Here is a 69,473-nt window from a genome sequence, read left to right on the forward strand (position 1 = left end):
GGTGTGTTCTGAGAGTCTTTCTAGTGAATTACAGAACGTGAGGCTGGTCTCAGGGACCGCAGACTTGTCACTGATGTCAGGAACAGTCTTGTGTGGATTCTCCCCCCCGCCTGTGCCGGGTAAACTCTGGACCCCACCTCCCAGAGCTGCTGCGGGGAGACTGGTCCTACTGTCCCGGGGGGCCCCCGACATGTGGCGGAGGTGCTGGAGGTCACCCACTTGCTCCTCTGAACACAAGTGGCTGTGCTGGCAGGGCGGTGAAGATGGAGAAGGGTCTGTAAACATCTAAACAAGCTCTGGCCACTAGCCCTCTGGGACTCAGGTTCCTTAGCTGGAGAACGGCACAGCGGGGTCCGCCTACTGAGGTCACCTTCCAGGGCCACACTGCAGCCACACGGGGGGCCGGGCCAAGGCTCCACCTCCGCCCAGCGGGCCATCTGCACAGACCTCAATTTCAAACAGAATCAAAGTCTTTTTAGAGTTTGGACAAAAATCTTGTGATTTTTCTTCTTTTCAAATAGTTTGGGCTTGGCAAGTCCCAAACTATACTTTGCCAAGCTCTCCTTCCTCCTGTAATTTAAAGAAGAAAAAAAAAACAAGACGCCAAACCACTGTGCATTTCAAGGGGAACTCGGTCTGTGTGCCACTTCTGCCGCGTCATCAAAATCACGGTTTGGAGAATCGACGTCGGGTCCAACAGCCTCGCAGAGCCTTTCCCCGAGTTTGGTCATTTTCTATTTTATCGTTTTATTTTTAATCCGTCCACAAGGTGCTGTCTCTGCAGGGATTTGGGAGCCGGCCAGGCCACAGGTGGCCAGGTGATCCCTGCCGAGAACCCCTCCCCAGGGCTGCCAGGCCTGAGGGCCGGTACCCGGGAGCCGGCGGGCCAGACCCCAGATGTGGGCGGAAGTGGGACAGCCGGTGAGGGGTCCTGGGCTGTGAGCTGCTGCCCTCCGCCCTGCCCGTCCACTTCAGAGGCTAGGGACCCAATACCGTCTCCCGACTCTGGGTGCCGGGACAGACAGACTTGCTGACACCACCCACAGGGCCCAGAGGGCCTCGGGGGCCTCTGCTCTGTGCTCCGGGGGCTAACAGGGAGGGGTTGCTCTACCACGGTGGGGTCTGGGGAAGGATGAGGGCCTCGGGATCAGGGCTGGTGCTTGCACTGCACCTTGCCCTCTGGGGGTCCCCTGGGAAAACAAAGGATAGAAGGGTGGCCTCCTGGGTGAGCAGACCCCAGGCAGGGGAGACGCCAGAGGGATAGGACCCCTGGCTGAGCTCTTGGGACAGGCAGGCGGGATCCGCTGTCTGGTCCATTTGACTTGGCTGCCAGGGCTCCCCCTGACCAAGCCCCGTATGTCCTCCATCCGTGGGTTTTCCGTGGCCCTCAGCGGAGGAGGGATCCTGCAGATGGGAGGAGGGCCTACACCATCTGCAGATGGGTGGGTGCCATGCCCCAGGGAGCCGCTGAGCCACACGCCTCTGTGTAATGACAAGGCACCAGCCCACTTACGGGGCCGGGAGCCAAGTATCCACAGCTTTGAGCAGTGGTTTCTGCTCGGATTAAGGGATGCGCACCTCCACTTCCACCATGTGACCCATTCCGCAGATCTGCCCGGGGACACCAGGCCCACAAAGTCAGGCGCAGGCCAGCGTCCAGACCTCATGAGGGGCGGCTTCCGCCCTCCAGCCCTGGCACGGCGCTCAGCCGTGCGCCCCCAAGCTCAAAATTCCAAAGGACCTACGGTACAAAGATGTGCGGGGAGAGGCTGCAGACCCCTGGGTCTCAGCTGCTGGGCCTGGGGGGTTCCGGGGTGGGTGACTCCACCCGTTTCCAGGCAGCCCCGGAAAGGCCACACCTGCCTCCCCAAGGCAGGACGGCGCCGCCGTGAGCACGGGCGATGATGACTGGGGACGCTAAGCACGGACAGCCCGGGGCAGGACAGGAGGGGGCCAGGGTTCTACAGGGAACTTTCCAGACTGTGGGACACACAGCACCAGAAGCTGCGTAAGGCAGGCCAGGCCCGGCAGGTGCTGTCCGTCACACCCTGGCTGAACAGCAGCCAGAGGTACCTGGGGGACAGAGCCACTGATGCCCCTCTGACCCCACAGTCACAGCGATGTGGCCACCTGCCCTGAGCCCGGCAGGGAGCCCCGGGGCAGGAGAAGTCACCCAGACCAACAGAACCGGAGGGCTTGGGGGCTGACCTCAGCAAATCACAGCCAGGATGGGGTTGAAAACACCTGCATCTCATGTAGGGTTTAATCCTGGGACAGAAGGATGGCTCGGCATCAGTAAATCTATAAATATAACCCACTATGTTAAGAAGTGAGGAGAAAAAAATATGATCATCTTAAAGGTGTTGAAAGCATTTCATATCCTTTCCTACTAAAAACTTTGAAATTTCTTAACAAGTAAAGAATGGAGCAAACCTCCCTAACGTGATAAAGATTTCTTCTAGAAACCTTCAGCCAAAGTCATGATTAACGGTAAAACTTTAAAAGCATCCCCCTTACAGTCAGGAGAACAGACAAGGGTCTCCATCGTTACCAATATACTTTTTTAATAAAGTTATTTATTTATTTTTATTTTTGGCTGCGTTGGGTCTTCGTTGCTGTGCACAGGCTTTCTCTAGTTGCGGCGAGCGGGGGCTACTCTTCGTCACGGTGCACGGACTTCTCCTTACGGTGGCTTCTCCTCTTGCAGAGCATGGGCTCTAGGCACACGGGCTTCAGCAGTTGTGGCTCGTGGGCTCTGGAGCGCAGGCTCAGTAGTTGTGGCACACGGGCTTCAGCAGTTGTGGCTCGTGGGCTCTGGAGCGCAGGCTCAGTAGTTGTGGCACACGTGCTTAGTTGTTCTGCGGCATGTGGGATCTTCCCGGCCCAGGGATCGAACTCGCGTCCCCTGCATTGGCAGGCAGATTCTTAACCACTGCACCACCAGGAAGTCCCACCAATATTTTTGCAACATTTCATCTTTTACCAGTATTACACTAGAGATCATAGGCAAGGCAGTAATATATATACTTTTAAAAAAGAACTGAAAGCCATAAATATTTGAAAATAAAAAAATCAAGCCATGATTAACTGTAGGTGCTACCGAGAAGTCAGAAGGGGGCCAACTGAAAAGCTGAATTCCCTGGAGGTCCAGTGGTTAAGACTTGGCACTTTCACTGCCGAGGGCCCAGGTTCGATCCCTGGTCAGGGAACTAAGATCCCACAAGCAGGGCAGTGCAGCCAAAAAAAAAAGAAAATAATAATAATAATAATAATAATAATATATGTATATAAATGTTAGAACTAGTTTTATAATTCAGGCAAGTTGTGAGGTCACAAAGCAACATTCAACAGTCACTAACTTTCCTGTACAAGTAATGACTGAGGAAAATACATTGCCAAAAATGTCACAAGAGCCAAAAAAAATCTAAAAATAAATCCAATAAAATGCAAAAGGCCTAGATCAGGGGTCCCCAACCCCCGGGCCATGGACCACTACCAGTCCATCGCCTGTTAGGAACCGGGCCGCACAGCAGGAGGTGAACAGGGGGCGGGCGAGCGAAGCTTCAAGCGCATTTACAGCCGCCCCTCATGGCTCGCATTACCGCCTGAGCTCCGCCTCCTGTCAGCATTATGGGCAGTTGCATAACTATTTCATTATGTATTACAATGTAATAATAACAGAGTACCCAACAAATGTAATGCATTTGAGTCATCCCGAAAGCATCCCGCCACCCCAGCCCGTGGAAAAATTGTTTTCCACATAACTGGTGCCAAAAAGGTTGAGGACCGCTGGCCTACATGATAAAAATTATAAAACTTCGTTGAAAAGAAATTTTTTTAAAAAACTGAATAAAGGGAGAAATTTGAAATACGTTAAGATTCTCAATTTTGAGAAAAAACATCAATTCTCCCAAAACTAGCCTACACATTCAGGGCAATTCATGAGACTTAAGGTCGAGCCCAAAGTTCTTACAGAGGAGAACATTTGAAAGAATAGCCAAGAAATTTTGAAAATTAAGAAATATGTGTCCTATTAAACTATGGTATTTGAAACAGTGAGGTTTTGGTCCAGACGGAAACCTGCACAGAGACGGGAGGATGGGAGTCCGGAGACACACCTGCGTGGGTTGGAATTCACGTGGACTGACTCACATGGTTGCGGGCGAGGTGGAATCTGCAACGGTGACTCCAGGTGAGAGACCTGCCTTTGATCCACAGAGAACTCCTCATATATCATTACAGAAGGACCAACAACAAAGGTGGAAGATGGCAAAGGGCTCGGATAGATGGGCCCCAGGAAACACGCAAGGTGCCACGAACTTATGAGAACATCTCAACCTCCCAGTCCTAGGGAAGCACAGATGGAAACACTCGTGAGATTCACCTGTCGTCCGGGTGGGCACATGACAAGGGGCTTCACCTGGCCCGGTGTGTCGGGAGGACAATTTGGCCATGTTTATTTAAAATATTGAAGTGCACACCCCATAACTCAGCAGACGTGTTTCTGATCATCTGTTCTATAGAAGAACTCATGTGTGCTCACGTAGACTCACTGGTGGGGTTTAATGTCGATTTGTCTGAAATAACAGGACTCTTGAGCAGAGGCGTGGTTAAATGGAGAATGCAGCCGCTTTTCAGAATAAAGAGGAAACAAACAGAAAGGACAGGGCGATCTGGACACACGAATGTGAAATGACCACCAGGACTTAGGGTTCAGTTAAAAATGCCTGATAGACCTGAACAATTAGGGTCTCTCGGATGCCCAGATGAGACCCAGAGAAAGTTCTAGAAGGGCATGCCTGCAGTGTTAACCTCCATATTCTGGATGGAGGGTGTGATCTGGGGTGTGAACAGGAACTTTATTTTTCGTCACACACTTCTGAATTTGGAGTTATAACCACCACGTATACATACGCTACAACCACGTATACATACGCTACAACCACGTATACATACGCTACAACCACGTATACATACGCTACTGGAGAATTTTTTTAAGTTTTTAGGGAGCTTTAAATTCTGGCTGTTGGTCGTACACACTGCATCTTGGCTGAGAGCAGCGGGCTTCGGCCTGCTCAGCCACCTCTCACCCCAGCACCTCTGCCCACTCCAGCAGGGGCTGCAGCAGACAGTCCCCCTACCCGAGGCCCTGCGGGAGACCCTCCTTGGTTCGGACAGGTGGACCCACCTGTCCAAACCAAGCGTGTCACCTGTAAGTCCCAAGATCCCGGGCCCTCCTTCTACCCCGTACATAACTGCACTCCTGGCGCCGGGGGCACCCAACCCAGCTCCTGCCTGGTGTCCCCGGGTGTTTCTGACCACTGCGGGGGGTGGGCGGGGGGCTGGCAAGGTCTCTGGTTTTGAAGTGCATTTTCCACAATTGTAGTTAAGTCAGAATACCCAATCTGGACAGCTTGAAGGCGCAGACGTAGAAATGGTCATTTGGTGAGACTAGCTCCTTCCAGAGAGTCTGCAGGGTGGAAGGAGCCTGAGGCTGGGGGTCTCTCTGAGGCAACGGGAGGGTCAGCAAGCAGGCTGGCTGGCGACCACCGCTCTGAGCCTCATTCTGAACGTGGTCCTGAGGGGCGTGTGCCATCCCCACAGGACAGGCCCCTGAGGACGGAGAAGCAGGACATCGGGGGTCTTCGTGGCCCGGACCAGGGCATGAGGGACACGTGCAGGGTGTGAACACTCAGGTGAGGGCCAGCCTGTGCTGGTCAGAGCAAAGGCGACTATCCACCCTGGGAGTCCCTGAGCCAGGGAGCCAGAGGTGGAGGGTCAGGGGAGGGGGGCGTCGGGGAGTAGCCTCACTCACCTGTGGATGAAGGATGGGTGCGCCAGTTCCCGTCGTGAGCTCCGTGGCCTGCTGTGGTTCATGACCTGGCGGTGACGAGCCGGTGGCACGCGGAGAAGCCTGTATGGGAACCTGACATTGCGACGACATTGCTCTTGTCTGCTATAAAAGGGTAGATCCGTCCCCAGTGGGTGGGAAACTAAAAACTCAGAGCTTGAGAAGCTCTGCTCTTGCCAGGCACTTCCCCTCGCCACCCCTTCCCTCCCTCCCAGGGGACCTGCCTTCGAGGTGACAAATGCAGGTCCCCACCAGGGCTGGAGTCAAAGGAGGACACGCTGCCAGCTTGCCTCCTCCCCTGGAACTCTGGTGTTCCTCGCTGTCCCCACTCTGGAAGGAACTGTCACAACAGCTTATCACAAGAACGTCCCAGGAGGATCGCTCACGCCAGGTGCGCTCCTAGGCTTCACTCAAATTAATCAGACTTACAAAGAATGACAGCCCTGGTTTGTTTTTGGTGGGGAGCGGGTTACGCAAAATTCACATAGCATACAATTAACCATTTTCTACGATTCGGTGGCATTTGGTACCTTCACTGTGTTGTACAACCACCACCTCTCTCTGGCTCTAAAACGTTCTCATCACCGCAAAAGGAAGCCTCACCTATCGGCAGTCACGCCTGCCCCAGCCCCTGGCTACTACCAACCTGTTTTCTGCCCCTATGGATTTCCCTCCTCCAGACATTTCGTATAAGAGGAATCAGACAATGCGTGGCTTTTGCGACTGGCTTCTTTCACTGAGCGTAATGATTTCCAGGTTCATCCAGGTTGTAGGCTGTGTCAGCACTTCATTCTTTTATGGGTGAAAACTACTCCATTGTGTGGACGGACCACACTTGCTTCATCCACTCATTAGTTGGTGGACATTGGGGTTGTTTCCACATTTTATCTGCCGTGAACAATGCTGCTATGAACATTCGTGTACAAGTTCTTGTTTGACTACCTGTTTTCAGTTCTTTGGGGTATATATACTTAGGAGTAAAATAGCTAGGTCAAATGGTAATTCTCTTTTTCTTTTTAAGGACCCACCAAACTGTTTTGCCCAGTGGCTGCACCATTTTACATTCCCATCAGCAAAGTACGGCAGCTCCAAATTCTCCACATCCTGGCCAACATTTGTTATTTTCCATCTCTTTTATTATATCCATCCTAGTGGGTATGAAATGGTACTTCCTTGTGGTTTTTTTTTCTTTTTGCGGTATGCGCGCCTCTCACTGTTGTGACCTAAGTCCAATGTATCCATTTTTTTCTTTTGTTGCCCATGCTTTTGGTGTCCTAGCTAAAAGCTCATCGCCAAATCCAAGGTCATGAAGATCGACCCCTGTTTTCTTCTAAGAGTTTTATAGTTTTAGCTCTTCCCATTAGGTCTTTGATCCATTTTGAGTTAATTTTTGTGTATGGTGTGAGCTAGGGGTCTGACTTCATTATCCCAGCACTATTTGTTGAAGGGACTATTCTCTCTCTCAGTGAATGGTCTCCGCACCCTTGTTGAAAACCAATTGACCATAGACATGCACGGGCTTATTTCTATTCCATTGGTCTATGTCTTTATGCCAGTATCATGCTATCCGATTACTATAGCTTTGTAGTGGGTTTTGAAATTGAGAAATGTAACTCCTTCAACTTTGTTGTCCCTTTTTAAGGTTATCTGGCTATTCAGGGAACAACCTTGTATCGCGCCCGTTTTTCCTATGCGATAAGGGTGAAAGCAAAAGATACAGTGCCCTCCTGGGGTGGCTCAGCTGTGTTGGAGGGGATGAGGGGAGAGGTCTCGGGGCGAGGCAAGGGCACTGGGGCTGCAGGCCGGGGGCTGAGGGCACAGTGGGCAGGCACCTCAGGCCACCCTCCCCGGCTCCAGCCCCAGCCTCAGGCCTGGGGAGCCCTTTGATCTGGGGCCCTCGGGAAGGACTAGGCCAGCCCGTCTGTCCCCTTCTCGGGGACACCTTTGCCAGATTCTCACTGAAGTGCAGGCACCAAGGTGACAGGCAAACTGGTCAACGTCACCATCCGGTCTAAGCCGCCAACTGCCTACGCGGAGGGGACACTTGACCTCCAGTGCCCCCTGCCTCCCAGCAAAGGTGGGCCATGGCCACGTCCTGCTCACCCAGAACTGGCCCAGGTCTGGGACACTCGGGCTGAGCTTGGCTGTAGGAACGACCCAACAGGCCAGGTCATGGCTGCGGGCTGTGGTCACCAGCCTCCCCTTTCTCACCCAACTCCTCAGCCATGTTGCTCCAGCCGGTGCCTCCTTTATCCATGGGAATGTCCCTGCTGTGCTGGGGGACGGGGGCCTGTAGCCTCCCGTGCGCAGGGCCAGGGCCAGAACCCTCCCTCACCTTGGGTTGCACCCAGGACAGCAGGGCAGGACGAGGCCGAACCGCTCCCCACGCCGTCCTTCCCAGCAGCGCAGCCCTGGCTCTGGAAGCAGCCTGCCCCTTGAGTACCCCTTCCTCCCACCTTCCGCCCGTTTCCAGGGGTAGGGGTCCCGGTTCAGCGTCAGATGTCCCCCCACCCAGGAGGCTTTTACTCTTGCACAGAGAGTCAGAGCCCGGCAGTGTCACTGGCAGACCACGGCGGCTCGAGTCTTCTCGCAGCCCCACCTGCCAGTGCCTCCCCTCGGGGTCCGGAAGACGTGAGTTCCCACCCTGGGACTCGGTGCACCTGCCAAGCTTGCAAGACCTGCTCCTTGGACCCTGCAGGGCCCCCCAGGAGAAAGCGTCCCCTCCCTGGCTCTGTCCCGACCCCAGCTTCACACAGCGCATGGTGGCCTGAGCGTTGGGTGGCTGGGCCGGGTCCTGACCACACAGGCTGGGGGCCTCCTCCGCCCGGCGTACAGGCCCCGCCCCCAGCCCATGGGCTGCCCACCAAGGCCGCTGAGGCCAGAGCCACCTGCCCACTGTTCTCTGCTCCTCCCGGGCTGGCCGACAGGGGCCCCCAGCCTGGCCACCTCTCCCGTCCTCCCTGCCGACTCAGCCCCTTCTTTCTCTCAGGCAGACTCCCTGGGGAAGACCCTCGGACCGACGGCCCTGCAGCCCGGGGCACCTTCGTCAGGAGCAGCAAAGATTGGGACAGCCAGTCAGAGAGAGGTCCGTTCCTGGAGCACCACTCAACGGCCGCGTGGTACAGAGGACTCATCGTGTCCTGGGCATGCTGGGATCTTGGCCCACGAGGCAAGCGCGGGGTCCGCGCCTCCAGGAGCTCAGGGAGCGTCTAGGTGAGTGAGCAAGGCGATGCCTTGTTGTAGATGCCCATCTGCCTCTTCCTGAAAATGACAACCGGAATCTGGGTCCTCCTTCGGCCACGTGGCGGACCCTGGTGCTTCTGGGCCAGCTCCTCCCAGGGGCGAGTCCTCCACGGGGTTCTCAGAGGATGCCTCGAGCCTGACCGAGCCCTGGAAACTGCTCTTTGCTTTGGGGACCCAGCCCGAGGGCTCCCCGGGTGATGAAGGAATGCTGGGAAGCCTCAAGTGCGGAAGACCGACTTCCCTCGAGGTTCCGCGAGGTCCCAGGTGCTGCATCTGCGGGGACACATATGTCCTCGGCCCCAAACCTCTGGGGCTGGAAGCAACCTCAGACCTGCCCCAAGACGAGTGGAAGATTCCGGGAGTGAAGAGCCAGGCTTGTCTGGGGCGGAGGGAGCGGCCTGGCTTGGTTTAATGTGACGGTCAGCGGTCAGCCGCAAAGTGCGTGGCCGGGGGCTCTCTGGCATCACCCTGCAGGCAGAGTCTTTGCGGGCTTTGGGTAGAAGCTGGTTCTAGAACCAGCAGCCCGGCCATATGGACTGGAGAGAGAAAAGATGAGAAGCCAGCGACGGTCCAGGAGGGAAGAGGTGCGGAGGGGCCCACAGAACCAGGCAGGGAGGGCCGGCCAGCCCAGCCGGAATGCAGCGAGCTCCCGGTGGCCTGGGCCTGCCAGGAGAGCTTCGCCCCAACACGTCAGATGGTGCCTGGACACCCCGGGTCCCGGCTTAGCCCTTCCCCGGGGACGGGCCAAGGAGCCGGGGCGAGGAAGGGGGCACAGGGAAGCGTGCGCCAGGCGGGCCCAGGGCTGAGGGTGGGGCCTTCTCCTCCAGTGGGTTCGCAGACCCCAGACTCAGCCGCCCTGCCCGCGCAGCTCCTCCCCAGCGAGCCCCGCGTGCACGAGAGGCCTGCCCAGGCTGCTGGCGGATCAAAGGGCCCCGCAGAGCTGAGCAGGCTGCCAACAGGTCTGCCTTAAAGTCTGAGCTGGGCAGGGGGACAGGTAGGACCACCCTTGCGGAACAAGAGAACCCATGTTTTGTCTGACCTGCTGACCCCACGGTGCTCAGCAAGGGCCTCCTCCCGAGAGGCAGCCCCTGCCCTGGCTTGGGGAGCAGCTCGGTCTCAGAGCAGAGTCAGTCTTCTGGGGGTTGGGGATGAGGCCCACGTCTGGGGGGCCTCCAGAGTCCCACTGAGTGTCTGAGCAGAGTTGGGGCCGACTTTGGGGTCTCCACACTGGGGCGATCCCGGGGTGGCCTTGGGCCGAGACTCTTTATAAGGACAAGAGATGCATTCCCAAGCTGACGAGTGAGGGACTCTAAGTGTTCTCCCACCTCCCCACAGAGGCAAGGAGCTGCAGTAAACCAGTGGCATCCACGAGGCCCACAGGGTGGCTCCCCCTCCCACCCCCAGGCTCTGGGGAACGCTGTCAGGGACCCTGATTCCGTCTGCAGACGGCCCGCCTGGCGAAGCCTCTGCTCGGCCAGTGTCACATTCCCCTCTATCAGCCACACCCCGTGGCATCTACTTCCTCTCTCAGGCTGCTGCCTGGGGCCCCCGTGCCCTACAGAGGCGGGGGGACCCTGTGTCCTCCACTGACTCCCAGGGCATCACAACACCTCCGGGGCCCCAGTGGGTCAGGGTGTGGCAGCCTAGCTGTCCTGCCCAGTGCCCTCTGACCCCGTGCCTTACTGCCAACAAGATGGGGCCCTCGTTAGGGACACGGCTGGCAGTGGCGGTCGTCAGCAGACACGTGGATGGAATTGCTCAGTCTATCTGAAAACTTGCTTTGGGGGCTCCCCTGTTGCTCCGCAATAGCTGGGGAAGGGGAGCACAGGCCCGTGGGGATCCAGAGGTGGAAGCCAGCGGGCCGGCAGCCCTAATGTGTGGATCCGGCGACCCGCTCACTCCCCGTCTTCTGAGCAGCCGGGGCCCACCGTGCCCTGACCCCTCCCTGGCCGGAGAAAGGAAGTGGGGGGCAGGGTGCCGCCCTTCAGGACTCGGGGTCACTCCTTGAGAAGACAGAAACGTGGGAGAGCACAGGCCCCCTTCCGAGATGACTCTAAATGGTCCCTTTCTTCTCGGCCCTCCCTTGGCGTAAGCAGAGGGCAAATCCATCATGCACCCACTCGTTCAGGGACAATGCCACTTCCTTTTCGTGAGCAAACCACTCACTCCTTCCTCCCTTCCTTCCGTTGCACGTCTGTGTCTGTCTGCACGTCTGTGCCCACACCTCTTCTGTGTCTGCACGTCTGTGCCCGCACCTCTGGCAGACCAAGGCCCCAAAGCAGGAGGTGGTGGTCTTGGTTGGAGCCACAGCAGCCATGTGTGGGCTCACGAGGCCCTCCCCAGTGTAACCCAGCCCTGGCTCCCGAAGCCCAGGCTGTGTGGGGATCCCTCACCCTGGGCTGCCCCAGACGGGCACTAGATCTGAACGGCAGGGCCGGGGCGGCAAGTGGGGGCCCGGCAGAGGCAGCTGTGCCTCAGGAACAGCGGAGTCCCAGCAGCCGGCACTGGGGCAGCTCCTCTGGGCTTCATGGCCTGGGATGGGGCCCCTTCCCTCGCCCAGTAACAGTGTCCACGTCTGTACAACATATGCAGCAAGGAAGGGGGCTCTGCGGGCCGGGCAACTGGATGGAAGAGGTGAAGGAACACTGCAGGTGCACAGGCATCTCCCCTCCAGGTCCCCAAAGCCCCGTGACCTGGCAGAGCCGCCTCGAGCCGTGACCACCTAGCAGTCAGCTGCCTCCACACCTGGCCTTTCAGCTCCTGGCCAGCAAGGCCCTCTGGCAGGCGCGGGCCCCATCCAGAGCCAGAAGGATGGTCCCGCCTGGCATCCCGCTGGGCCACAGGCCAACACCGTGGCAGGGCCTTCATTACTGCCTCCTCCCGGGCCCTGAGAATGGGCCCCCAGGAGCTGGGTCCACGCGGGGTCACAGCAGCAGCATCCCTCCCGCACAGGCACAGACCTCCCTCCTAGATCCTCACAGAGGAAATAAGGAAACTAAGCTGAGGGCCACATCCAGAATCACACTGCTGACAAGTGGGAGGGCCGGGATTTGAACCCAGGTCTGTTCCGTTCGCTCCAGGACAGGACCAGGGAGCCGGCCAGTGCCGGGTACTGAGACGATGCATCTCCTTTCCTCACGTTGGCTTTCTGTCACTTTCAGTCATCAAGTGTCCCGATGATGGAAGACTGGCAAGAAACTGCACCTGGTGGGGAGGCACACCTGTGCCCTGGGAAGGACCTCCGCCCCGGCCTGGCCCCTGGCCTCCCCTCGGCCCCCTCAAGTGCATAGAGGCTGGGCACCCACGAAGCTACCCAACGTGGAGGAGACCAAGAGGAACACAGCCAGAGCCCCGCACCCCCGGGGAGGGGAGGGTGCCCGGCTGCCATTCCCAGTTCTCCTTACAGCCATTCTCCAAAGGGACACTGCACCCCTCACTTAACCGCCTCCCCTCGACGTCAGAGCTCGGATCCAGCTGGGGGCGTGTCTCCTCACTAGAGGACACTAGGGGAAGGGCCCTGGCTGCGAGGCTCGTGACCTCTGAAGGGGAACAACACAGGGACCTTGCAGGCAGTGGTGAGGATTTCTCTAGGGGATGGAGTCATCGTGCACCTGGGAGGGGCGTGTGCAGGGGCCGTGCCCGTGACCACCATGTCCTGAAAACCGGCCACGCGAGCACGGCACGTGGACATTCTGGCCACACCACTGTCTGGAGGCCCAGAAACGCACTGGACGCCGACGCCACCCTGGGAAATCTCCCCGTCTGGCCAGATTAAGAGGAGGCGACAGATCCCCATAACGACGACAGTAAGTGTGTGCGACTCCATCGAGCCTCCGGCCCTCTGGCTCCTGCCCGACCCGGAAGCACGTGGCTGGAGGTGAGCTCCTAAAGAGAAGGCGGGGGCAGGGGCCCGGCGGGCACGGGGGAGGCATCCAGGCAGCTGCACCAGGCACGGGCAAGCAGGGACGGACTGGCCTGAGCGCTGCACGCGATCTGGGAGTCACCAGCGGGACCGGGCGGCAGGCAGGTGCGTGAGCAGGGCCGGGGCCAGCACACTGGGGTAGGGGCCTCCCAGCCCCTCTCACACGATGACTCAGTGTCTCTGGGAACCCCAGGGGAGGCGTGGGGCCCTCCTTCCTGCCCTGCTGTGAGGTGAAACCATTAGCCCCCAGGTTCAAGGTCTGGGCGCCCTTATTGGTACAGGGTGGTTACCCTGGGGTCCTCTTCCAAGGGTGCCTATTTACCGCATTTCCCCCCATTTCAACCAATCAGGCACCCAGGGTCATGACCTGGTGGTCTCTGGGGCCTTTGCACACGTATCAAGAGAGCAGGAACGGGGTGGGGGAGTGCAGCAGATGGGAAGAAAGAAACGGAGGCGCCCTCAGCTCCCGTCCCCCCGCCCCGGTCGCTCACCTCACTTCCCGCGGCCCGCACCCCCATCCTCTGCGGCTACCAGCACTGTCCACCCCCCCTGCACGGTCCCCCGCCGCCTCACTCACTGTCACGCTCTCCTCAGCCCCCAGCAATCTGACCTGTTGTCGGCCCGACGCCATCCCTTCCCCAAGAGGTCACCTGCCACCGCCCAGCGGCCCAAGCCAACGGACAAGCTTCTGCCCCCCTCGCTCGCTTCTCGAGCATCCAAAGCATCACGTGGAGGGGACACCAAACCCGCTGACGATCTCCAACAACTAACTCGTTGGTTTTTTGCCTCTACGCAGGAACGGGCTCGCGTGAGGTCTAGACTCTTGGCTAGTTTCCCACGTACAGCCCCCCACTCTCCTCCACAGAAAAAATCAAGTGTGAGCTGGAGCCGCGGGAGAGGTGGCTGAAATGGGCGCGGGGGCGAGGGGCCGTAAACGGGTGCAGGCCAGGTGCGGGCGGGGGACAAAGGGGACCAAGGCTGTGGAAGCGGACGCGCGAGGCACGCGGCCAGGGTGCAGGAAGGCACGGCCTGATCCGAGGAGAGAGAAAACGGGAGGGATGCCGACTTCGGCTGGGGGCGGGGAAGCCCCTGATAGGCGCGCGGAAGGCGTGATGTCACGTCCGGCGGGGGAAGCCCTGCCTCAGCACCCCCGCCCCCGCCCCCACAGGTGGTGCCGCCGCCCCGGGCGCTGGGAGTGGAGGGCCCGCCCTCGGGGACCCCGGACACGGCCCGCGCGCTCCGGGCCACCCCGCTTCCCTCCAGCAGTCAACAGATCCGCGCGAGCCCGGCGGCCCCGGGAGCAGGAGGGGCGCCCCGTGCGCCTCGGATCGCGCCCCCGCGCCGCGCCCCGCCCCGCCCCTGCGCGCCCCGCCCCGCGCGCCCCTCCCCGCCCCTCTCCCGGGCCGCCGAGGGGCCGGGCCGGGACTGCGCGCTCGCCTGCCGCGCTCTGGGCCGCCGGAGAGAGCGGCCGGACCTCGCGCCCCGCGCGCCCCGCGCCCAACCGCCGCCGGCTTTTGTTGTCTCCGCCTCCCCTGCCGCCGGCGCCTCCGGACCGCGAGCCGAGTGCGCCGGGACCTTGGCTCTGCCCTTCGCGGGCGGGGGCTGCACGGGCCCGGCCGGGGGCGCCGCCGGCCCCGCCATGGAGCTCCGGGCCCGAGGCTGGTGGCTGCTGTGCGTGGCCGTCGCACTGGCCGCCTGCGCCCACGGGGACCCTGCCAGCAAGAGTCGGAGCTGCGGCGAAGTCCGCCACATATACGGGACCAAGGGCTTCAGCCTGAGCGACGTGCCCCAGGCGGAGATCTCGGGTGAGTGACCCGGCGCTCCCGGGTCTCCCCTGCGCCCCCTCCTCTCTCCCGTTCTGCTCTCGTCCGCCCTGCGCCTCCGCGCCCCGAGCCGCCCTCCCTCCGCCCGGGTCTCCTCTGCTCCGCTCGGCCGCCCCCCGGCCCCCAACACGCACACCGGCCCCTTCCCGGCGGAGCTCTCCTCGCCGGGCGGCGGACCGGGCGGTCCCCGGCTCGGTGCGTCCTCCGGGACAGGCAGGGCTGAGCTGCGGGGCCGGCTGTCGGGGCGCAGCCGACGGCGGCCGTGGGCTGGGGACTCCCACCGGCTGTGCGGCCCTCTCCGGGAGGCGCCTCGGGTCGGCCCGGGGATTCCCGGGGGTCCCCGGCAGAGGCAGCCTAGGGGCCCCGGGGCGGTCGGGAGCGAACTGTGCGCTCGGGGAGGGGCGGGGGCGAGGGTGGAGAGGCTCGACCTCTGCCACCGGGAAGGGAACATCACCTCGCAGGGATTCCTGCCCGGGGAACTTGTGCTCGCTTGGCACTCAGGGCCGCCTCGGGCGGGGAGTCCAGCTGCAGGTGGTCGGCGCCTTGGATCCCGCCCAGGAGCCGTGTCATTTCTTTGTAAGAGCATCGCCGTCTCAGGCGGCCTCAGCCCTGCAGCTGCCCGCAGTCCTGCCCACACCCTCCCTGCAGGCCTCTGAGGAGCTTTGGGGACTGGAGTGAGGGTGGAGGTCCAGGGATTTCACAGACACCCCCCAGGCTCTTTCCTCCAACTGCAAACGTGTCCAGAACCACCGTGGGTCTGCGCGTCTGTTCAGGGTGCCGGGACACGGCGGATGAGAGCAGAGCAGACCAGCTTCCTGCCCTGGGGAACTCCTCCCAAACTGGGGTGGGGGTGGGGAGGGGGCATTCGAGTAGTGACACGGGGCACATGGAATGACCACAGCCACAGGAGTTCTGAGCGAGAGAGGAGTGTGAGGGGCAAGTCCATGGCCGTGTCTTGCTGGGGAATGGGAGGGGGCAGCCAGGCCCTGGACCCCAGCCCCCAGCAGGGCAGGACCCACAGAAGCCTCTGCCTTGATACCTTGACAGCCCCCTGCCCTGGGTTCAAGTCCCCCAAGGTAGGCCTTCCTGTGCCTCTGTCTGCTGGCAAAGCCCTGTCATTGTCAGGGCTGCCACCCTCCCTAGGGGACAGGTTTTGGGGGGCACATCTGGGTGCCTGGGGCCAGCACACGTCGGTTCATAAGCCCCGCCACCCGCCATGCAAACAGAGGAGCTAATGCCCGGGAATCCCTGGCCTTTCAGTTGAGTCCCTTCCCCTGGACACCAGGGTCTCAGGGCAGCTGAGCAGCTGCCCTCACCCAGCCCCGATCTTAGACGGCACTCCAAGGTCCCCTCGCCCCACAGCTCTCCTTCACACGTCCACTCCCACTCGGCCACTGTGTCCTCGGGGCCATCCTAAACTTGATCGCGTCCACAGGCCTCTGTCCCAGTCAGGCTGAGAGACAGAGTGGCAGAGTCTGGGCAGCCGTCAAGGGCTGGGAGAGAGCAGGGCAGGCTGGAGAAGATGAGGCGGGGCCGGCAGGGGGCTGGGTCTTGGCCTCCTTGGGGTGGGGCTGCAGTGGGTTGGGGACCCGGGACCAGCAGAGTGCCTTGCTGCGCACGTGACGGAGGGGGGGTGTACGGCCGCCCAGCAGCTGTCCGAGTACCGTGCCAGCCAGGGCTTCAGGTGCTGCCCGCCCCCCGCCCCCCCGGGGCCTGGACTGCGCCCCCTCCCGACCAGTGCCCGTGGCTCCTCCGTCCCAGATCCAGGGGCTTCTGGGAAGCCGCTCTCCCCAACGCCCTATGGCTTCAGCCTCCCCCGTAAGCACCTGAACTGGAGAGTGCCCTGCAGGGCCCAGGCCCCGAGGAGAGTGCCGGCGCCACGTGGGGTGAAGGAAACAGGGTGACCTCCCAAGGCAGCGGCCAGTCCTGTCCTCTCCAGCTCCGAGCAACTTGGCCGGGCTCCGTGGAACGGGCGCCCTCTGGTGGCCCCGTGGTGACACGCTGCTCTCGGGGATCCGGGCCTTTGGTCTCCTGTCCTGCCAGCCGGCAGGCAGACTTCTCCAGCCTGGGGAGCCCCTGGGGTGGACGCCTGGGCTGGCTGGTGGGGTAGAGACTCAATGCTTGCTAGTCGTTGGAAGGGAGGGAGGGCGGCCCTGGGTCTTTGGGTGGGCTTTCCGGCCTGTGCCTGCCCGGGAGAGCAGAAATGGTGTGGGCTCACGAAGGAGGGACCATCAGTGCGCACGGGGCTCCCGCTCGTGGCTGTGTGTAGTGTTTTGGATGGACAGCCAGGCGTGGCCGTGATGAGGACGATGGTCACATCCCCTTTTACGGGATGCACAGCCCAGGTAGCCCTCCCTCCGGCCAGAGCACTGTATGGAAGGTGAGGGGGAGCTACCTCTCCAGCTGGCTCCCTCTGCAACACTGGGGAAAAGCCCAACCCCGTGCTGCATCTCACGCACACACATGCGTGCACACACACACGCGTGCATACAAACGCGCACACACGCACGCACACGGGCCGGCCATCTTCTGTCTCTGCCTGTGGGGTTGCTTCTGGTCCCCAGCTGTCTCCTGAGCATCTGCTCGGCCTCCTGACACTTGACACGGTTTGTCGTGTCTCTCTGACCCTTCGCTGAGGCCCCGGGGGCGGAGGCCACCTCTGTCTGTACTGTTCTCTAGTAGCCACAGAGCCTGGCGCAGTTCCTGGCACAAAGTAGGTTCTCAGTCACAACTTGCCTGCTGTATGCCAGCCGTGGTGGGTGGGCAGTGGGAGACGGAGGGCCTGGGCACAGGAGAAGGGGCCTGGACTTTGGGGATGGAGGTCAGAGGGGAGCGTGGGCCTGTCAGTGCAACACGGACTGGTGGGCAGCCCCTCTTCTCCTGGACCCCGGCTGCCTGTGGATTCCCCACCGAGGACCACCCCTTAGCCTCCCAGCAGAAACCACTGCTTCTCTGTGCCGTCCTGCCCGAGGCCGAGAGAGCCCTCCGAGTCTGTCCCTCAGCCGTGCGGCTCTCGCAGGCCATCTGCATACAGCCCGGCCTCACACCAGACGGTGGTGCGCACGCTGTCCTGTTCAGAGGGCAGAGGCCCCCGTGTGCCTGGCCTGGGGCCCCAGGGTGGTCCGTGGGCTCCAGCTGCTGCTCTGTCCCTTCACCACTAGAGCAGCTGAGGTTTCGTCATCCCCAGCGTGAGGGCAGGATACGCCCGCCCCCGCGCTGTGGGGAGAACCACAGGTAGGGGGGCCACCTGCACGATGCAGCGGCCTGGCCCTTGCTGGAGCCGCAGTGCCGGACACGCTGCGTGCTCCTCCGAGGGGCGGGACGTCCTCTGTGGGCCTGGGCTCAGAGGCCAGCCCTGCTGCGTCAGCCTCCCCGCCACCCCCCCCCACCCCCGACCTGGCTTCTCTGTGCCTCTGTTTCTTCACGTGTGACAACGGGAATAGTCACGACCACCGGAAGGCTGCAGGAGGGGTGCATGCGGACGCCATGTACTCTGCGGCTGCCCCAGGCGTGTCTTCCCCTCTGCCCCCCGCCCTAGAGGCCGCCGGAGGGCCTGCAGGCAGCGGCGTCTGGAACTTGGGAGCCCTCAGCGTGGGTCCCTCCGCGTGACTGTCTAGCTGGTACAGCGGATGAGGAGGGCTCTTTGCAGACCTGCTTCACAGGAAAGTAACTGAGGCCGAGAAGCCCCACAGCGTTCTTCAGGGGCCTCGGCCCACGTGGAGCTCTGAGGTCTAGAGCCCAGTCTGGTGACCCCGAAGCCGGTGGCATTAACTGCTGTACAGTCCTGGGCTCTGTGTGCTCTGGAAGCCTCGTGACACCCCAGCCTGGAGGCCTGAAATGGGGCCTCGAGGGCAGGCCCTTACGAGCCACCAGCTGCCTTCTGGTCGTGGACTCCACTGCTTAGGCCGGGTTAGAGCTCCTCTTAACCGGGTCGCCTCCTGCGCCTTCTCCGGGGCCGCCCTGCCTCCACCCCGACTGCTGCCGGTGACTCGGCCTTCCATGTAGCCGGGCCTCACCCTGAGCTGGTCCCGGGAGCCTGTCCAGTGAAGGCCTGCCGCTCCTGCCCTGCTAGAGAGGGCTGTTCCAGGGGCGTGAATCAGGCGACCTGCCCGGGGTGTACGCAGAGGATGGACCAGCTGTGTCCTGCTGGCCGACCCTAAGAGCAGCCCCTGGCGTGTTCCCAGCACCATGCTGGGCCAACTCCCCCAGGAGTCATGGACAGATATCCCATCCGGGGGTAGGTGAGTCCAGAAGACAAGACAGGCCGGTCTTGGTAGACTGGTTCCATGCCGGTCCTAATAAGGGACAGCGTGAGCCCGTGGTGGACAGGGCTGCAGGGCCACTGAGGCCTCCCAGGAGAGGGACTGAGGACACCCCCGCCAGGCGGCAGGTGGGCTTCGGAGCCGCGAGGAGAGCAGAGGGTGTGTGGGTGCTCCGGGCCTGTGCTAGGCCACCCACGTGCACGGGCGCAGGTGTCGGCCTGGCTGGTCCTGGACAGGGAGACAGGCCAGGAGAGGGGCTCACCCAAGGCCACGCCGGTATCAAATCGGGCCCAGGCCTGGACACGTCCAGGTGGTGAGAGGTTGGTCAGCTCTCCTATAAGCCAGACCCTCCTCCCTGAGTCCTGGCTTGGTTCAGGAAGATGTCAGACCAAGACTCAGGGCCCAGGCCTTGCCTGTCTGATGTCTCTCTGCCTGGTCCCTGGCACCAGCTGTGACCACATCTAGCCATCAGCACAGCCCTGTGGGGTCAGGTCATCACCCACATTCGGGAGAGGACACAGGCTCAGGAGGGCGAGGGCTCCAGCCCGGGGCCACCTACCGCGTGCCAGCTGGCGGCATTCTTGCCACGTGTGTCTAGGAACAGGCCTGGGCAGGTGCTCTGAGCTGCCTGAAGTCTCTGGGCGGAGATGGTTCAGGCGGAGGTGCTGCAGTCCTCTCCAACCCCAGGCCCTACGCCCTGTCCCCAGCTGTGGGGTGGGGGCTGTCCTGTCCTCCCAGCCGTGACCCCTGCACTGGGGGCAGGGCCGGGGCCTCCAGCTTTCTCGACTGTTCTTGGTCTCGCCATGGGTGCAAGGGAAGCTCTGGATGTGAGGGGTGCATACTGGCTTTCCTGGCAGGAATCTTGGAATCCTGGGTAGATTTAGGAGCCCCTGAGGGGGCCAGGCCCTACCCACCCCAGCCCCTCGTCTGCCTGTGGCCTCAGCGTTGGCTCCCACCAGCTCCTGGCTGGCTCACCTTCCTGGCACACGCGCCCCCTCCTGCCAGGTCGGCCCTCCCCACACCCGCCCTCCGCACATGCCCATCACCATCCTCCCTCCGGGGCTTGGCCCTGCTGCTCAGCTTCCCAGGCATCCCCAACACACCCACTACTCTCCAGGGCTCTCCCTGTTTTCCCGGGGTGCTCCCCAAGTCTGGGCAACCTCAGCAGTAAGTACACTGAGCACCACCCATGTGGTGCCGGGCTGGGCTGGGTGCTGGGCTCAGGCGTGTGTCCGCTTCCCCCGGCTGCTGGCACAGATGCAGCAGGCTAGGCGGCCTCACAGCAGGAGTTGATTGTCTAGCAGTTCAGAGGCTAGAAGTCCAAGATCGAGGTGTCACTGGGCTAGTACCTCCTGAGGCCGTGAGAGAGAAGCTGTTCCGGGGCCTCTCCTGGCGCCTGGGGGTTGCAGGCGATCCTCGGGGGTCCTTGGTCTGTAGTCTCTGGGTTTGTCGTTATGAGTAGGTGTCCCTGTGCTGGTCTGCTTCTGAATTTCACTTTATGGAAATGAGGACACCAATCCTATCAAGTTAGGGGCCCAACCGGTTCCATTTGCAAAGACCCCGCACTCAGATGAGCTCACCTCCTGAAGTCCTGCGGGTTAAGACCCTGACATATGAACGAGGGTCAGGGTTCAGCCCATTGCAGGCGTGGCACCTCACTCTTGGGTGCATCCTGTCCAGGGGCGGGGATCCTGGGCTCTGGGTATTTCGGTGGGTGGCTCCTCAGGACAGGGCCATGCCATAGGCTCAGGGTCTCGGCCCAGACGTGCACCAGGGCCTTGGTGCTGGAGTGAGGGTATCAGACCATTCTCACCCCCACCAGCCTGCAAGCTTCTCAGGAAAATGGCCAGAGCTCTGCACCCTGTGGGCCTTAACTTCTCCGACTGAGTCCGAGAGGAGGGCCGGGGGCCACTCATTCTGACATTCAGAGTCTGGTAACTGCCGACCCGCTGATGCATCTCACTTGTCCCAGAACCCGGCTGGGCAATGAGGGGCCCAGCTGTAAGACCTTCGTGGGGGTGAGGGGCACCCGTCTGGGAGAGTTGTGACTCGCTGGCACCAGCTTGCAGTGGACAGGCTGGGGGTCGCCCCCACAACAAGTGCGAGGGCCCCTGAGCAGGGCACACAGCATGCGGGGCAGGGTGTGGGGAGGGGAGGTGGGCGGGCCGCTGGCTCCGTGGCCCAGCCGAGGACGCTGGCTGCCGATTTGTGCTAAGTGCTCCCTGGGTTCTAGAGGCTTGGCTGGATGACAGGGCAGGCCCGGCGGGCTCCATCCACCCTGCTCCCTCACCATCTGCCCTGACCTCGGGCCCCTGGAGGCCCAGCGCCCTGCCTGCCACCCCTGCTGCACCTTGGAGGAGGAGAGCTGTGCGGGCTCGGACTCCGGCGGGGGGAGGCCAGGCAGTTTGCGACTTGGCCGAGTCCGGGGCTGCAGGGAGGCAGGAGATGGAAGATGGGGTCCAGCATCAGGTGAGGACCAGCCAGCAGCACCGTGAGGCAGGCCTCCCATCAGCTCGCGCGTCTGCAGTGTGGCCGAGCCCAGGGCCCTACAGGTGGACAGGATGGACAGGGTGGCCACAGCCGGGCCTGGGGCCAAGGAGAGCACCTGGGCTGGAGCAGGCCAGCAAGCGGAGGCCCTGCAGGCCCCGCCTTCCTCACCACTCCTTCCCACCCACTGAAGTGTCCAGGAGCCAGCCCCGGCCTCGGTCCAAGGCCCTGCATCCTTAAGCCGTGCCCTGGCCTCCACTGGCCCGTTGCCGCCTCCCGGAGCGGGCGGGACGGGGTGCCTGCAGGGCAGGCCGGGTGCCACCTGGCGCAAACACTTAGCGTGCAGGTGGGGAAGCTGGGTCCCAGAAAGGGGTCCCCAGTGCTCAGAGCCCTGTCCCTGGAGTAGCTTCTTCTCCGTGGCCTTGCTGCCCTGGCCCAGGTTTGTCCCAGGTATCTGGTGTGGGCACTGGGCAATGGTGCCACCCATTGAGGGGGTGCCCCAGAGAGGAGGAGGTCAGGGGCGAGCCCTGCCTCGTTGGGGCGCTGGGGGGCATCCGTGTGGCCCTGTCCGTAGGTGCTGGGCGTGCGTTCCAGGCTGCAGGGGTGAGGTCGGCCAGAGGACAGAGCTGGCGGGGAGGCCACAGAGCTCCCACAGGTACAAGGAAAGACGGGCCCTGGCAGGCCCCAGAGGACTGAGGGGCTCCAAGGCTGGGACAGGTGGGCGAGCCCCAGGAGGGGCTGGGTGGGGTGTCCGGGAGAGGAGCCGGCCTGAGAGAGGTGCACGTGAGGACTCGGGCTGCAGGAGGGCCCGGCCAGCCGGCTGGCAGGAGAAGACAAGGTCAGGCTCCGCTCAACTCTAGCCCAAACTCTGCCGGCCCACCACCTCAAGGAGGGCCTCCTAAGCTCAGAGCTGGTCCTGCCGACGGGCACCAAACGGCCGCGCCCCGCCGCCCCGCCTGCTTGGAAGGGACGAGGAGAGGCTGGCCAGGCAGGAGGCAAGGCCCTTCACCCTCCTACCCGTCCATCCATTCATCCGCTCTGTGCTCACCCTCAAGCCATGGGCCCCACCCCCGGAAGGTCAGGGTCTAGTGAGAAACCCCGCAGTCCGGAGCCAGGCAGCCACTGGCCGTATCCTGAGCCGCGTCTGCGCCCCGGCTGTTGGCCCTGGGGGTGGATTAGGCTGCAGTGCTCCCAGCAGCTTGAGGGATAGGCCAGCACGTCTCCCTCTCAGGCGGGCAGCCAGGCCCTGGACAGGTGCACCTGGCAGTGACTGTGGCCCCATGTCTCCCTGGCGGGGACATTTCTTGGGCCCGCCGTCAGCACCAGAACCTGTGGAGGTCTGTGGCCTGTGCACACCTTCGGACAGCATCCCCAGTGCTGAGGACCGCTCTCTGAACCTGAGGGTGGCCGTACGGGCTCGTCTGTGTGTCTAAGCGCATCCTTGGTGCCTGGGGCCACCTGTGGACATCTGGGCCCTGTGGTGAGCCACGTGTGACGTCTGTGTGCGTCCTCAAGTGTCAGGGGCTACGGAAAGTACACCCCACCCACCTGGGACCATCTGCAGGCCCTGGGGAGACAGTTATGCCCCCTGCTTCAGGACTGGCTGAGGTATTCACTCCCACCTCCCTTCATCATGGAGTTCGGGACACACTGGACCCATAGGGGTATTTTAAAGGAACGAGGCTCTTAAAACGTTAAGCCCCACCGTCCCTGACCCCCCTCCCCTGGCCTGGCAGTGGCTGCCCACAGGCCACGCCAGGCGCCTTGCCGGTCTCCCTTCCAGTGACCTAACACCCAGGGACTGCCACCTGCCTGTCACTGTATGTTTGGGAGCTGCTGCAGGTCAGACGCACAGCTAACCGCCCCAGGATAAAGTGGGTGTTCCCAACCGGGAGCCGTTCCCAGGGGGCGTTTTCGGTTGTCACAGCATTTAGGGGAGGTGACAGGGAGGCCAGGGACCCCATGAAGTGCAGGACTCTCCTGAACAGGTGGGAGGTGGCTTCCCGAAACGCCAGTCCCACCCCATGAGAAGCCCTTGAACCGAAGCTCTAGGCAGGATGGAGCCAGCGGCCGAGAGGGCAGAGGGGAGGGGGCACCCGTCTGCTTTGGGGCCAGGATGGCCTTGCAGGGATGGTGGTGGAGTCAGCTCCAGAAGGATGGGCAAACTGGGGTGGACAGACGTGGGTGTGCAGGCAGGCCATTTGAGGCTGGGGTCCTTCACCAGGGTGCACCGGAGAGGCCCAGGTTTAGGGGTCAGGGAGTTCATGAACTTGACTGAGAAAGAAATTAATCTCCTTTTTTGCTAACCTTTAGCATTTCTTGTTACTATGAACAAGGTGACGATAGCATTCTAGAGTCTGGGACTTGGTCACCAGTGGAAACTGCTGACTTTTTCATGTCCCTTTACGTTTGTAGCAAATATCTCAAAGTACCGTTTCCACTCACCACAGCTCTGAGTCTCTGGTGGGCATCAGACCTGCAGGATGTCAGAGGAAAGCGCATGGGCACCACCTCACACACCTGTTTGTAATATTCTGATGGCTGCAGCACTGCAGCTAGCTTCCTTCATGATCCTCTGCGTAATTTTTTACTTCATTACTTCTTTATTCTGGGAACGGGTCTGCAGTCTTCAGCCAGCGGCCAAGGAGGCCCAGGGCCCAGATAAGAGGAGGCCTCTGAGCGGCGGGCTGGGCCCTCAGCCAAGGCGGGAGGGCCGGTGGAGCACCACGTCTGCCCCAGGAGAGCCAGCGGGCCGTCCGGGAACTGGGGCAGAGCGGGGCCCGGCCAGCTGCCTGCGGGTGGGGGTGATAGGGACACAGAGATCAGTCTCTCTGAGTCACTCGGTAGTGTTCCTTGAGCTCCTACTGTGTGCTGGGCGCTGTCCTCGGTGCTGAAATGCAGCTGCAATGCCATCCGCGCAGGGACTGGAAGGGTGTCAGAGGCTTCACGTGAGCTGCAGCTTTGCTGGCCACGGTGACCACGTGTTACTTTTGTAAGTTATAAGTAACGAGAAATAACGTGTGGGTTTAGACACACGCATGCGGTTTGGAACCATACATGTCCCCCTTGACCACACAGCGAAGACCCCTCGCAGCCTGGGGCGGCCCCTGGCCCACGTGCCGCTCGGCCACTCGCTGTGAGCCGTGGCCTTCTCGCCCTGTCCTCCCTGAGGGCTTGAGGTGCTCGCTCGGCCACAGCTCCCCTCCTGGCCCGAGGGTCCCATGCTGCTCTTTCAGGGCTCTTGCCTTGGGCCCCCCACCCCAGGCATTCCTGGCCCAAGGAACCAGCCCCCACCTCCTCTGCTACCTAGAGTTTTCAAGGCCACCCCCCTGGCCCAGGGCCAGTGTCCTTTGGATCCAGTGGCCATTCCCAGTGGCGTATGTCTTAGGAGACAGGTGGAGCCCTAGCAGAAGCCAAAAGCTGGTCTCCTGGACCCGGCCATCCAGCCGCCAGGTTTCAAGTCTGGCGCCATGCTCCCTCGCTGTGTGACCTTGGGCCAATTACTGAACCTCTCTGTGCCTCAGAATCCTTTTCTGTAAAATGGGGATGGTAGCAACACCTGCTGTGTGGAGTGGTTGTGAAACTGGGTTCTCGTGTGGAGTGCTCAGCACGGGGCTGTGTCCTGGGGGGGCATCACGGCAGGCGGGGGAGCCTGTTGGAGAGACAGGCCCATCCTTTCTCCAGAGGTGGCTGTGGGGAAGAGTGCCCCCTGGTGGGGAGGGAGGCCAGCCTGCGCCGGCCAGACCCAGGGATCGACCCCACCCCCACACTGGGGGTCTGAGGGATCGGGCTGGAGAGGAGGGGCTCCCTGGTCACTACTGCTGCTTCCTGGGTGGCACTGTCTCGTGGTGTCCCGTGTTCCCCTTTGGCTGGCCCTGGTCCTGAGAAATTGGGAACTGCAAGAAGAGTTGGCTGCAGGCCTCTCCTGGAGGGGCAGCCCGCGATGAAGGAGTGCTGCCCCAGCACAGGGCTGTGCCGCCAGCCAGGAGGGCTCTTGGGGCAACCTTGGAGGGTGGCAGCTGGTATTCAGACATGAATCCCAAGCAGAGGCCCAGAGGCCCTGCAGGCTCTGCAGAGACGTCGGAGGGTGGGGGGAAGACAGTGCCAGCAGGACCCCACTCACGGCCAGCCTAGGGGCCTGGCAGCCCGCATCAGAAGGGGCCTCTCCTTGCCCAGGTCATGTGGGGCCTGTCCCCGCCCCTTTGACCCCTCTCTGGGGATGGCGCCGTCTGCCCCAGGAATCTGACTGCCCTGGGCGGGACCGTCCCACCTCGCCTGCTGGATGTGGCTGAACAGAGCGGAGACCAAGACACTGGGTGCCGGAGGGAGCAGAATTCCCGGGCTGCTTAGGGACCTGGCCCTTCCCTGACGGACGTGTCAGCTTAAGCACCCTGGAGAAACTGAGCTGGAGAGGTCAGGAAATAGGCTGGCCCACCCATTCCCACAGGCCCCCAGGACCCACAGGAGGTCAGGGTCCACCTTTGGGGAGCCGGGAAGCGGGCAAATGCCGAGGTCACCCGGCTGCCCCAGGTTGGGAGCCCTCCGTGTGCTTGGCTGGTGGGGGCCCTTTCTGGTGGGTTTGTGCTGCTGGCGGGAGTGTCCCGGCAGGTGTCCCTCCCGTGCGGCGGGGGGAGGGGGGGCGTGGCCGCTGGCCCCACGGGCTCCTGCCCAGCTGCCTGACGGTGTTCTAGGTCTCAGCAGCTCCTGGCCACTGACGAGGTGGTGCAGGCTAGCAGGGTGGCCAGGCCACCACTCTGCCCTCATCTTCCAGGAGACTTCATCTCCGTACCTGGGACCTCTGGGCTGCTTGTGGGCCCCCAGGTGCCCAGCACTTTCATTTCCTGCCCTTCAGTGAAGACAGGGAGGCACTCGGGCCAGTGGAAGGAGACCAGCACTAGGCAACACGTTTGAGACATTGAGCAAGTCTCAGAACCCTCCCAGCCTCAGTCTTCCCATCTGTGAGATGGGGATAACTGTATCTTCCTGTTGACTGAGACGGTGAGGCCCACCACTCTCCAAGGAGGCGGGGGGCTGTGGGAAGGCAGACCCTGCCCTCCTGCCGCTGGCATGGGCAGGGTCTGAGGCCCTTTCCCGGGGAGCCTGGAAGGCAGTGCACGTGTGTGCATGCCCACGTGTGGCGGGGAGTTGCCGGTGGGGAGCCTGAGTGACTTCGGTCAGGCTTCCCCCCACGCCCCACAGAGGCCCGGGCCGCCAGATTTAGCAGCTAAAACTACAGGAGACCCAGTTAAATGTGCTGTTTCAGATAGTTAATAATTTTGTAGCGTATGTCCTGAATGTTCAGGTTCCAAATAAACAACGGATACATTTTTAATATAAGTCTACTCCACGTATTTAGTATAAGTATGTCCCAGATACTGGGGAGGGGGACCGTGTGCGTTTTTGGTGGTGAGAGATGCATAATAGAATTTCCCGTTTTAATGACTTTTACGCGCACATTCAGCGGCGTGAAGCTCGTCCTGCTATGCAGCCGCCGCCGCCACCCACCCGCAGGAGTTTCATCTTCCCCCACTTCGCACCCATGAAACACTCGCCGCCCCCCGCCACCCCGCTCTCTTCAGTGCCTGGGAATCACCATTCTACTGTCTCTGTGAATTTGACTCCTCTGGGGACCTCATTTAAGTGGAATCATAACAGTATTTGTCGTTTCGAGACGGGCTTCTCGCGTCCAGCGTCGCGTTTTCAGGGTACGTCCCCGTGGCGGCGTGTGTCGGCACTTCGTGACTCCAGGCTGAATGGCGTCCGTTGTATGGATGTGCCCCGTTGTGTTTATCTGTTCAGCCATCAGTGGACACTTGGGCTGTTTCCACCTTTTGGCTCCTGCAGATAACGCTGCTGTGAACAGGGGTGGAAAAGATTCTGTTCAAGCCCCTGTTTTCGGTTCTTTGGGGCCAGATACGTTTATTCTGAAAAATAACGCATCGTCTCTCTGAGAGGCCCAGTCAGCTGTGTCCTGGCTGTGTCTGCGGCAGGCCCTCCCAGTCGTGCCTTTGGGGCTGGGCTCGGTGCCCCGACACCGGCGAGCTGGGTGTGTGCTGTGCACGGAGGTGCTGCCTGGGCGGACGTGCTGAGTCAGCGGCTGGGGACCATCGCACCCGAGAACTCCCAGGGCCCTCCGGGTGGCCGTCTGCATGTCGCCTGCGGGCAGAGCGTGTCTGTTCCCGCTTCAGCCGCCACCCTCCTGCTCAGGAATTCCCCTGGGACTGGAATCAAGGGAGGTCTTGCGATGGGAGAGGCGGGGGAGGCCAGGATGCTTCCGTGTCCCTTGCAGCACTCCAAGCCGAGTCGCCTGGGCATGTCACTCTAGCTCCGTGTGTGGCGCCGGCAGCAGTAGAATGGGAGAGAGCAGTTGTCGTGAAGAGGAAAGGATTCTCAAACCCGGAAATGGCTGAGACCCTTGCAGGCACCCAGTGAGAGCTCCGTCTCATCAGGAGGTGGCCGGGGCCTCTGGAAGAATAAGGGAGTCCTTGTGGACTGTGAAATCAGCCCCGCGGGCCCCCCTCGCACCGGCATGCAGATGGCTGTCATGCCGCCTCTGGGGAGGGGTCGGGTCGGGGAGGTGCTGGCTTTCCAGGGGAGGGGGAGATCTGAGGCTGCGGCTCTGGGGCAGCGCGGCTGTTAAGCCTCATTTCCCTGAATGCCAACACTGCACAGAGATCCTTTCTTTATACATATTTGTTACTCGGCACCAGGTCCAGCCTGGATGCCGGGCAGAGAGGCGAGAGGAGAGGAGGCTCCCACCGGCAGGCCGAGCAGCTCTCCTGCTGCTGCTGAGAAGGGGGGCCAGTCGGAAAGCCCCCAGGGAGGGCTGCCCATGGTCAGGGAGGCTAGAGGCTAGGCAGGGGCTTATGCCCAGAGGGACCTGGAAGGCTTCCTGGAGGAAGGGAGAGGTAAGTGGGCCTTGAAAGAGAGTAGGGCAAGGGAGAAGGGTGCGTGAGATCAAGGGGTTAGTGGAAGCAGCAGGTCAGAGCTGGATGCCAGCAGGGATGGCCATGACCTTGGAGATGGCTGCCAGGCTTTGTGGGGAGTGGCTCAGTTGGGGGTGAGCGGCTGAGCCCCTCTGTTCCTTCCCCTCTGCATTTATGGAGCCGGTGCTGGGCATGGGCCTGGGACTCAGCCTGCCTCCGAGGGCTCCCTCAGTGGCACTCAGGGGTCTGCTCTATATTCCGGCCCAGCTGAGAGTCTGTGCCCTCTGCCCGTTCAGCCTTCCCGGCGTGGATGGATGGGCCTGCGTTGGGTCTTTGGGGGAAACTGGCTGAGAGGACCCCTGGGCCGCAGTGTCCCCTTCTGCTATTCCAGGATCTCCCCGGTGGACACGACAGAGGCAGGCGGCATCAGTCCATCTCCTGGGCTGCCCCCCTGGCCCAGAGGTTGGGTGGACGGGCAAGCTAAATGGGAGAGCTGTACGGAGCCCAGGAGTTCCCACCCGGCCCCTGTCAGGGATGGCTGTGTAGAGTCCTGGGTGAGTGTCCTCTGCAGCCTGGCTTGGGCCAAGGATGAGAAATCAGCGCTGAGCTTGGCCTGGTGGGTGAGGCTTCCAGGGAGCATCTCGCTCCCAGGCCCCGTGAGAGAGCCTCCTGCCCTGCGACCAAGACCTGGGGTCACGGGCACAGAAGACGCCCCTTCATCCCCAGTTTGTTCTGAGGCCACGGTGTGAGCCCTGAACCCCGAACCCCTGTGGGGAGGCCAGTGGGAAGAGGCCTGGCCTCTGAGCCAGAGCTGCTTCCAGGCCCACCTCCGGGGGGCCCACCGCCTCGCCAAGGCACCCCCAAGCCCGGTGCCTGCCGGCAGGGTGGCCTGCGCAAGGAGGGGTCCCTGAGCAGGAACCAGACAGCAGAGAGCGGCCTTGTGAGTTACCGGGTGGAACCCCCTTCTTCGGGGGCCCTCAGTGTTCTGGGCCGCCCTGGAGAGGGCACTTCGTTCCAGAGCTACCTGTGCAGCACGTGTCTCCGTGTCCCTGTGCGGGCTGGCCGGGGTGGGGGCGGGGGAGGGGGGGGACCCGGCGCGGCGGCACTGCGGGAAGGGGGACTCAGTGGGTGGTTTCTCCAGCGGGTCTGGCAGGCACGGCGGAGGCAAGGAGCAGGGCTGGGGCTGCAGCGAGGGGAGGGGATTGGTCCTGGGTGTGGGAGGGTGAGCCAGGAGGAGGAGGTGGCTGAGCCAGAGGAGGGCGTGGCCAGGCGCGGTCTGATATTTCCTAGGGAAGCAGATCAGGACGTTAGGATGGAGGCCCAGGTCCCTGAGGCCAGAGGCTGCGGGCTGGAGAGGGCGGGGAGAGGATACGGGAGTGACCGATGGTGGCCCTCGAGTGCCCAGACAGCAGTAGGGATCTGGTCGTTGTCATGCGGAGAGGGGACCCTCAGGCAGTGGGCTGTCACTCTCCTTCGGAGAGAGCTGACGCCCCTCCCATCACCATTCTGGGATGGGCCCTGGCTCCCCTGCGCACCAGACTCCAAATGGGGAGCAGCCCCCCGTAGGGCAGGGCGGCAGGAGCCTGGCGGGCACCGGGTGGGCCTCTGGCCGTGGGAAGCTCGGGGGCTGAGCGCGGCTGCCGAGCCGGCGGCAGGAGGGGTGCGGGGCGGCCGCGGCGGTTTCCTGGGAGACGGGGGCGGTGCCGAGCGCAGCGGGGCGGGGGCAGCGGGGGGAGGCGCGTCGCCGCGCGGGGAGCCGCCGCCCTCCACGGTGCGCGCCAGTGCGGCTGTAGTGCCGCCCTGGGAGGCGGCCGCGGAGTCCTCCAGCCGGTCCCGCTCGGCTCCGCTTCCGCGCACCTCCTCCAAGCCCTCCAGCCCGATCCTGCTCATCCGCCTTTCCACGGGCGGACCCCGAGACCCCCACGCACCCGCGCCCGGACCGCCGCCGCCGCCAACGCCACCACCGCAGCTGGGGACGCCGCCGCCGGAGCCGCCGCCGAGAAGGGGTTTCGGGCTAAGCCCGGGCGGCGTCCGCGGAGCTGGGATCCAAGCCGGTGACCCCGCCCGGGCCCAGCCGGCCGCCCGCCCTATACCCATTTCCATCTCCGCCGACCCACCGCATCTCCATCCGCAGGCCCGCTACCCTCACCTCCACTCGCTCCTCCTAGCCATCTTCATCTCCAGCGCTGTCGTCCCCCATCACCACCGCCAGAACCCCACCTTCAGTCCATGCTACCCCGCCCTCACCCTCACCCTCACCACAAGCCCTCGTCTGCGCCCTCATCCATTTCTCCATCCCCTTCCCGTCATGAGCCCCCTCGCCAGTCTCCGTGTCCACCCCATCGATCCCTCATCCTCAGTGCGCCCATCACCAACCCACCTCTCCTCCCCTCAGTTCCCCACCTTCACCCCATCTTCGCGTGCCTCCCGCTGTATCCCCGCAGCGCCCCTGCCACCCCTCCCCGCCCCCATCTCTTCCTGCAGCAAGCCCCCCTTCCTCTTCCGTCAAACCCATTCCCCTCCCCTTCGCTTGCGGCAGCCCCTGCGAGCCCCCTCTCCTGCCACCCCCGCCAGGGCCTGCCGCGCCCACTGCGGCAAGCCCCTTCCCCGCCAATCGCGTCGCCCTCCTGCCCGCCCCCCTTCGCCTGCCGCAGGCCCCGGCGGCGCGGCCCCCCTGCTCTCTGCGCGGCCGCGCCCACTGCGCCAGCGCCCCCCGCTCGCTGCGCCAGGAGCCAGGAGCTCGGCAGCCGCTCCAGACCCCCGCGCGCCGGCTCCTGCGCCGCGGCGTGGGGCCCTCGGTCCTTGGCCGGCAGCGACTGGCGCCCGGGCGCTCGGTCTTTGTCCCGCCGCCAGCGACGCAGCCCCTGGGCAGCGGGACCCCTGGCGAGCCTGAGGGGCGGACCCCTCCCGCCGAGCGCAGAGGTGTCGCAGCCGAGACCCCTCAGTTTCGGTCCCCGTGCGTGACGGAGGCTCCGCAGCGGCGGCAGAGGGCCGCCTTGGTGATGCTGTCACGTGGCCGGAATGGTGGAGGGGCTTAGGGCCGGCGGAGAGGTGGCCGGTGAGGGTTAGAGAAGCGCGCTGGGAGCGGGGCAGGAGGGGTTACGGGTTTTGTTGCCGCGTTAGGAGCGGGGAGGATGGTGGTTGAAATGTCCCGTCTGAGGTGGGTCTGAGGCTGCCCCCCTGCATGGACTCTAGGTGCTCGGGGTAACCCTGCGACAGAGACTGGCCAGGGACAAACGCTTCTTGGTCGGGGCCGGGGTGGGGGGGGCGGGGTGAGGAGATGAGGAAAGAAGGTCCGGAGCTCGGGTTGTGGGCGGTGCCCAGGGGACCTCGGGTTATTTGTCCAGTGCCCCCCCGCAGCAGGGTCCTGCAGCGCCCACTGGAGCTGGAAGGGGTCCAGGAGCAGGAGTGGGCATGGACAGTTGTCCCAAGAAGGGTCACGTGCTTGGGGAGAGCCTTCTGCACGCCCCACCCCCTCAGCAGGCCAGCTGGGGTCCAGAGCTGAGAAGAAGGGAGGGGTAGGGACGCAGCCCCCTAACTGCTTTTCCAGACCTGGGCCTCTCCCTCGTGTTTTGGAGGCCAGGGTGCCTAGAACTGGCCACAGAGCTGCATTCCATCACCGTCCTGGGAGGCCAGGGCGGCTAACTGCCTACACCGAATTGCCGAGAGTATTCTAGGGGCGGCAGGATTTGTTGGTGCAGAGCATCTGGGATGTGGCTTTAAAGGCAAGTTGAGCAGGCGGTCTTCGTACTCCTGTGTGAGCTGCAGAAGCTCTGGAGAGACGGGCTTGGTGTGGCGCCATCTTCCCTCTGCAGCCTCCTTGGGAGGGCTCTAGGGCCACCAGTCAGGAGCGGCTGCCAGGCTGGGCCCGGACAGAGGAGGTCTGCATCCAGCATCGGTGATGGGGATCCCTGTTGGGGTGGGGTCTTGGGCTAAAGCACTGGGTCTGCAGAGCCGGTGGGGGGCCTGCTGGGTGGGAACGCCATCAGGAGGCTGCTTGCGCCTTAGGAGGGCTGGGAACTGCGGCTGTGTCAGCAGCTGGCGGGAGGTGTGAGGCTTAAAGGTGTTCAAGCCATAGGCTGATGGGACTTGCTGAGGAGAAGCCGGAATCTGGGGTGCCCCCCGGAGGTCTGAGTATGGGGGGAAGAAGGCGGATACGTGGTCTGCCAGCCAGCAAGAGAAGGAACTGCGGGGGAGGGGGGGCGGGGTAGGAAGCGAGTGCAGGTGTTTTGACCTGGGGAGGGCGGCTGGGGGTTTGGAGACTTGGGACCTAGGGGCCGGGCCTAGAGGAGAGGCTCTAAAGAGACTGGGGATGGGGGAGCAAACCTGCCATGAAAGAGCTTCCCCTCTTCCTCCCAAACCCTGGGATCATGAGAGGAGGAGGTGTCCCAAAGGCTGAGGGAAGGGAGAGTTCTAGAAGGATGTCGTCTGCTCTTGAGAAAGCAGCAACAGACTGAGGAAGGAAGGAGGGGCCGTCACTGGCCAGCTGGGGGAGAAGCCTCAGTGCAGATGGGAGGGGTCAGTGGGAAGAGGGGCCAGGCTGATGCCTCCCAGTGGGGAGGGGAAGGACTGGAGGGTGGGACTGGGCAGCTCTAAGATGGACAGGATGCCAGCCATGCCCTCCTGCCTGGCCCGAGTGCCCCCCTTTCTCCAGGCGTTTAGCCGAGAAGAGGTGAGGGTTTGGGGGTGGAGGCGTGAAATGACGAGAGGGGGATTTTATCAGTCTGCCTTGCACACTTCCAGGGTCAGGGAGCTCACCTCCCCTCTGGCGGGCCCCACCCCCCTCCAACCGTTCGGCTTAGATCAGGGAGCAGACTTGCTTTTTGGGAAGGTGCCCTGCAGAGCCCACCTCTGCCCGGCTGATGTCCAGGACCGACAGATGACCCGCGGGCCCAGGCCGAGCTGGGCCAGGGCCTTGCCCACCGACTAGCAGCGGCCACCGCGTCTGCCCTGCCGCGGGCTCGGGGAGCCTCAGCCCAGCCTGCCCGGGGCCTCAGGCCGGCGCCCGGGCTCTGGCTCCGTGTCTTCACTCCCGTGTGTGTCCGAGGAGGGAGGGAGGGACGGGGGCTGTGCTGGGGCGGCCGGAACAGCGCAGGTCACCGGGCTGGCTGGACGAGGTGGCCAGGCGGGGCTGAGGGGGCGCCGCAGGGAGGCGGCGGGGGTGGGGGAGGGGCGGGGAGGCCAAGGCGGGGGTTGGGGGGGCGGCTCACGGCTGTGAGCGGTGGGTGGGCCCGACACTGCCAAGGAGCCGGCCTGAGAAAAGGGGGTCCTGGGTGTTTTGTCCTCGCCTCTCTCCCGCCTGCAGGAATGGAAGGTTCGGGAAGGAGGGCGGCCAGCCGGGGAGGCCACCTCGACAGCCTGCACCCTCCTGCCTCTCCTGCCTGCCCGCCGCTGCCCCGTGGCCCATCCAGCCTGGCCTGGGTGCCTGTCACAGCTGAGCCTAGGCTGGCACCTGCAGCCGCTCCCAGCCCCAGGGCACGTCCCCAGTTCAGCCCCCGACCCCCAGCCTGGCACCACCACGGCCCGCTGGTCCCAAGCAGCAGGGGAGGGTCCTCGCCAAGGGTGCTCTCCCGGCCCCTGCCAGGGGGGAAGGCGGTCAGGGTCCAGGCCCCTCCTGGCTGGGTGCACACGGCCCTGTTGCACAGCCTCCGCCGTCAGGGAGACGGGTCCACTGTCTGCCCGGCTCTGCCAGCTGGGACGCCAGGTGGGGGACCCTCGTCCTGCTCCGTGAGCTGCCCCCTGCTGGCGAGGGTGCAGGGCCACGGGTCAGCGTCAGCAAGGGCAGCCAGAGGAAGAACTGTCTCTGGGGACATCCCGGGTCCCAGCCCTCCCCGCCCCCCGAAGGAAGGAGGGCAGGGATGGGGGCGCTTACTCTGCCAGGCCCTGGGGAACCAGGCTCTGTCCCTCCAGCCCAGCTGCTTCCCGTGAGGCCCGCACGTGGCCAGAAAGGCCTGACTCAACCCGGAGCAGGGGGCAGGTCCCAGACCCCTGACTCCCCACCCCGCGGGCCTGGGGCTCTGCAGGGCATAGACACACCAGCTCCGACACCTACCCCACAGCCAACCCTGTTCCAGGGTGGAGGCCACAGCGCCCCTTAGACGGCAGGCCCTGGGGGCAGGTTTGTGAGGCAAAAGGGGGAAGGGGCTGCGCTTCCTGCCTCTGCCCCCGCCCTCCTTCCTCCCCGCCAAGCCTCTTTCACCTCCCTCGAGTGCCCTGGAGTGTGCAGCGCCCCTCTGCCCCCTCCCACCGCGCCTGGGGCACCGCTGCCCTCTCCTGGCTGTTACACTGATGGGCACAGAGCTGCAGACAGGCCATAGGGTGACTGTCCTCTGCACCTGTCCCTGCTTCCCCGGGGCGTTTGCAGGAGAGGAAGATGCTCAGACTTAAGTGTGACCTAAGCCTCCCCCGCAGGCTCTTCAGGGTTAGTTCAGCCTGCGGAGAATGACTTGGTCTTACCCACCCCTCTCCCCCGGGCAAGGCCTCCGCTGGAGGCCGCTGCCCACCCTGCAGCCCCCCACCCCTCAGGGCAGCCTCGGGACCCAGAGAGCTCTGCCCAGGCTGCTCCACGACCCCCTGCAACCGTGCCGGGCGCACCGGGCGAGCCCTCGACTCCAGCCCCACACAGCCCCTGTCCGGGCCAGACCCCTGCGTCCACTTCCCTCCGTGCCCTGCCCCGCTTAGAGTCAGGAATTGCGGCCTGGGGGGAGTGGGCCTGGGGGGCTGTGAGGCAGCCTAGTGGCCGTGGGGGCCTGAAATCGAGCGGCCTGAGCCACTCGGCCCCTGACTGTGTGACTTCAGACAGGAACCCTCATCTCTGCCAGCCTCAGTTTCCTGGTCTGTAAAGTGGGTTCACAGCACCCACCTCAGAACTGGGACCAGCACAGTTTCAAAGGTGCGCCCTGCACCACGAGAGTGGTGGAAGCAACCTCGGTCACGTCCTAGCGCTGCTGTAAGCAGTGCTGCCGCGAGCCCGCGCCCGGGCGGTGGCACGGGGGTGATGGGGGCTTTGAGGGTACAGAGGACGGTGCACACACCTGAGGGGGCTCGGTGTGTCCTGCCAGGTGGGTGCGGGGCTCGCAGCAGGGCCCCAGCAGACTTGTGCCCGGGCTGTCCTGACGGGGTGGGCCTCGGCCTGGGGGGCCACTGCCTCTGGCCGGCCCGGAGCTGTGGGTGGGTGGCCTGCAGGGCCTGCCGTCCTCAGTGGAAGCTGGCACCCCGCACTGGGGTCGGGGAGGGGCGCCGGGCAGGCCTGGGCACTTGCGCTGTGAGCCTTGAGTCTGGCAGCCCCCCGTGCCCTTCACACAGGACCTGAGGCCTCTCTGTGCTGAGGTCCAGGCGTGAGCTGAGCTGCTCAGGGCCCCTGGGGCGGCCCTCCTCTCACGCAGGGGGCGTGGAGGAGGGCTCAGCCTTCCGCACACCTGCTCTACACCCATCCCCACCGGGGCTTGCCCCAGGGGGCCTGGAGGTGGGATTCTGCAGAGGAAGCCCTGCTCCTGTGCCCCGTGCCGAGGGCTGCACGGCCCACCCTAGGCGCTGCCCCGAGCCAGGCCTGCCTTCCCCCCACCCTGGCAGGCAGCCCCACCTGCGTGCCGATCACGTCCCCTCTCTGCAGGAGAGCCCACCGGCCTCGAGGCCCGTTCTCCTGGTGCCCCGCCCCCCAGCCTCCCATAGCCCTCCTCTCTCTCACGCCAGCCCCTCCCCACAGGTGAGCACCTGCGGATCTGCCCCCAGGGCTACACCTGCTGCACCAGCGAGATGGAGGAGAACCTGGCCAACCGCAGCCGGGCCGAGCTGGAGACGGCGCTCCTGGACAGTGGCCGGGCCCTGCAGGCCACGCTGGCCGCCCAGCTGCGGGGCTTTGACGGTGAGGGGCTCCGGGGCCGCAGGACACTCACGGCGGGGGGCTGGGCACTTGGGGACCTCTCGCAGTGAGGCAGGGTCAGAGGGGACGTAGTAGCAGAGCACTGGCCGCGTGCAGGGGTCTGAGCAGGGATCCGTGAACTCGGGGTCACCTGCAGGTCTCCGTGCACCCCGAGGCATGCACGTTTGGGGAGAGCCAGCCTGTCCCTTCCATCAGGCCCTCAGAGGGAAGCCTCTGCCCTCCAGAGCTCTCCTAGGCACCTGCCACTGGCACTGGCCACCAGGTGGTCTGGAGCTGGGGAGCTCAGCGTGAGGACTGATATCGGGGGCCAGGCCGGGGCTGCAGGGCGCTGGGTGGAGGCACAAGGAGTTCGGGGCCCCTGCCGTGGCCCTCGAGCCTCCAGGTCAGCTGTGTGTGTCAGTCATCTATTCCCAGCCCCTCACCAGCTCTCTCGTCGTGTCTGGGCCCCTAAACAAGGGATGGCGGGATGACGTCGTGACGCTGACAGCGGGCACCTCGGAGGGGATGGCGGGCGCCGGTGGGAGGGGCCCCAGAAGTGACAGCTGACGTCAGAGCCTGCACAGCATCCATTCGGGACACTAACCTGTGTTAAAAGCGATTCCTCTTCCGCTTCCAGGCCCACTTGTGACCCCCACCCCGAGAGTCCTTTCCACCTGCCCCTCTGCGTGCCGCTTCCCGCCCCGCGCCTCAGCCCCACTATCGTGCCTGCTCCGGCTGCCCCCGTGCCTTGTGCCCCGGGAGCAGTCCTTACCTGGCCACCAGCGGCAGGGGTCTCAGAGCCTTCGTCTGAAGTGCGCCTGGGACCTGCGTGTAGCAGGGCCTCGGGTGGCTGTGTTCCAGGACGCGGGGCCCACGCTCACGCGCCACACCTTCTGGGCCGGCTGCCAGGGTCCTGGCTCAGAGCAGGACCCTGCTCAAAAGATGGGGCTGGGGGCTGGCCGTGGGGTTGGGGGCCCCACGACCACCCCGTGTGCTGCTGGGCTGGCGATGAGCTGCAGACTGCCCGTTTGGGCCGGAGGCTGGCGTGGGGACCAGGACCCGGAGTCCCGCGGCGGGAGCTGGATGGGAGCTTGGACCATCCGCTCCTTCCCACAGTTCCCTCCTGGGGAGCTGCAGGGGCACAGCCGGAGCTGCGGGAGGGTCTTGGTGGGGTGGGTGTAGACACGGGTCCGAGAGCCAGAGGCCTAATGTCCACCACGCCTCAGAGCAAAGCCAACCTGGCCGTGTGTCCCTGGACACCCGAGTTTGGGCCTGTGTGGGGAGGGCTGGCCACAGCTCTCGAGGAAGCGTCTGAGTGGACGGTCTGTGTGCTTACGGACCCTGCTGTCTCCCTGCTGAAAGGGGCGGACGGCGTTAGGGGCCTCGTTCTCAGCACACGGGGCCCAGAGGTATTTCCCTGAAACCACAGGGGTCTGCGGCCCACGCTCATGCCCCACCTCGGCACCCCCCTCTGAGACTCTGGGTGCATCCCGAGGGCTGCGGAGACCCTCTCCAGACCCTCAGGCTGTCCAGCTTCCAAAACCAGAGAGAGGGCATCCAAGAGAGATAAGGACGGAGGGGGAGGGCAGGAAGCCCAGGAGAGCCTCAGAGGTGGGCAGGGTGGACAGTGCAGAGGCACACCCCCAGGGCAGGGGGCCTGGCTGGGTGACAGAGAGGCTGGGGGAGGGGGAGGGACGCAAGGAGAGCTGCTGGGAGGGAAAGCAGGCGAGGGACGCCCTGGGGCTTCTTCCCCCAGTGGGTCCCAGCCCGACTCAGAGCACCCTCCTGCCCCTCCACACAGACCCTTGCCAGGTGATCTCCGGGGGCACTGAGGCACCGTGTGTCCCCTGCTCAAGGCCCAACTCAGAAATGGATTCTGGATGCCCAGGCTCCGGGCCAGGAGGGGGAGGTCTCAGAGCTCCGTGGGGGCGGGCACCCAGGGCCCTTGCAGGCTCTGATGACTCTCAGAGCACCGGGGGTCCCCGGCAGAGCCCCCTTAATGCCGGTCGCGCTGCAACAGCACGCGGGGTGGGCAGGGGGCTCCGGGAAGGCCTGACGCCCGCCTCCCGTGCGCAGATCACTTCCAGCGCCTGCTGAACGACTCGGAGCGGGCGCTGCAGGAGGCCTTCCCGGGCGCCTTCGGGGAGCTGTACGTGCAGAACGCCAAGGCCTTCCGCGACCTGTACGCCGAGCTGCGCCTCTACTACCGCGGCGCCAACCTGCACCTGGAGGAGACGCTGGCCGAGTTCTGGGCCCGCCTGCTCGAGCGCCTCTTCCGGCAGCTGCACGGGCAGCCGCTGCTGCCCGACGACTACCTGGACTGCCTGGGCAAGCGGGCCGAGCCGCTGCGGCCCTTCGGGGAGGCGCCCCGCGAGCTGCGCCTGCGCGCCACCCGCGCCTTCGTGGCGGCGCGCGCCTTCGTGCAGGGCCTGGGCGTGGCCAGCGACGTGGTCCGGAAGGTGGCCCAGGTGCGCGCGGAGGCCCCGCCCCCTGCCGCAAGTCCCCGCGCCCGACCCCGGAGCCCTGGGCCTCCCGGTGTCCCCTTCCACCCCCCACCCAGGCGGGTGGGAGGATCCGGCACGCGAGCTCTGCTCGGGGCAGCGATGGCCAGGCCGGTCCCAGGCAGGAAGGCAAGGGAAGAGGGCTGCGGCTGGATGCTGAGCCAGCTCCAGGGGTCAGGTGGACGGGAGACGGGAGATGAGGGAGATGTGTGCTCCGAGGCCGGTGCGGGGGATGCCTGGCCCCGTCGGGCAGCTCGCTCGCGGCAGACCCGCCAGCGTCGGGTGTGGGACGGCATCGTGAGCCACCTCCACCCCCACTGGGGTCCCTGACGAGTCACCCCCCGCCCCAGCCTCCATCCATTCAGCTGCGTGGTGGGCGGTATTCCCGCTTCCCTGGGAGGGTTCGTGACCGCTGTGCCCCGGGGAGTCGCGGCGCTGGGAGTGTGTCGCTTATTAGACGGAGCCTCTCCACGGCCAGCAGACTTGCTTGGTCATCTGAGAAGGACCCGGGCGCGCCTTGTGGGGCTGCACACCTGCTGCGGGGTGGCGCTCAGGCTGCCTTGCCTCCCCAGGTACCCCTGAGCCCGGAGTGCTCACGGGCCGTCATGAAGCTGGTGTACTGCGCCCACTGCCTGGGGGTGCCCGGCGCCCGGCCCTGCCCCGACTACTGCCGCAACGTGCTCAAGGGCTGCCTGGCCAACCAGGCCGACCTGGACGCCGAGTGGAGGAACCTTCTGGGTGAGCTCCCACTGCCGCCACCGCCTGCGGGAAGGGGGGTTGGGGGCGTGCAAAACCGGGCCTGTCCTCTGGAGCAGGCGGTCCCTGGGGCGAGGAACAAGATGCCCCCTGAACGTCCCGAACAGACTGCAACGCGGGCAGCTGCCCGGGAGGGAGCCCTGCGGGGTCACAGTCCTGCCCTTCTCCACTGAGCGCGTACGTGCCAACACGTGCGTGAGTTAACGTGTGCGTTGCTGCCCTGGGGTGGGCCAGCTCTGAGGTGTGCCGACGTGACGTGGGTCACCAAGCAGCTGTGCCAACACAGATGTACCACAGTGTATATACCTGCTGCTGCGAGGTGAGCCCGCGTGCATCCACATCGACACACGGGGGCTGACGGGAGGGCTCAGCGTGCCTGTATACCGAGATGTGTAAGTTCTAACGCGTGCTGACACGTGGGCCAGCCCACATTCGCGCTGAGACACGTGCTAAGGTGGACGTGTGCTGGCGTGCCTCGAGCCGACGTGAAAACGTGTGAGGTAACATAGGCACGTGGTGGGCCAGGTGTACGTGTGCCGACACACACAGGCGCTAACGTGTACACGGGCTGGCCTGAAGTGAGCCGACATACAGATACATCGTCTCGTACAAGCTGCCGTGTGTGTGGTAGCACGTGGTGAGCCAGTGCGCGTGCGTACAAAGCGCCCCCTGTGTGTGTGCTCACGCCCGTGCCAGACTCCATGGTGCTCATCACAGACAAGTTCTGGGGCCCGACGGGCGCAGAGAGCGTCATCGGCGGCGTGCACTTGTGGCTGGCAGAGGCCGTCAGCGCCCTACAGGACAACAGCGACACCCTCACGGCCAAGGTGCGGGCAGGGGCGTGCAGTGGGCGAGGGGGGGGCGCCCCGGATACAGCCTCGTACCCTTCCCGGACACTTGCATTCTCCCCCCAGGTCATCCAGGGCTGCGGGAACCCCAAGGTGAACCCCCAGGGCCCCGAGCCCGAGGAGAAGCGGCGCCGGGGCAAGCTGGTGCTGCCGGAGAAGCCACCCGCGGGCACGCTTCAGAAGCTGGTGAGGGGCCCCTCATCCGGGCTGGCCCCGGGGGGAAGCGGTTGGGGGTCCAGGGCAGGCTGGGCCGGGGCGCCCAGGGGCCTGACTGCTGCCCTGCAGGTCTCCGAGGCCAAGGCCCAGCTCCGAGATGCCCAGGACTTCTGGATCAGCCTCCCGGGGACGCTGTGCAGTGAGAAGTTGGCCATGAGCGCGGCCAGCGATGACCGCTGCTGGAACGGGGTGGCCAAGGGTCGGTAGGTGCCCCCTGGCTGACACACTCCGTCCGTCCTCCACGGCCCCTTGCCGGTCTGGGGCACCAGCTGTTCTGTGCATAGGGCCATACCTGACGCGGGACACCCAACGGGACCCAGAGCTGGGATGAGGGCTGAGTCCTCGCCCTGTGCCAGCTCCCCACGGCAGGCGCCGTGCTCAGCGCATCCTCACCCCACTGCAGTGGGGTCTGCACGGGCTCCCGTCGGCCCCTGGAGCCTCTGGGGGGGTCTCAGGCTTGCCACCGCCCTGACGGGGGGAGGGGAGCGGGCAGGCATGCTGGGGCAGTGCCCCTGTGCGGGGAGCAGGGCAGTGACCCAGGGCCTGCCTTCCCGGCCTCCAGGTACCTGCCCGAGGTGATGGGCGATGGCCTGGCCAACCAGATCAACAACCCCGAGGTGGAGGTGGACATCACCAAGCCCGACATGACCATCCGCCAGCAGATCATGCAGCTGAAGACCACCACCAACCGTCTGCGCGGCGCCTACGACGGCAACGACGTGGACTTCCAGGACGCCAGTGAGAGCGGGGCCCAGGGTGGGCCTGGGGGCTGAGAGCCGAGGGTTGGTGCCGGAACGCCAGGGAGCACCCCCGGCCGGGCAAGGGTGCAGCGGACGGGGCCCTCGCAGCCCCCGGGCCTCCACAGTGGCTCTGAGGACGCTGCCGCTGCCCGGTGTGGTCACAAAGTCCCCCTGCCCCTTGTCCCCAGGCACAGTTGTGACCCGGCCCGGACGTCCTCCCAGCCTCGGCAGGCCCAGGGGGTCGGGTTGCTGTGGTCAGGGTGGAGCTGGCGTCACTGGCCCGCGAGGCCCAGGCGGAGGGACGCGGCTCTCGGGGTCCCCAGGGCTGGGCGGGCCCGCTGGAGCCGCCTCTTCTTCCCAGGTGATGACGGCAGCGGCTCAGGCAGCGGCGAGGGCTGCCCCGACGACGAGTGTGGCCGGAGGGTCGGCAGGAAGAGCTCCAGCTCCCGGACGCCCCTGAGCCACGCCCTGCCCGGCCTCTCGGAGCGAGAGGGTCAGAAGGCGTCGGCCACGGGCCGCCCGCAGCCCTGCACGCGCCTCCTGCTGCTCTCCGGCCTCCCGCTGGTGCTCTCAGCAGCCAGGCCCCGGTGGCGGTAACTGCCCGGCCCCAGGGCCCGAGGCCAAGGACTGACTTCGCCAAAACTCGAACCAGACGGTACAGGAAGGGTCGGCGAGGAACCGCGGCCGTGACTGTGCTGGGGGCCGGGCGAGGGGCTGTGCCAGCCACCCTGGCTTTTAGTTTTGTATGAGGCCCTCAGGTCAGCAGGCAACGGCGTCCCCAAAAGCCATGCATTTCAGGGACCTCGGGGATGCCGGTGCCGTCTCTCGCCCCCAGCTCCTGCGCCGTCGCGGCAGCACCAGGGCCTGCGAGGAGGCGGCCCGAGAGCAGAGTCCCGCCGGAGCGCGAGCCGCGCCTTCATCTCCCGCCTGCCCCGCCGAGCACCGGGGGCTCCAGGTGTCTGAAAGCCAGGCCCCCCCCCCCAGCGCCCAAGAATCCCTGAGAGGGCGTCGGGGTTCCTGCCGTCTAGGGTCTAACGGGGCCTTTGAGATCACGCATGAACCTTGCCCCACCCCCCCACCAGAGCCACCTCTCAGCTGCGTCTGTGCGGGGCTGGGCCGCGGCTCCTGCCCATCCACATGGGCCCGTGGCCCACACGGGGACTTCGGGCTGTGCGGACACGCCACCTGCCGTTGTCCTGCCCCCTGTCTCCGCCCAGACCCAGGGCCAGTCCCAGCTCAGGGCGACACAGGCCAGGGCTGCAGGTGACCCCTGGCTGTCACCTGGCCACAGAGTTGCTGGGTGGCTGGAGAAACTTCAGCTCAGGGCCAGCGAGACCCGGCTCTGCAGGCCGGAGGGACATCCCTTCCCTGACCCCGCCAGCTGCAGGGCCTGGGGAGCTTTGACAGTTAAGGGCTTTTCCAGCCGTGCATACTCTGCAAGCGCTTCCCGTCCTCTCACCTAGAGCTGCTTTCTCAGCTCCTCCCAAAATGCTTTTGAAGGTCCCGGGCGACCTTCCGTGGCCCTGGGAACTGGGCGCACCCTCGCTCACTCAGGCTGTCCAGGCCCGTCCGTAGACCTGTGGGCCCACCCTCCTGGGCCCTACCCTCTGCAGGGCCTGGGGAGGGGCTGGCGAGAGAGGGAGCTGGGTAAAGGAGGGTGGTCCTTGAGGGTCTGGGGGATGTTGAGCCACCATGGCCAGGGAGAGTGGTCCGAACCAGCCTCCGGGCCCTGAGAAGGCTGTTCGCGCTGCTTTGCTTTTCCTCACGGGGCTGGGGGGGCCCCTGGCCACTGATTAGGGCTACTGGGGTCCTGCCCTCCGCCGGCAGCCCAGCTTCACAGGCACACCCACCCCATCGTAACCCTGTCGTGCCTGGGCAGGGGGCTGGGCCTGGGGCCTCCTTCCCCACGAGTGAGGGCTAGCTGAACTCTCAGGGGCTCTGGGGCAGTGACCACCCGTGTGCCAGGACGGCCGCCCTTGAGCTCCACACGGACGGCCCCGGAGCGGCCTGCATTCGGCCCTGCCCTACATGCGTCTCTGGAAGGGGCGGCCCTGCCACGGGCACTGGCCAGGCGGCGGCCAGGCCTGCCGTGTCCTTGTGCTGCATGGTGTCAGCAGGTGACGTGTGTTCTTTGAGTCCTCATATGAATAAAAGGCTGGAGACCGCGTGTGGCTGCAGTGATCCCGCTGTGCTCAGCCCGGCTGCGAGGGTATGCTGTGGGCCGTGCACAGCAGGCCGTGGCTAGTTGGGAGGTCAGGAGGGGCTCGGACACAGATCGCGCCTGGCGGTGTGCCCCACGGCTGCAGAGTGCTGTCCTGCCCCCGACCGGGGTCCCCCCTGCCGTCCACCCTCACCGCCCCTGCTGTGTACACACACATCCAGACACGTGTCCCAGGAAGGTTCCCATTACCAGTTCCTGCCAAGTAGCCTCAGAGATGCCCAGGAGGTCAGAGCACGGGGACCAGCGTCTCCTGAGGCCGAGCCTGGCGAGACATCCTGATGGTCCAGTCAGACCCCAGTGCCACAGAGAGAGCCCTGCCACACCTGGCTCCTCTCACCAGAGTGCGGACCCCTGCCCAGCCATGCTGCCCTTCCCCAGGCAGTCCCGTGGGATCCCCGAGCGAAGCTGCCAGACCCACTTTTGCCCCCGGGGGGCCCTGCAGCCCCACCTGGACACCGGCCTCTGCAGCACGGCACCGCCGAGTGCACAGCCCGGCACCTCAGCCAGAGGCTGCAACACAGAGGCGGCAGCCACCGAGGGTCACTTTATTTGGGTGTCGCAGCCCACAGTGGCTGCCGGTCAAACGTTCCGCAAAGCTTCTCTTGTCTCCTGGGGCCCTGGACCACTGAAGGACCAGCAGCCAGGACCCTGGGCCCCGTGAGTACAGGGAGCTGGGCCCCGAGCACGGGGTCGGGGGGGCCAGGCGGCGCACCCTGGGAGGGGAATGCAGCTCCACGGAGGGAGTCCTGCAGGGGTCGCAGCTCCTGCTGGGCCTGGGCGAAGCTCAGGCCTCCCTGGACACCTGCCGGGCAGCAACTGCGTGCTCACCCGCCCACCCCTCCACGAGTCCTGGGGTGGTCCCCGTTCCTGCTGGCCCAGCTCCTCCTGGAGCCCTGTACAGGCAGGTGGGCGCCCAGACGCTCACTCGTGACTGTAGGTGCAACGTAAGCACCTCGACTTGCGTCCTCGACTTGAGTGGCAGCTTCAGGGTCTCAGACTTCTGTGGCTCGTTGCCACGTTGCTTCAAAGGTTTCCTTGTGAACAGAGCTGGATGTATTTTCCCTGTCGGGGGAAAGGAGTCCACAGGGGAGGTGACAGCCAATGGGTCAGGAGCACGAAGGGAGGGCGCCCACCTCGGGGGTCTCTGTGCCTTGTCCCTGCAGCCCTGGGCCCGGCCCCGGACCACCCGTGAGCTCCCAAGCCCTGCCCACCCCAGGCCAGGTGCTGGGCAGCGAGGGGCTCCCCCTCCTTGGCTCCTGGGCCCCGTTCATTCCTCATGGGGATCCAGGAAGCCACAGACAGCCTGACCGACCCACAGTGACGGGCAGAGATCAGCCAGCTCCACGGGGAGCTACCTGTGGGTGGCCTGGGCAAGGCCAGCGTGTCCACACGCTTGTGCGGACACCTGTCCCACCTGGGGGAGGGGCTCCTTTTACTGTTGACTTCTTAAAATTTCCAGCATTGCACTAGGTTGGATCCAGGGCCTTGAAGCTCTTATAAGGGGGTGGAGGGTGGTCTCTTTAAAAACAAGAACACAAACCACAAAGGAAACTAAGCTGGGAGCCTCCCCAGGACCCGGAGGAGGAGGAGGAGGTAGCAGGCGGGAAGGGGGAAGGGCAGGTGCCCAGCTCCCCAGGCTCCAAGGGCGGGTTGGCGGGGGCTCTGTGGCCCGGAAGGAACCTGAGGTTCCAGGCACTTGTTTTCTGCATCCTTCCTGGGACTCACCCGGCCCCCCACCCCATCTCTCCAGAGCATAGAACGCTGGCTCTGGGCAGAACCCCAGCACCCCAAATTCCAGGCCCTTTATCTCAACCACCAACATTCCCGGCCAAATGCCACTGACCTTTCCCCATCCCAAGGCCTCCTCCCAGGCTGTGCCCCTCTCGGGCTCCCCGACTCCCCATCCCAGCTTCTGGGCTGCTCCCCAGACCTTATCTGGCATCCCTCGGGGTACTACCAACCGGCCTGGTCCCTCTGGCCCAGAGGCTCCGGCCCGCCACCCCCCACTGTCCCCTCCGCTCATGCCCTGAGAACATGGGCTCCCCTCATAGCATCCTCTTGGCCTGTCCCCCGCCCCCCTCCTCCCCCGCTCTAGGAGGGGCCCGTCAGCCCGTCCGCACTCCCGCCCCTTCTCTCCCCCGCCCGCACCCCGCCGCCCTTCACGCACGCTCTCCGCCGTCCTCCCTCACTGCACTCCTGGCCTGCTGCTCTTCCACTGAGTCTGGACCCCGGAGGCCACGGCCGCCACCCTCGCTCTGAGGTCGCCCACGGTCCCCCTGGGCCACCGCCCCCCTGCGCCGTCCTGCCCCGCCCCACCTCAAGTGTCCCCGGTGTGGGCCTGGGGCGAGGCACGTGGCGGGGCCCCTCTTACCAGCCTGAGGGAGGACCCCAGCGTCCAGGTGGCTGGCCGAGAGGAGCCTGGAGTGGGGGGAGCTGCGAGCGAGGGTCGCAGGGGAGTCAGGGGGCATCCGGGCACACTCTTGAGCCAGAGGAAGGGTGGGCGTGGCTGGGGGGAGTGAGAAGGCAGGAGTGGGAGCATCTCGGAGCAGCCTCAGCAAACTGACCCCTCACGGCTGCCCGGCGACACGGCCCCCGGGCAGCCCGGCCCTCCACCTACTTGGCAGTGACCGCCTCTGCACACGCGGGCACACGCGGACACACACCCCCTCCGCAGCTGCCCGGGGCAGGAGAAATCCCGCCGTGCTGCCTCCCCTTCCTGAGGCCGCGGGCAGTCCGCTCTCCCCCTCAACTTCTCGGGACACGCAGGACTTGACCCTGATCCAGCCACGCGGCTCCAGTGACCGCCCACGGCTGACGCGTCCAGCCCGGCAGCCCTGCCACGTGCTCCCGGCGCCAGTGTGCGCTTCTCTGCGGCTCCGCCTCCTGCAGCTGCCCAGGACACGCTGAGCGTTTCAACGTTGAGCTCTGACCCTGCACCCCTCCCGCCAAAACTTGACCCGTCACTTAGACCCGTCGATCGCTGCCTTGTGCCCCCCCCCCCACCGTGGCTGGTACCCCTCCTGCCCTCGTGGCCCTGACACCCAGCATAGCCCCTGAGGGACCCAGCGCCAGGCCCTCGGAGCTCCTCCCTCTGGGGCACCGAGGTCCCGGAGAGTCACCAGGCCTCGCACACTACTCCCTGGCCTCAGCCCACCCCCCGATGGCGGTCTCACCCCCAGCGCTGCTGCCCCAGCGACCTTGGACGTTCCCCTCCCACCAGCCTCCAGCAGGCGACCGGCAGTCCCAGCGACGCCACGACCCCCCGAGGGGGTGGGACCCACGAGGGAGGGGCGGGCAGCCTCCTCCAGATCCAGGGTGTCGACGGGGGCACAGGTCGGGCCCAGAGTGCAGCCTGGACACAGCCTCCCTAGCTTCCTGGGGCCCGTCTTCCTGCCGCGGGGCCTAAGCGACCAGAACTCCACGTTCGCAGAGCGCCAAGGGGCCAGCGGCCAGCCCAGCCCACTGCGGCCGGGAGAACGGGGGTGGGATTTCGGGGCACATCCTCGCGCTCAGAGAACGGAAGCAGGCAGAGGGTCTCAGCAACATCACAGAATTTTCTGGAAAGGGAGCTTTGCTTTGCAGGAGCCCCTAGCACGGGGCCCCCCTTGCTCCACACACACTGGCAGTGGCGGGCGCCATCCTGCTCTGAGTCTGTCAAGGGGAAAGCTGACCCCAGGGACAGCCAAGAGCCCAAGCTATCCCTGTATCTGAAATCCCGACCGGCGGCTGCCCGAGGCACTCGGGACCTGAGGGGGTGGCCACTGGCTTGGCTGTATCCCTGCTCTGGTCGGAGTCTCCGTGGACGGCAATGTGGGAGGGGAATGGCCGGCACGAAGGAGGGGTCCATGAGGCACAGCCTCCCAGACACTGCAGGGACCACCAAGGGCAAGGTGAGAGGTGATGGGTTCCCGTATATACTGGAGACGCAGCTGAATTTCCGGGTGAGAAAGGGACGGAGAGGACAGCGCTGGGCCCGTGGCCTGAGGGTGGCGCTGATGGGGAGATGCTTCACCACACAAGTAAAAATACACAGAGGCACAGCATCCATTAAATAGATCAATGGAGCAGAGAGGTAAGATTTAAGCTGGGACGACTAAAGCGCAACAACCGTAGAATGGAATGCCGCGTATCCTTTTAAGAAATCAGTGGCTGAAAGCATTCCCTTAAAGTCACAGGTGGCCTGCCGCTGTCACGTCATCCAGCACCACCGCAGCACCGGCCAGCGCGCCAGGGAAGGGGTAGAGAGCCACAGACGCCGGGGAGGGACGGACCCAGGCATGGCCATCTCCGGAGCCCGTGGCCGACCACCCAGAGAGCTGGGGGCAAGCAGCAGCCGCGGCTGCCCGATCTCATCCGTGGTGCGGGCACAGGTCACGTGTAAGACGGACGCTGGGGCCTGTGGGTGGGTCCCCCCTGGACGGTACTGAGGCACTGTTGCGGCCCCTGCGGTTCAGCTTGGCACACAGTTCCTTGTGGAGGCCGCCAGCCGTGGCCCTCCCCCACACAGCAGCTCTCGCTCCTGGAATGTGGGCCCCCCCAGGGCAGGGAGCCGGTACCCTTGTCCTCTGCGGTGTCCTGGGTGCCCAGAGCATGCTGGGCAGCGGGGAGGCACTCAGTGCACGTGTTGGCCCAGAAAGGAGTGGACATCGCAGCACCCATCTGGGGGCGGGAGGAAGGGAATGAACCACGTTTTGGGGAGGGCGGTCCAGCCAGAGGGTGGAGCCAAGCGCCAGGGTGGGTGTGGCGACGCAGCGGCCAGAGGCGCGAGGGCTCTGAGGGCGTGCGGGTGGAGGGCGGAGCTACATGGCCCTGGGCCGCACATTGAAGGCGGAGCTGATCAGACTTGCTGAAGATCTGACGTGAGGTGTGAAAGAGGGTGACGGTGAGGCCTTTGTAACGGAAAATATCAAACTCAACAGCAACATACTGTTGCCTAGAAAACAACATACAGAAGACGCTGTCTCCCAATCAAACTAAACACTGAAAATAATTACAAAGTCCCAGCAACACATTCTTGAACCTAACAATTTACAATTCATCTGCCTACAGACAACAGCTAGTGCATTTCAGAGGGAACAGAACCCTGGTGGGATTGTCCCGAGGACAGTAGAGCCAGCAGCCTGGAGCACCCAGGAGCACGTGTGCCCGGGCAGCAAACAGAAATGGACACTCGATCACCATTAATCCTGGGGGGAGAGGTCCAGCTAGGCGGCTCTCGGGTCCTGCACAAAAATGAATTCTAGTCCGATTACAAAATTACAGGTAAAACCATAGTGCAAGAAAATCGTTTGTAAAATCTGGGCACACCCTTGTATAATCTCGCCCAGGGTTGCTCCCTAAGCAGCCCAGCAAACCGGACCCTGAAGGACAGAACAGACGAAGTGAAGAAAAGAGTAGAAAATTCCACGTGGCCAAGTTCAACTGGGAGAAGGCCCTTTCCACAGGAGAGGGAGAGGGGATGTGCTTTAGGAAGAGTCCTCACAAGTCGGGGAGAGCAAAGCTCTCCAGTGAAAGCAGGGCAAGAGGAAAGACAAATGTCGAATCGCAAGTGTGGAAGTGTGCTCACACTGGTACAAGCATTCCCCAGGGGACCGGACAGGGCGACAGTGCCAGAGCCCGTGACTGATGGTGCAGTATGGGGACACGCGTGGTGACCTCCCAGAACGCAAAACTAAAGGTGTGAAGAGTTAACGCCTGTGAACTCAGACAAAGGGGGAAATAGGCCAATGGCGTGTGTGCAGCGCCCTCTCACGGGTGAACGGTGAACCCAGACGCCCTTCACAGGGGCATCGGGCAGACGTGCTCGGGTTCCTGCGTGCGAGTGACAGGACCGCGCGGTGCTCTAGGAAGGCAGGTTACGGTCGCAAAGTTAACCTTTGTTTTAATTAACGTAAATGGACAGAGGGCACGATAAAGCTCGTGTGCATGGGGTGCTTGAGGACATCCACGCATGTATGCATGCGTGCACAGATGAAAGTCTGAACGTGTTCGGCATAGTTACACTTGAGTGGGCTCGGATGCTTTACGCTGAGTTCACCTTGCATAACCAGAATAAAACCACCTGCATCCGGGGAAAATGATGCTGCAGGTGAGTGTTAGTAGCAGAGAGAGATGTTCGTGGCCTCGTTTAGAGCACAATCGTGCTCCCACTTTAGATACGCACGTGCGCTGTGTTGTGTGTGTGGTGCCTGTAGACACACAGATGAAGCTGGAAGGACACACAACGCAGCGCCGACCATGGTAACTTCCGGGTGTCGGGACAGTCGTCGTTCACTATTTCTTACTCTTGTGCACCCACCCATGTTCTCTAACTTTTCTAAGAATCCTTGTTAGGACGTTTTCCTCTGGCGGATGCAGTGGGAGGCGGCCACATTCCCGCCCCTCCCCTCCCCAGGAAGGCCCTCCACTGCCATGTTGTGTGTCCCCCCGGGGGGGCCTGCAGCCACAACTCGCTGAGGCTGCTACAGAGGCCCAGCCCCCAGCCTCCATGGAGAGGCCCTCTGAAAAGCCAGCCCAGCTCCAGAGCGACACACGAGGTCATCGACACACGAGGTCATTTCTCACTCTGCCCACAGGCCTTCCCTCCCCGTACAGGAGCATCAGTCGGGACGGCCCCCAGCCCACCTCCCACATAGGGAGCCCCGTCTCCCACAAGAGGCTATGAAAGTCAAGCAAAACCACCACGGCTGCAGGTGCCGCCTTGACCAGCAAAAAGCCTGCCTGGTTGGGGTCCTCACCTGCGGGGCTCCAGCCCCGACTCCCTGCCCACTGCCATGCCCCGCCCTGCCCCACTCCCCACGGTTCTGCTCTCAGCAGCGAGCCCCCCTCCCGCCACCTCCTCCCTGGAAACACCAGCACCTTCTTGCCCTCACTCCTCACCACGCCCTCCCCCACCCCCTTCCCCCCACCCCCTCCATGAGAGCAGACGCACCCCCCAGGGGCCCACCCTCCTCACGCTGTGCTCCTGGCTCACGGTCGCCCTCTAGTTCCTCCTCCGTCTCAGTCCACACCCAGCAGCCCCCCTAGAACACCCCTGGGAAAGCAGACACTCAGTAAATGCACGAGGAAGAAATGAACGCGCTAGACACCAGCGGACGGCCTGGAGCCCGTGGGCAGAAACGTGAGACACCCAGCCCATCCCTTCTCAGCCCAGATGGAGAGCAGGGCTGTGGGTCCCCCGTCCCAGCGATAATCTCTAGAGCGCGCTCCAGCCGCACCCTCCGGCCCTCCTGACAGATGGCCCAGGCCCACGGGCCCAGTGAGATGGCCAGCACAGACGGGGAGCCCCTGGCCCGGGTAGGGGCAGAGAGGGTTAAAAACACCCCAGGGGGCGCCGCTTTATTGGGGGTCAGGAGGGAGACCTTGCTCCGCACAGCCCTACAGGCGCAGACCCCCGCCCCCGATTCCTTGGGGCCAGGAGCCCAGAAGCGACCCCAAGGGGCAGGTGCCAGCAGGGGAGAACAGGCAGCCCGGCCTCCCCGCGGGAGCAGCCTCGGCACCAAGTGCGGCTCCGCCACTGAGATCCTTCCACCCTCCAGTCCTCGTCCTTCCGGTGGGCCCCTGCACAAGGAACTGGCAGGGACAAGGAGAAGGTGAGGGGCCCGCGCCGTCCCCCGGGGGCCCGCACACCCTCGAGGGCCGGCAGCTGCTGCTCCCAGAGCGGGACTCCGCTCCCCGCCGCAGCACCAGGTGACCACAGCCCGACTTTGCGGCGAGGGCTGCACAGCTGTGCCGTGCTCCGTGCGCGCTCGTGTGTGGGTTACACGGCAAGGACTCCCTGTGCGCTGCGACTGCTCCTCGAAGAGGACCCAGACCCCGGTGCTGCAGCCCCGACGTGAGGAGGCTGCGAGCAGATCCAGGGTGCACCCCACAGGGGGCCTGTTATCAAAAGACCCATCACACAGGGGGGAAACGGAGGTGACACTGGCTGTCAGAGCTTCGGGGGCACAGGCCCGCGGGCAGGGTTGAGCCCAGCGTCTCCGGTGGAACGGAGGACAGGCTCTGAGTAAGAACAGGCAACACCTGCCCCCCCCCCGGCCCCCCGCCGTCTGGCCACGTCCCAGGGGACGGTCTGCACACAGCCCTGCTCGCCACCGGCCTCACTGGGAGCACAGGGCCAGCGGAGAGTCACTACCCACGCACCCTCAGCTCCCCTTGCAGCCCACCAGAGGGGGGTGGGGAGGGTGGGAGAGGAGGGTGCTTCTAGAAGCAGACTCCTGCTGCCACGGACACCCGGGAGAGCGGGTTAGGAGGAAACTTCCAGAAGCAGCCCCAAGGCCAAGTGCCCTGCGGTCCGGGGAAGCCACTGTCTACCAGGGCCTTCCGGTGTCAGCAGAGCCCCCAGGTGTCCAGCGGAGCCTCCGGTGTCATGTCACACCTCCAGGGAGCCACAGGCACACTGAGCGTGGCATCGCCACCTTACACGGGGACAGTGCCCTCCCTGTCCCCACACAGACCCATCTGGGAGTTCTGCAGAGTGGCTTGAATTTGAGCAATTTCAGAGAATGATGGGGGATACTTGCCCAGCCACCCTGCAGGCCGGTGCCTGTGTTCTGGGAGCAGCCCGGCCCGACACCTGGACTCACCGATGGCCATCAGCGAGTGGCAATCCTTCTTGCGGAAGTCGGTGCAGGCTTTGGTCTTGCAGTATTTGCTGCAGGTCAGGATCCCGTAGCAGCGGGTGCAAGGTGCGAGGCGCACCCCAGTGGAGCGGCCACACTCATAGCAGAACTTGAAGAGGGGAATCCTGCAGGGCAGCCACGTGGGCCGTCGGGAGGCACCCGTCACCTGTGCTCGAGGCCCTGAGCCCCAGGGCCTGCCCTGTGTCCAGTGCGGTAACACTGGGAACAGGAAACAAGCCCCGTGCCCTGGAAGCCATCCAGGTGCTGGCCGGCCCGACTGGGCAGGAGACGACACCACACCGTTTGGGGACCCGCACCACGGCGTGGGAGTGGGGAGGAGTCTTTGGTGGGGGGAGCAGACTCCTAGCGGGCGCGCCTCGGGAGTGGGCCTGGCACGCCTGCGTCAGGGGGAGAGCGAGCCCGGTGGGTGTGCCTCCCCCGCGCCCCACCCCAGCCCCACCCACCAGGGTTTAGTGGGCGGGCGCCGTCCAGGACACCCACCGCCCGCAGCAGGGCCAGGCCACTCGAGAGCCGTGCTGTCTGGGGCAGCGCAGGTCGGGACCGGCCTGGCAGCACACCCAGCCCACCGCCACCCTCAGCCACTCACTGCTCGCCCAAGCCCAGGCCCTCGGGCAGGCGGTGCCCTTCCGCTTCAGCCGGCGACAGGGGGCCAGCTCCGTTGCACCGAGAGACCGCGTTAGCCCCCACGGGCCCTCCTGGTCACGCGTGACGCCACATGCGGAGGGGGCTCTGAGCTGCCCACCTCGGCCACCCTCCTGTGGTGGGCCCACCTCTGGCTGTGCGGCAAGGCAGGCAGGCGCCCCAAGCCTTGGACAGCCCCCAAGCAGGTCTGAGGGCGCAGAGTGGGGCTCGGTGCTGGCGGCGTCCCTCTGCTCCTGCACCCGGGCCCTCGGACCCACGGCCTCCAGCCCCGGCTCTGTGTCCGCTCACCACGCCTTGAAAGGCCACCAGGCAAGCACCAGCTTCTCTCTGGCCTTGCCCGGCGGCTCACACCCCTCTCTGGAGGGGAGACTCTTGGCTCTGCTCTCTGGCCACTGGTGGCAGGAGGCACAGTGGGCTGGGGGACAGGAGAGCAGCGAGCCCCCAACAATAATCATCAGAGGCTCAACCACGTCCCTCCACCTTCCTGCCCTTAAACAACACACAGTCCCCCCAAGAAAGGTCGCCTATCCTCCGCTTCGCCAGCACCCCTGAAGATGCAGGAACTTCACAAAGAAACACCTGCTGGCGAGTAGAGAAGAGTAGAGAAGGTGGGAGCCCCTCATCCCCCCGCCAACCGCCACGCCCACCAGCACCCAGAGCCACTCCCCATGCTGCTCTGGGGACTAGGACGTGGGTCAGGAAGCCAGCTGTGTGACGAAGTGTGCAGGGCCAAAGCCACCGTCCTGAAGACCTCACGGCACCAGGGCGATGCTTCTGGGAGGGCTGACAATAAAGCAGAACTTAAAAGTGGATCTGATGGCACCTCGGTGTCACAAATCACCTCTTTAAAAGGGAACAGGGAAGTGACAAGAGGGCACGTCTGTTAGAGTGCTGGGACTCTTTTGTGAACAGCTCTGTTGAGACCTAATTCATATTCCATCCAATACCCCCATTTAAATGTGCACAATCCAATGGCTTTTAGTACATTCACAGCTGTGCAACCATCACCACAATCAATTTTAGAACAATTTCATCCTCCAAAACGGTTCCCAGCCCGACAGCTTTCATGCCCCGATTCCCCTACCCCTCCATCTCTAAGCAACCACTCATCTACTTTGTCTCTGCGTATTTTCCTGTCTGGACAGTTCATATAAATGGAATCATATAATATGTGGTCTTTCACGACTAGATTATTTTGCTTACTACAATGTTTTCAAGGTTCATCCATGTTGTAGCATGTTTCAGTACTACATTCCTCTTTATGGATGAATAACACTCCATTGTATGGTAGACCACAATTTGTTTATCCATTCATCAACTGATGGATACTTGGGTTGTTTCCATTCTTTGGCTTCTATGAATCACGCTGCTATAAATCTCCATGTGGACATGTGTTTTCATGTCTCTTGAGTATACGCCTAGGTGTGGAATTGCTGGGTCTTATGGTAACTCGATGTTTAACATTAGAGGAGCTGCCAACTGTTGTCCACAGCAGCTGCACCGTTTTGCACTCCCACCAGCAGCGCACAAGGGTTCCACCGTCTCCACATCCTCACCGACACTTATTATTGACTTCGACTATAGCCACACTAGCGATTGTGAAGTGATCTCCCTTATCTCCCTGATGGCTAATGATGTTGTACATCCTTTCACGTGCTTATTCGCCATTTGTGTATCTTTCTTAGTAGAAATTTCCATTCATACGCTTTGTCCATTTCTTAATTTGGTTGTTTGTCTTTATTATTAAGTTGTAAGATTTTAAAATGTATCCTAAATACATACAAGTCCCTTATGAGATATATGATTTTCAAAACATCTCCCATACTGTGGGTTATGTTTCATTTTCTTCATAGTATCCTTTAAAGCATAAAAGTTTTACACTTCGATTTATTTTTTTCTTTCCTTGCTTATATCTAGGAATCCATTGCCAAATCCAAGGATATGAAGATTTATCCCTGTATTTTCTTCTCAGAGTTTTATAGTTTAAGCTCTTACATTTAGCTCTTCAATCCAAATAGAATTAATTTTTCTATGTGGTGTGAAGTCGGGTCAAATTTCACTCTTTTGTGTGTGATCACCAGTAGTCCCAGCACCGTTTGTTGAAAACACTGTTCTTACTCTCATTAAAAAGTCTTGGCACCATTGTTGAAAATCAGTTGACATAGACACATGGGTTTATTTCTGGGATCTCTTCTGCTCCATTGTTTCTATATGTCTGTCTTTAGGCCAGTATCATGCTATCTTGATTACCGTTGTTTTGCAGTAAGTTTGAAATTGGAAAATCAGAGTCCTTCAGCTTTGTTCTTTTTCAAGATGGTTATGGCAATCCTGGGACCCCTGCAATTCCATATGAATTTTAAAATCAGTCTCGATTTGTACAAAGAAGTCAGCTGGGATTCTGATAGGGAGATGTCTTTCCATTTATTGAGGCCTCCTCTAATTTCTTTAACAATGTTTTGTGGTTTTCAGAGTATAAATTTTACCCTGGTTTTGTTAAATGTATTAATAAGCATTTTATTCTTATTGATGCCATTGTAAATGGAATTGTTTTTGAAATTTCACTTTTGGTTTGTTCACTGCAACTGTATAGAAATACTATTGATTTTTGTATGTTGATCTTATATCCTGCAATCTTACTGAATGTATTTATTAGTTTTAATAGTGTAATAGTTTTATTTTTAGATTAATATTAATATTTTTATACTTAGTCAAAATAGTCTAATACTAGTTGGTTAGTTTTAAAAGTGGTTTCCTAAGATTTTCAATCTGTAAGATGATATCTGCAAATAGAGTTTAACTTTTTCCTTTCCAACCTGAATGCCTCTTATTTATTTTTCTTGCCTAATTACACTGGCTAACAACTCCAATATAATACTATATAGAAATGGTGAGAGAAGACATTCTTGTCTTCTTCCTGATCTTAGGGAGAAAGTATCTAGTCTTTCATCATTGAGTTTGATGTTAGCTACGGGGTTTTTTGCAGGTGCCCCTTATTGGGTTAAGGAAAGGCCCTTCTGTTCTTTTTTGTGTGTTTTTATCATGAAAGGCTGTTGGGTATTTTACATCAAATGTTTTTTCTACATCAACTGAAATAGTTTTTTCTTTCATTTCTAATAATGTAGTGTATTACATTTATTATTTTGTTGTTTAACCACCCTTGCACTTCTGGAGTAAATCCCACTTGGTCATGTCAGATAGTCAATAGTTCTTTTGACATGATGCTGAATTTGGTTTGCTAGTATTTTGTTGAAGCTTTTTGCATTTATATTCATAAAGGATATTTGTCTGTAGTTTTCTCATAATGTCATTGTCCGGATCTGGAATCAGAGTAATGCTGGCTTCATAAAATAAGTTAGGAAGTGTCCCCATTAATTTTTGAAAGAATTTGAAAAGGATTGGTGTTAATTCTGCTTTAAATGTTTGGTATAATTTACCAGCCATCTGTGCCTGGGCTTTTCTTTGTTGGGAGTTTTTTTTATTACTTATTCAATCTTTTTAGCTGTTGTAAGTCTGTGTAGATTTTTTATTTCCTCTTTAATCAGTTGTGGTAGATCATGTGTTTTCAGCAATTTGTCCATTTCATCTCAGTGATCCAATTTTTGTCATAAAATTGTTCACAGTATTCTCTCATAAACCTTTTCATTTCTATTAGTTTGGTAGTAATGTCCCCTCTTTTACTTCTGATTTTAGTAATTTGGGTCTTCACTTTTTCCTGGTCAGTGCAGCCAGATATGTCAGTTTTGCTGATATTTTTCAGTGAACCACCTTTTGGATTTATTGATTTTCTGTTGTTTTTCTGTTCTCTGTTTCATTAATGTTTGCTCTAACAGACACACGTTTATCCGGCTACTAACGAGCTTACTTTAGGTTACTGTGCTCTTCTTCCACCAATGTTTTAAGGAGGAAGGTTAGGTTACTGATTGAGATTTTTTTTCTTTTTAATATAGGCATTTACAGCTATAAACTTCCCTATAATCACTGCTTTAGCTGCATTCCGTAAGTTTTGGTAAGTTGTGTCTTCTTTTGCATTCATATCAAAGCATTTTCTAATTTCCCTTTTGATTTCTTCTTTGACCCCCTGGTTATTTAGGAGTGTGTTGTTTTATGTGATTTCCCCAAACTTCTTTCTGTTATTCATTTCTAATTTCATTCCACTGTGGCCAGAGTACATAATTTGTATTATTTCTATCCCTACAAATTTATTAAGAGTTTTGTGGGTTTATGACCTAGCAGAAGCAGACTCACAGGTACAGAGAACAAACTAGCGGTTACCAGTGGGTAGAGGGATGGGGGCTGGGGCAATATAGGGGTAGGGGACCAAAAAAAGGGTTATGGTGGGATTATATGAAATCACGCGTGTGAAACTTCTGAAAATTGTAAAGCACTACGGAATTTAAAAAATCATTCGATTTTAAATGTTTTAAAAAAGAAAAGAAAAAATGTTATAAATAATCCATGAAAAAAAATTTTTTTTAGGTGTGTTTTCCAGATCTGCTATTGAAAAGGCCTAAAACTAATAACCAACCAATGCAGTAGTGATGAACACACAGATCGTGGTTTCTAACTATCACGTCCCACTAAAGGAGCCAGGCTCAACGTGTAAGCAGTCGACCCTGGGTGCAGGGCAGGAAGTGTCTGAATGAGCCCGGAACTCCTTGCAGAGCAGGGGGCAAGAAAGCTACCAAAGCATGCTGGAGTTGAGTCAGAATTGCAAGAACTAAACTAAAGAGGCTCTCCCTGACCACAGACGGGCCCTGGGCATCAAAAAGCATAATGACTGCAATGGACAGAAACACATCACACATATTAACAGCCAGGAGTTGACAAAGATACTAAAAAAAACCTAACCCCCACTGATCACCATTGAAGACTGTTAGGAAATCAATGTATTATTCTGAAATAAAGAAAGGGGAAAGATCATGTTATCTTGCCTTTCTTGGACAAAGTAACTCAAGGTCACCGAAGAGCTGATGAAGGATTTTTTTTTTTTTTTTAAAGCAAAGAAGGGTATTTATTGGTTCACATAACTGAAAAGCCCAGGGAATATACTAGCTTCAGGCATGGCTGGATCCAGGGGCACAAACATTGTCATCAGGACCCAAGTCTCTCCATCATTTGGCTCTGCTTCCCTCTGTACTGGCTTCATTCTTTGACTGGCTCATTTGATATGGTTTGAGCTTTTCATCCTACAGAGCTAGGCAACCTTAGCAGAGCTTCTGAGCTTCTCCTCCACAGTTGGGTATCTGTGCTTCTCCTCACAGTTGGGTTGGGTATCACTGGACCAACTTGAATTACATGACCATTCCTGAACCAATCACTATGGTCAAGGAGATGGACTGTGCTGATTGATCTGGTCACTGGTAAGACCAGATATTGACAAAGTTTCATCTCTGCTCATGAAGTTGAATGGTAACAGCTGGCACTGGTTCCTTCCTTGACAATACATGTATTCTGGGAAAAATCACGAGGAGCAAGTCTGTCTTCTACTCAGGAGGCTTGTAATCCATTTGAATGTAATAACCAAGTCCAATAGCACACTCCGGGTGATACTATACAGTTTCAATGTAAGTAAACTCAGTGGTCGTGAGTTTGAGAGCCCAGTTGTCTTGCTGACAGGAAGCAGGACAACCAGCCTCCCACTGGCAAATGGTTCTGTGATACTCATCAAGTCAGGGGTAAATTTTAAGTTCAGTGGAAAAGTTCTCTTATGTTCCTTTAAGTCTTTTGCCAGGTTGAACTGGTACATTTCTGTGAGTACTGGCAAATCAGATTCATCTCTGTATTACTGTAGGAGAGAGCAATGGACGGTGGTTTCAATCTGCTCTACTCCTTCAGACCGGGTGGAAAGGGGCCCAAGTGCTGAAGATGATCTAATATATATAGGCATAGAGGCTTACTCGGCAGTTAAAAAAAAAGAAAGAAAGAAAGCTTCTGGTCAAGGAGTATACAGCACAGTCCTTCATGTTGTGAACATTAAGTCCTGGTGGGTGAGGTGCAGACTGCTTCTGTTCAGAACCCCTTGGTGGAACTGGGTATAAGAAAGACCGAGATCAGCTGTAGTCTTCTCGAGACAGCCAGTCTGATTGCAGCCATGTCAAAAAAGCAGGCAAGGGCTGAGTCAGGTAAACAGGCAAGTAGGTAAGGTACTTTCAGCAGGGCCAGCCATGTCAATAGCCAGTCTATGAGCTAGAAGAACAGGCAGTTTAATATCAGAGCTCTGTAAATTAGTTTTCACCCTGAGTACTCCAGGGTTAGTCCACAGGGTTTACGGATTAACTGGATCTTAAAGGGCCAGTCAGGTACAGCAACTTTCATTCTCCTGCTCCTCTGCCCACGAACCCTCAGCACAGGAGAAGGCTATCTCCTTAATCCAGACTTGCGGCTCTGTCTAGAAGCCCGTTCTATATCTGGGAGCGATAGGGTTGGGAGAGAAAGGTTGGCCCTGCTTTCTCTGGTAATCAAGTCTCCATCTTCTGTAACTCAGCCCAACTCTGAGAATCATCTCATCAACGAGTGAAGCCCTCAGGCTGGTTGAATGGTACCGCTGAAAGATGAGATCTGAGGCATGGAGATAGTAAGACACTAGGTTTGAGGTTTACGCTTTTTCCACCATCAATTCTTGCACACAGTGTACTTCACTCTTTTGAACAGACGATCATCTTTACCTTTTGTCCCTCATTTTGACAGGATTACAGGGAATGACTGCCGGTGTAGATCAAGGTCTCTTTCGGTCAAGTATAGGAGAAAAAGAAAATCGAGCTGACATTCTGAAGGCAGTAGAAGAACTGAGCTTGTAGATAACTTCTTCATTACAAATAACAGTTGTATATACAAGCAGGCTAGTCATCAGATTTTATTTGTTGGGGGTGAGCAGTACAGAGTAACCAGACTTAGGCCTTGTTTGGTGATTTATAGACTGATTTACACAGAGTCATATGATCACAATTAGTCTAGAAGATAAGAGACAAAGATGTAAAGAAGCATTTCCAACATTTTACCAGCGCATTCATTAAAGTAGCTGAGGACAGCTGGTCCTTAAGTCGACTCTGAGGTAAAGCAATGAGGTTTTCCTCATGGCACAAATCGAAGTCTACGTGATCTGGTCTGGGAGTTCATGAATCAAATCCCTTCTCAACAGGTAAGTTGTCTTAATGCCTGAGAGTATTTCATGACAAGGAATGAAGTCAGCCCCTCTGATTCATAGCACTGAGACCGATGACATTCCATGAAAACATCCACAAGGAGAGGGGACTGTGGTCTTGTGACATTAGGAAGCAGCAGCAGGAAGCTCTTGAGTCTACTGATAAAATTTTTAGCGGCAGGCTTTGCAGATTTCCAGTCAGTCTACATTTCCAGCAAAAGGTAGATGATACGCAATTTGAGACGCCCACCAAGTAAGCTATCATGGCCTGGTCAAAAGGCCTACCTCCACACATCATCAACACCAAGAGCTGATGGTACCAGACATCAAAAGACCCATCTTAAAATCTCTCATTGGCTGGAAGAAAATGTTCGAAATGGCCACATTTTAAATCACACACACAAGAAAGGATGTTCAGAGATTGTCTCTGGTGGATCAGGTATTACATGTAGGTAGAGCTGAGTATTCATAATTTTGGAGAATAGGCAGATATGCCAGTGATGGAGGAACTGTTTTAGCGATTTTTCAACAGTTATTAGCTCATTCATCCTGGAAACAGCAGTTAAACTGAATAAAAACCAAGAAGTGTAACTGCCACTGGTGGAGTGATAGTGACATAGTTTGAGAAGATGAATAATGACCTGGTACCCTTTTAGGTAATGTTGCCAGTCTTTGAATTCTGCTTTCACAGTTTATGGTTAACCCTTGCACACGAAGTAGAGTACCATTGCTGAGGACGGGAGGTCCGATGTACAGTTGGTCTAATATGGCTTCAATGAGACATCAACATCAACATCAGCTCCAATACCTGGTGATTCACGTATCCAAGAAGGATCAAGACTTCAAGGTCATGTATTTCAAGCACCACTAGAGCCTCTGGTGTTTGTGAAAGAAGCTGGGTAAGGGGGTTTGTCAGTGTAGAGTATGGATGAATTGCTCTCCGGCTATATCAAATCCAGGAATCACTGGCAGTCCATCTGCGGGTAGAGGGCTATTACTCTAGGTCCATTTGATACCACCTCTTCAGCCCATATGACTACTCTGGGGGGCAAAGATATGCCCAACTTCTTGCACTTTTCTGAGTATGCCCACGGTAACTATTCCTAAGAATGTTCACCATCAACTGAACACGGACGGTGCTGGGTACAGGTACAGGACAGAATGCCATTCAGGTCGAACATACTGTTGTCTAGGGCAGTGGTTTTCAAACTGTGTTCTGAAGAATTCTAGTTGCTGTAAAGAAGTCTCCTTAGATGTCACCATGGTGGTAAAGTAAGATGCTTGTGGCAGGTTGCAGGCCCCTACTTCTGCTTCCTCCAGAGCAGCTTCACTTTTACTCTGGGCTTCCATAAAGTTTTCACTCGAAGGGCTTCATGGCCACAAAGCCTTTGGAAAACCCACGATCTAATTGGTTCAACAACAAAAATAAGTTGTTCACAAAGTGCTGGATGTATCAAGAGGCCTTTTCTGGAATCTGATTGGAGCTTCGTGAGATGCTGTTAGGTAAACGGATTCCTTGGTAGAATTTCTTCCATTTGTGGGAAAAGTTCTGGTTCCTGAGTAATCCCAAAGAAGATGCTGGGAGTTCACTGTGCCCTTGTTTTAATCCCAGTGGGTCAGAACATCTGCTTACTCATCCAGCAGGCTACCACAGATCTGACACGGAAGAAGAATGGGGTGCAGGTTACATATTTCCTGAATGTCAATCTTTTAAGATAGTGGGGCATGGTCCGATGTGGTTCTCAAAAAGACATTGCCATTCTTCAGACAGTGCTGACAACTAAAAATCCCCTGGTCCAAATGTATTATGTGTCTCTGAAGGCTTTAACTGAAGAAACGAAATGCACACTCATGGAAGAAACTGAGCCTTTGTTGTGATAAAACAGCTTCAGCTATTTGGTTTGAGGAGCTGACTTCCCTACAAAGGGCTGTGCTGAATCTGGGCAGAACAGGACCGGAGTGGAGGTGAAGGCCACATCATGATTCGCCGGATGCCTCCTGGGTCACAGTGGTCCACTGGAATGACGCCTTCTTCAGCAGTAAGGTGGTAGAATCACCGTGGGCAAAAGTCCAGGTGCCAGATCTGTAGGCGGAGTTCACTTTGGGTGGAGCATCGCCGGAGTCTGCACTGAGCGTCTGGCGAAAACTCAGGTCTCCGAATTCCCAGTAATAGCGCTGGTGGCAGTGCTTGCGGTCATTGTCTCTTTTCTCAGAGCAAGGACAACAGTCCCCAAATTCAAATATAAAAAAAATCCAGCTCCCAAGTTCCTGTCACACTTTGATAATCTCTTCCAGGTCCCTGATCCAGTTCTTGAAAATCTAGAAATCTGGAGTCCACGCCGTGACTACACTGAAGGACATCTGTTCCAGCGAGAGCAGAACGCTGTAGTGAAACCCTTTCAACCTCCTATCCTGGACAGCTCATGTTTTGTCACAGAACTTCAAGCTTTGAGTTCCAGTTGCTTTTTTCCTCCTTTCTCCTGAGGAAAGCATCTTATCACCACAGTCTTAAGATTCTTCTGAGGTACATCCAGACTTAATAACAAAAGAGCTAAAAGACCAACACATCTTTCTCCAAAACAGTCACTTCTCTGGAACCGAGAACCTTTGTCTCTGCCCTCTAGGTAAAGAGAACAGTTCTGCTATGGTATGAAATAGCAGAACCGGCTAATACCTAAACAGACAAAACACTTACGTGGGTTTGTGCTAGCTCCCTCAGAACTGTACCACTGGTAAAAGCACCACTCCACAAACTGAACAAAATGTCTGAAATCCAAGTGTTCAAACATTTCTCTAGTGTTTGCTGGATGATGGCCTGGAATTTGATAAAAGCAGCTGACAATTAACAAAGAAGCACAGACTGGCCTTACGGCCATCTGGGTAAACACACTTGCAAGCAAAGCGAATACACAAAGCAGGCCGGGAAAACATTAAGGTTTGAAACGCTTGCGACCTACTGATCTTGAGGTCCAGCAGAAGTTCTGACAAAAGTTGTCAGAGAATGTTAACCTTCAATTAATAAAGACGAACCCCCAAACACCTTCAGGAATTCCATGCCTGGTTCAGTTTGTCCAGTCAGCCAGCTTGCTAAAAACCCACCTGCACCATTAATTAGCTGGACTTGGCAGCGCCATTTAAAACTAAGCCTGCTCACTACCAACCACACAAACTAAGAATATAAGATAGGAGCAACGACGGCAGCCGTGGTCGTGGAAAATGGTCAGTGAGACAGTCAGGAAGGTAGTCAGGCACCAGAAAATAAGCTGTCGGCCCAAAGATTAAACAGGCTTCGTGATCCTAGAGAACACATCCACTCCTTCTTTCAGCTCCTTTATATTGGGGGCCACCGTACCATATGCGTCAACCACCCCTCAGGCGACCCATGGTGAAAAGACTCAGAATAGAAGCCAAACAGTGGAGTGTCGTTACCTTGAATATCCACTATGCAGAGAACAGCTCACATATCCCAGGGATTGGTTGTGACGGGTCCCAAATGACATCTAGGCCTCAGTTTCCTCCTCGTGGCAAAGGAATTGTGATTCTTAACTCTTCTGGGTCACAGCCCCCTCTGAAAACTTGCTGGCAATGGATCCTCATTCCCCTAAAATGCCCATTCCCACTAATTTTTGCACACAATTTCAGGGAGTTTGGGAATATACACCTCTAATCCAAGGTTCCCAGGTTCAAAATCCAAGGATCAGGCAATTGCTAAGTTTTCTTACAACTCAAAAAAAAAAAGAAAAAGAAAAGCCAACCATTACGAACAATAATCATCCCTTACATTCACTGACGCTTTATAGTTTCCAGATGTTATTTTTCACAAAGACGCAAAGGCTAGGCAGATGGAGTTGGAACACTTGGACGTCCACACGTGGAGGAGGACGAGGGAGCCTTACTTCACACAAAACACAAAAATTAACTCAAACCCAGACCTACAGGTAAGAGCTAAAACCATAAACGCAGAAGAAGACACAGATGACAGTCTTATGACCTGGCAAAATTATAGGCAAAAACGCAACGGCTGGGTGCTGGGGGTGGGAGGACAGACCTGCTCCAAGGGCACACGGGGTGACGTTCTGGGGCTGCTGGGACTGTTCTGCACCTTGACTGTGGTAGTCGTCACACAGCTCTATGCTCGTCAGAACTTCCAGATCTGTATGCTGAAGTGGGGCTTTTACTGGAATGAATAAGATGGGGGCGGGGGAGGTATCTCTATTTGCAAAACCAGGAATCTTCTCCAGGAAAAAGGGCTAGTCCCAAAACAATAAGTGTAGACTGAGGCAGTTTATGTGTAAAAAGGTAAATATCTTCGGTGAGTCTGCTGTTTAACCTAAGGGTACACAACGTGCTGCTAGCCCATCCCTGCTCCGGGGAGCAGAACAGCGACCAGCCTTCATTTTTTGCTCCTGTTGTTCTCATTTTCTTTTCACGCATCTCACGACTGTGCCTTACGACGATACCATTATACTCACTAAGACCAAGAAAGCTACTTCTCGTCAAACAAACAATCTTCCCCAGGAGCGCCTGTGCTGCTGTCCGGTGGCCTGAACACCAGGGCCATCCCCTCACCTGAAGAGCCTCTCCTTCAGGTACGTGGTGCCGTAGCCCTCTCAGGCGCTGAGGTAAAGTGTGCCCGTGAAGCTGGAGCCATCCGGCCACACGTAGGTGCCCAGGCCGTGGCGGTGGTCCCGGCAGAACTGCCCGTGGTAGGACTGTGAACAGAGAGCTCCATAGCGGCTCTGTTGGAGGAGCCGCCCCGCACCTCCCCAGAACCTTCCAGAATGCCCTCCCAGCTGAGCCTCCAGGCCTGGGCCACAGTGAACAGGGGCTGCACTGGGCTCACAGGGGGCCAGGCCACCAGGCCCCCCTCAAGTGCCAGGGGTCACCCGAATCACGCAGAGTGGGTGCCAGGCGCTCGGCCCCCCGATGGCCACGCTCCCTCCTGCCCGGCTCAGGCGGGGGAGTCTGGGGAGGTGTCGGCACTGCCTGGGTTTGGACGGGAGCTGTCTCCACTCGGGAGCCCCACGCCGGGCTCCGCTCTCACCCCGTCGCCCCCGCTCAGGTCCACACTAGCAGGCTGGCCCAGAGAGTGGGGGGCCGCTAGCCCCGGGGTCGCTGGCATGGCCCTAACTTAAGACTGCTCGCTCCTGAGGCCATGGACGTGGGCCGCCTGTGCTCTGGTCCCGAGCCCCGGGCGGGGGGGAGGGGGGAGTGTGGTGCAGGTGCCCCTCTACTTGGGCCCCAAGAGGAAAACAGAGCGCCATGTCCATTCCGAGCACTTTTCAGTCACTAGACTCGACTCTCATGCGAGTCAGACAGCCGCCTTCCCCACCAGAAGCAGGCGGGCTGGGCTCTCAGGCGGCCGGCGGCCGTGCTCACAGGCCACCCTGCGCCTGAGGGACGGTGACTGCGGCCTGCTTAGCGCCCCTTCTCTTCCTCTGGTGACGGAGACGAGTCCCCACAGGTTGACAGAGGACTGACCCCAGCCTCTGGCACACGTGACCAGGCCTGGCCAAGTGAAGGGCTCCCAACCCCCGCCTCCTGCCTTGATTTGGGTTTGGTCACGGGACGCATCCCCGAGTCTCACCGGTGTCCACTAGGGCCCTTTCTCTCTTGCAGGAAGGTGTGGCACCGACACCACCCCCTTCTGCCTCACGGCAGGAGGTCAAACTTGGCTGCCCACGTGGAGATGGGAGAGAGAGGGCCTGATAGAGTCGCTGGAACCCCTGGATCCAGCCAAGCCTGAGGCTGCGTGACCCCTGAAGGTGGACTTTGCAGTTACAGCAGCCTACAAGGGTCCTTTCCAGTCCCATGTGGGGGGACCTGGTCCTGCCAGTTACTACTCCTGGCCAGTGCAGGGACACAGTGAGCAGTGAGGCGCCGGGCGGGGGACAGCCCATCTGCTGCCCACCTTCATTCCATCTGTATGATTTGGGGGGACCTATCAGAGTCTATCCAACTGAAAAGAAGTCCCACGTTGCAGACCATTTGTGCAGAACTGTGAGGAGAATCCACCCCCCAGGGGGCTCCTCAGGTTCGCCTGCAGGAGAAAGGGTTTCTGTCCACTCCCAGGAGGGCGCAGCTTTGGAGGAACCTCTCCATCCTTCCTCCACGCAGTGCCGGAGCCTCACCTGACCAGCCGGACTGATGCGCTTACGCCCGTTCCTCAAAGACAGCTGACACGTTTAAAGCCGCTGCTCTCAGCCTGCACGCCCTCTCGTCCTCCTGGCCTCTCTGGTTCCGGAGCCGCCATGGCTGCAGGAGCATCTGCTCGGTGGACCCAGACGTCCCCCCAGGCAGTGACAAAGCCGATGCTCTGCCTGCTGTGGTCCCCCTGCACGGCGAGGACCTGGGGCCAGGAGGACCGGTCAGTGGGCCCCAACCTACCACAGCTGGGAACGTAGGCTGTCTGACCACTGGACACCACAGTGTTGGGTAAAAGAGGAAGTAGCCAAGGACTAAAGAAACAGATGCTGAACAAAAATCAGCGCTTGGTCATCGGGGTCACGATGCCGTGCATTCTTTGGCAGAAGCACAGCACGGGCTCAGGTCGCGGCCTCTGTCCTCACATGAGGTCCGGAGGCTCCTCCGAGCTGGGGGCGCCCTCCAGGTGGGACTGGGCTGGGGGCCCAAAAGCTCCGCCTCTGCCTGCCGCTGCTCCTGCTGTCCCCTCCCTGCCCCCACCGCTCCCCAGGCTCCATCCCAAGACCCCCGCTCGCCTCCCTGCCCCGCTCTCCCCTGGACTCGGGAGACTTAAGTGCAGGAGGTGAGGGGCTGGGCGAGGTCCCCCAGCCTTGGGCGCCAAAACCAGGTGAACCGGGGCCCCACAGGCAGAACCAAGCCTGGAAGAGAGAGGGGCAGAGCCGGAACCCTACACAGCCCCTAGGAGGTTGTGCCAGCTAGCGCCTGCTTCCCAGAAGAGCTTCAGTGCCAGGTGTCCTGCCCTCTGATGCTTTTCCAACCCCCCCAAATGCACACACCCCTACAGTGCCTCCAGATGGTTTTTATTATCTGCAAGCAAAAGATGCACTTAAGTCTCCACTGAATCACACAACCCTGCAAGCAGGGCAGAATCCTCCACCAGCGCACCTGCAGCTGGCAGGGATGCAACACATTGTCGGGAAGCCTTCGGAAGCCAGCTTCCCCCTGGCGGAGGCGCACTAAGCCCCCAGGCCACAGCATACCCCCAGGTTCGCCACACGCACGGCTGCTCCACCCTCGCGGGGACGCCAGGTGGCGCCAACAGCTCCTGCCACGGGCCCCTCAGAGTCCCCACTGAGGTCCTGACACGGCCTGCGGCAGGGGCGCAAAAGTGCACTTTCACTTTTAGGAAGATCCACTTTTTCTGTTTGAGCTTAAATACAAGGCAATTTCATCAATACAAACATACAACTCACGACAGTAATTCGCAATTTTAAAATATTTGCCTAGAATAAGAATTTATCTTCTGAAGTCACAGTTTCCCAAGCTGCAGCATGTAGACACCCAGGCTAACCTCGGACGGGATCTCAGAAGTCTCTCTGGGTGTTTCTCAAATAGGAAGGACATTTGCCTAGCATCCTTCCCATCGGTGGATCTACGAGCTCACAGCACGTGCCTCTCCGAAGGAGAGGGACAGGCCGTGGCTGGCTGAACCGGGGCCGGAGAGGGGAGAGCACCAGGAACGACTTGCCTCGCCCGTGGGCCGAGAGAATGCTCTGCATCCCAGCTTCATGTCCTGCCGAACTTTCCTCGGTAGACGCAGCCGTCCTGCCACTCCTGCACACCCTGGGTGAGCTCGATGCAGGCCTCCTTCAGGTCCTGCTCCCTAAGGGGACCCTCGGGCTCCTCCTCTTCCCCCTCTGGGGCCTCCGGGATGAATCTAGGAAGATGAAGAGCAGGGGGCGGGGAGACCGACGCTGGCTGAAGGTCTTAGGGCCACTGGGTACCGAGATCCACACACCATCTTATCTCAACCAGCAACCCCCGAAGCTGATTGCGTAGCTATCCCACCAGGGTGCCCGGTGCCCCGCGGAGACGCTCACACCGGCATGCTGAGCCTGGGCCGGCGGTCTCCACCTCGGACACCCATCTCGCGGTCAAGCAGAGGACGGCAGGTCAGCCTCTGGATCAGGGGATCCCCGGGGGAGATAGTGCTAAAAGCTCCCAATGCCCCCCAGGAAGAGCACAGAGGCCCCGTGTGAGACCTGAGGACACTGAGGCACAAGGGAGTAAATTAACTTGTCCATGGTCACGTGCTAGCACGCGGTAGGGCCAATACTTGATCAAGCCCTGCCTGACTCCAAAGCCGGTCGTTTCCGTTCAGTTAGTGTTTGTGGAAGGCACAGAGCAGGAGCTCACGGCCTGGTTGGGGAAAAAGACGAGGGAGGTGCCGAGGGTCACTGGGAGAGAAGGGTTTAGCTGTCTGGACCGAGGGGTCACTGGGGAAACCTTTATGGGAGAAGATTCCTAAGTGGGGTTTCAGAGGATGAGTAGGAGCTCTCTCAACAGAAGAGAGCGCATTTCAGGGAACGGGACTAGTACGTGCAAAAACACAAGGGTGGGAAAGAGCAGGAGGCCCTTCTGCCACCGAAGCAGTTGTGGCTTCCTGGAGAGAGAGAAGGGGCTCTCTGGAGGCACAGGGGTTGGGGTTCTCGACACAGACTGCCCCTTGGAACAGGGGAAAGGGATAAGAACACCTGACGACCAGGCCCTCCCCCACGAGCTGGAGTGGTGGGAAGGCGGCAGCTGTGCCAGGATCCCAGGGTTCCAGGGGCACTTCCTCCACCCTGCGATCTGTCTCCCAATTCACCTCTTTCTTCTCCCTTGCTCCCCTCTCAGCCCCCCAGTACCACCTTGGTTCCTAGGTCCCCTCTCTACCTCTTATCCTTTCCCCTCAGGTCCCGTCTTTGCTTTGCTCCAACTGCAGCTTGCGAAGCTAAGCAGAGACAAACCGTGCTGTCTGTAAAATTTGTTTGTGAAGAGAAAGAAAAGCAGTCAACTAAAACTTCCTGTTAAACCATCCCACCTGCTGAGTTGAGCAGTGCCCACCCCGCCCCCCCCAAAAAAAGATAAGTTGAAGTCCTAACCCCTGGGAATGACCTTATACAGAAAGTATCTTTACAGATGCAATCAAGTGAAGAGGTCAGACTGGATTCGGGTGTGCCCCAAACCAAATAACTAGTGTCCTTACAAGGAGAGGGAGATTTGGAGACACACACACAGAGGGCAGAATACACTTCCATTGTTTTCAGCCTAAGGGTTTGTGGTAATGCTTTGCTACGTTGACTATAGGAAACTCACATATCACCCAGAATAAAAGACTGACTTAACAGCAGCTAAAACTATTTGTTTCAGCAAATCTGACAACTTCCTGAGACTGGCAAAACAATTCTAAATACTGACATGTGGC

The 69,473-nt window shown here is 60.3% G+C and overlaps 1 protein-coding gene across 1 annotated transcript; it reads left to right on the forward strand.

The window, feature by feature from the left end:
* Positions 1–14,655: 14,655 nt before the first annotated feature.
* Positions 14,656–42,033, forward strand: GPC1 (glypican 1). The gene is made up of 9 exons (XM_065880833.1): positions 14,656–14,821; positions 36,220–36,378; positions 38,452–38,843; positions 39,449–39,614; positions 40,329–40,459; positions 40,547–40,666; positions 40,766–40,899; positions 41,259–41,434; positions 41,798–42,033. The coding sequence occupies exons 1-9, from the start codon at positions 14,656–14,658 to the stop codon at positions 42,031–42,033; spliced, it is 1,680 nt and encodes a 559-aa protein (XP_065736905.1).
* Positions 42,034–69,473: the final 27,440 nt, after the last annotated feature.

The sequence above is a fragment of the Phocoena phocoena genome, chromosome 7 (assembly GCF_963924675.1).
Source record: "Phocoena phocoena chromosome 7, mPhoPho1.1, whole genome shotgun sequence".
Taxonomy (NCBI): Eukaryota; Metazoa; Chordata; class Mammalia; order Artiodactyla; family Phocoenidae; genus Phocoena; species Phocoena phocoena.

Excerpts from the sequence above, each read along its gene's own strand:
- GPC1 (XM_065880833.1), top strand. The coding sequence starts at position 14,656 with ATGGAGCTCCGGGCCCGAGGCTGGTGGCTGCTGTGCGTGGCCGTCGCA. Across the intron at positions 14,822-36,219 it reads GCCCCAGGCGGAGATCTCGG|GTGAGCACCTGCGGATCTGC; the intron begins GTGAGTGACCCG and ends CCCTCCCCACAG. Across the intron at positions 39,615-40,328 it reads CGAGTGGAGGAACCTTCTGG|ACTCCATGGTGCTCATCACA; the intron begins GTGAGCTCCCAC and ends CGCCCGTGCCAG.